The sequence below is a fragment of the Xiphophorus couchianus genome, chromosome 23 (genome assembly GCF_001444195.1).
Source record: "Xiphophorus couchianus chromosome 23, X_couchianus-1.0, whole genome shotgun sequence".
Classification (NCBI taxonomy): Eukaryota; Metazoa; Chordata; class Actinopteri; order Cyprinodontiformes; family Poeciliidae; genus Xiphophorus; species Xiphophorus couchianus.
The window spans coordinates 3,725,123-3,797,211 of NC_040250.1; the positions used below are offsets into that span (position 1 = coordinate 3,725,123).

A 72,089-nucleotide genomic window follows, 5' to 3' on the forward strand; every position below is an offset into this window, starting at 1 on the left:
TACAAACCTTTCTTTTAAGTCCATGAAGATAAAGAAAGTGTTTGCATTTTAAATAATCTTTATACGAAAGTATATTGTTTTTTATGCTCTTGCCATTGCATGAGGTAAAAAAAAAAACAGTCCTATAGTTGGTTCAGTACATCATATATCAGGGATAGAATGGAAAAAAGCAAAAAATATATTGAACTTAGAAAAACAGAGCACTTTGTGTAAATATTTTTACTACCTGAAAGTTTTCAATACGTTTAAAATAAATGTTATTTTTGAAACCATTGATTCAATTTTAAAATATCCATACTTTTGAATAATTTTTCTCAGCATTCGTGAGTCAAATTTCTGTCAGAACATCTTATGTGTGTCTGCTAGCATCAGACAGTTGGTCCCTGAGAGGAGGAAGTGATTGAGAAACAACAAGATAGAAACAGTTGCTTAATAATTCAGGAGGCCGAGATTAAAAACCGGGTTTCCTTGGCGCGTTATTAAAAGGCAGAGTAATTACTTTAGAACTCCATGTCACCGTTCCAATAAGAGATGCCTAATTTGGTTACTGCCACCTTGCGTGTAATTGCTCGGAAAGAACAGAACCTTCGGCACAAAGAGAAGTCCAAAAAGTCCCTGCGATGCCCCTGATTTAATATAAGAAAACCTTGAAATTGATAACAGCAATCTGCATCCAGTTTCTGACAGCTAACTGTGTGAGATTCAACACACAGTTGAATCTCACAACTGTGATGTTGCGATGCAACAACGATGGTAGTTTATGCAACGTGCAAAACATTTATGCAATGTTTAAGGAAAAAAAATATTTTCTGCCTTTAATTTTTCCTACAGTTGTTTTAGTTAAAATAACATAATTTAAAGACCTTCAAATGCACATCGCAAATTTCTATTAATATGCCATCCCTATGTTGAAACATAGTGGTGGCAGTATCATGCTGTGGAAATGCTTTCTGTCAGCAGAGACAGGGAAGCTGATCAGAGTTGAATAAACTGATCAGCTGTAAATGGGATGGCGGCTGAGACGGGAGTTCACTTTCCAGCAGAACAATGATACAAAATATAGAGCTGCAATGAAATGGTTTAGGTCAAACTATATTAATGTGTTAGAATGGTCCAGATAAAATCCACTCCTATAAAATGTGTCCATCTAATAATATGTAAAACTGACAGAGACATACCCAGAAGACTGTGATCTCAATGAATGGTGGTTTTACAAAGTAATACTCATTTAAAATCTTAGCTAAGCTAAGTTTCTTTTTAACAGGTAAAATATTATTTAAACAATTGAAAGAATATGTCATTTTTCTTCCAGTTTTCTCTATCAAAAAATTATAACAACAATGAGAGCCTCTGGTTATAATGTGCAAGACACATCAGATTTAAACTGGAGCCAAAAAATGCCTCCCAACAACCAGCACAGCCACATCTGACTGAAGATAACTGCCCCCCTCCCAAGAATAAATACCAATTCCTAAATGTATAGGGCCTGCATGTGGTGTGGCACCTACTGGCCTTTAGAGTGTAGATCGTTTATTGCAGCTGTGTGGTGAGGCCATTTTGGATTAAGTCAGAGTGGTGGCAGGATGTGATGCAGAAAGCAGCCACACCACATAGAGCATTGGAATAACGTGAAAGTCCCGCTGCCAGCAAAATGTGGGCGTGATGAGGTTGTAGCCTGAACATGAGGCCAGGGTGGTTGGTCCTGCCTGCCCAGATTGGGCTGAAGGTTTCATCCATTACACATAATCTGTGAAATTAAAAGCAGGTATGAAACAGTGTAGTGGGAGGAAGCATCAGGATAAACTAATAGTTTTAGTTTCTGTTGGTAACAACAAAGAAGCAGAAGGTCAGTGATGTGATTCCACCATATTGGGAAGAAAAGTTTCTTGGTACAGACAAAATGAAGAAAAAAAAAAAAGCTAATAAAATACAAATGAAAACTTATTTGTACCTTTGATTTACTACTTTCATATACAGAAAAGACAAGGTTGAAGTTTGGAAAGCATTGCAGCTATTGTTAAATAAATAATGGGAAAAAATCCTGAGCTGCCAATAAAGTGTAGAGAGGAGCAGCTTTTTTCAATAGACTTCTGCACATTTTCTAACCCTACACTCAAATTAAAAATATTAAAACTCATGTTACAAACAAATTAGGTCCTCTCTGAATAATGTATGGTTTAAGAAATTAGCCGTTCCTGAGTGCTTCAGTTGGGTTGTCTATTCCTCAGTCTGACCCGATCAACACTGTATGAGTACATACGCATCAATATTGGGACTGGACTCTTTCCCTCCACAAGCACTCCATCACAAGAGAGGGAGTTGCTACCACATGGTTAAACAAACACATCGCCCAACTGCCCATAACTCAAATCCACTTAGCACTCTCTTGTCAACATGTCTTTTACTCATTTACTATCTCCACAGTCTTTGCCTTATGTGGAGGAAGGGAGGGAGGAGGGCAGGAGGAAGAAAAAACAAGGCGGAAATAATGAGAATCAGCAAGAAATTCCTAGCGGCTGTGTTTAATTTTAATCACCAAGACTATCCATCCTCAGTAACGCTCATCTCTCCCCCACTTTCTCTCCTCCCCTTCTACCCAAGTTGTACTGAAATGAAGGGGAAAAGTGAGCACCTGGAGTGACACGTGTCAGACCAACTCCAAACTGGATGGTTGACTCAGGCATTTTTGAGAGCTCTCGGGAAGGTGTCCAGGACTCAGGCCAGGGGTTAAGAGTTTGTAGGTCAACGAGTCACACAGTTTTCCCTTTTCCCTTGGCCTCTTCCCCACGCTTTAAAAACCTCAGCGGTGTACTTCAGGAGATAATTTATTACCCTGACTGCTGTCCAGCTTGAACAAGTTGGGAGCAAAGAATGAGGTTTCACACTTCTGAGGACAGAATGATTTTCTTTCTTTTTATCAGCACTGAATGTTGAAACATGTGCAGAATGTATTATAGTTAGGTGATGAAAAATTAATTTAACTGTTACTTTAGGATATCACCTTTCCTTCTCTTTTGGTCATCTGTTTTTATTTTGCCAACATTTTTTGTGATTTTACATGCAAACAGTTTTGTTTTTCTTAAACATTTTACTCCCAAATTCCATTGTAACAGCTGGCATAACTAAGTGCAAGATATTTGTATCTCGTGTGCTATCTTCACCATGTTGATTGTGCATCCTTGAGGGGTCTGGGTACAGGTGAAAAGGTGAAAAGATAAGCATTATCTCAGACACACAATTGTCAAAGGCACGGATAACTGACATGAATGCGATGGCGTCCAAAAGTAGGGCTACCGATGACAGCCATACTGCATTTGGCCCCTGGAATGCACTGGGGCCATTCTTGGACAGCCTAACATCAAACAGCGTTCGGCTCAGTCAATCTAAGAGCTCTAGATGTGGGATTTATTGGCTCTCGCAGGCCAGAAGAGAGACCAGGGGCAAAAGTAAAACCAGATTTCCTTCTCCAGATCAGTTTCTCTTCTGTCAGTCATGCCCTCATCAGTGAGCTCAGGAGAAAGGGGAACCTGTTGAATATTTTGTTGAGTCATTTTCTGAGACTAAACAATAGGAAAGTAAACAGCACATGAACTAGCAGTAATTCATGAGGTAGTTTAGATGGTATAGATATGAGTTGATTTGCTGTCTTCTTCACATATTGTTCATTAATTTGCAACTAGCTTTTTAGATTATCTAACCGACTCTTCAGAGATCATGTTGCACATCACTGAAATCAACCACACATTTGCATCATTAAATATTTTAAGATGGATGACATAAACACAAGCTGCAGGGCAAATGGAACCACAAAGATGCCGGTGATGAAAACAAATGACAGTCCGCATCAAATAAGGAAGAAAAGGGCAAAAAGTTAAGGTCTGCAGTCAGACTCAGAGATAATGTTCTCACAGAGAAGGATGGAACCTACAGGATTTCTATTTATCTCTGTTAGCCCTCTGAAAAACTCCCTGTCCCCGCTTAGATAGCCCTGCCAATTCACCATGATGTCATCCCCCTGGCGTGCAGAGATTGATGCTTTCTGGCTGCCATCTCTGCATTAGCTGGAGGCAGGGGAGAGGGGTTGGACGCTTAAGGTGGAGAAGGGCTGAATTTTCCACAGATAGAGACATCCAAATGTGAGCAGAGCCCAGCGAGTGGTTGGTTCAAAGCTCAGGCCACTGTGCCGCATACCTGTAGTATGGCAAATGTGCTGCTTTTAATGTTTTGGCTCCCTACAGTCAGTCAGTTTTGATGTTTCAAAGACGTTCACAAGCAGGGATTGGTGCTGATGGTTTGTGCTGGGCTTCATGGAGACACTATAGGGGAGAAAAGGCCGGGCTCTGATTATGTACGGCCACTCCATCTTCGCTCTGAGTTCTGTTACACATCAAGGCTTGAAGGATGAAAGGAAAGAGAGGAGAGATGGAAGGGTTTGTGTGAGTCGGAGAGTAAGTGTTTCGCAGATAATCGTGGAGGCATGCTGAGATGACCTCAGCAGGGAGTCCCTGTGCTCCTGTCAGCAAGCCAAGTTAGCGCTGGTGCTTTAATGGCTCTATCATACACCATTTCACAACATTTCATGGTTATTCCTGTCCAAAGGGAGGGGCTGAATTTTTAGGAATTAAACTGTCAGTTTTCAAGCCAGTTTAACCATCTAAAGTTGATTTACTCCCCTATTCTTTATTCACCAAAGTGGTCAGAGTAAAGCAGAAAGAAGTGCAAAACAGTACTGGATGAATTGTTACTTGTTAGCTGACTATAAGTAGCACAACTCCTCATCAGTGTGACTTTTTAATGGCTTGTTTTCTAGAGGTGTTTGTTATTACCTTTGGATCAATATCATTTAAAAACAAACATTCACAGAGACATAAAGTCAATGACCCCTCACTGAATGTGTAAATGCGTAAACACAGCGTCACACTTTTCAACTCTTTATTGATGGAGTCACAATTAATTAGAGCCTGAACTCAGTTTGCTGCAATAAAAGTCAAACAAGTTAAAGAAGTAAAGCAGCCACAAAGAACGGTTAAGGATACAACTAACAGGAAACTCATGTGCATTATTTTATTTATCCATTGTAATTCACTTCTCCTATTGTGCTTAATAAATCATGTCACCATAATTACTATACATATTAAGTATATATGAAGTAATAACGACACTTTTGTTTGGTTTAGAAAATACTACACTAAACTGAATTCAAACATAGCTAAACAAAACACATTGAATTAAATTATGATAAGGTAAGCTAAGCTACTCTACACTAAACTAAGGATAGGTTAAATCAAACTTTTTTTATTTTTATTATAAACATTTTCTGTAAGTTGCACTATTTTAAGATGTACATTTAAATCTGTCATAAATGATAGGTCATGTTTGTTGTTATGCTTGTAAACTGTAATTTTTTTAAACCCCTTTCATCAACCTGCTGGGAGATTACGGATGAAAATTAGCTCCTATGGCAAAGTTTGGCATATTTTTGTAATGTTGGTTAATATGCATTTACCACTTTATGAAATAACTAAAAATTCATAAACCAAACTATCCTGACCTAAATTGAACTAAACTAAAATAGACTAAACAGAACAAAACTAACTGCACTAAACCAAAAACAAGCTAAATTAGCCTGAACTGAATTAACCTAAAATAAGATGAATAATCCAAGATGAATTAAAGTATACTGAACGAGCTTGAATTTAGCTACGATAGACAAAACTAAGCTGAACTTAAACTTTACTAAACTACACATAAATTACACTATTATAAGTTGAGCTAAGCTAAGATAGGCAAAACAAACTATGGTAAAATAAAGTAAGCCAAACTAAACTAAATTAAATTAAAATAAAATAGACTAAGCTGAATTAACCTGAGCTAAGTTAGGGTAACAAAGATACAACCAAACTCTACTCTAAAACAGTATAAATTCAGATAAACTGAACAAAATATCTCTAAGCTACAATAAAGGAAAGCAAGGTAAGCTTGGATAAACAAAAGTAAACTAATCTAAGCTTTGTTAAACTAGCATTCAAACAAATATTGCACTTAGCTGATATAAAATCATTTTTGTCACATTTGGATAAATATTGTTAAGAATTGGTAAATGGGAAAGTTGTTTGAACTTTGCTTGGCATCTAGAAGTTCTTAGGTTTGAATGTTGGCCTTGAGTTTTATTTTATGTGATTTGCGTATGTCTCTGGTTCATTTGTGGATTCTCTGGATACTCAGGCTTCCTCCCACAGTCCAAGAATATGCATATTTTAAGTAGTAGATCATTTTAAGTTACTGTAAATTGGTATTAGAAGGGAGCTGTGTTGATTGTTTTCTGTGTCACCAGGGAAAACCAGCCCATGGTGTATCCTGCCAGAAATAAGCACCCACAACCTTTGAAAAATAAGTAGTTTATAATGATTTATGCTTTAAATTAGAAGTGGCTTTTTATGCATTTGTTATTATTCAGATATAACACAATAATTTGCATTTACTTGAAACATAAAAACATAATTACTTTTGCCGAGCTTTGTTTTGTATACATAAATGCAGATAATGGTCTTTTCTAGGGAAACCATTAACTCTGCTTGATTAAGAAAATGTGTCTGTCTGCGTGAATGTAGGATGTTTTAAGCATTTATTTTTTTTATGTATCTATGTCTTGAATGGGCCCTATTTGTGTTTGTTTGCCTGCCTCCTGGCATGCAGAGTGCTGTACGTTTCAGACGGAAGGCATCCACTGCTACACAATCAGTACCGGCCTCTGCTCCTTTTCACTGTGGTCCAGCAAGTGAGACTGAACATGAGGTGCAGGGAATTGAGGTGCATTGATCTGTCCTCTGCAGCGTCTCCCCGAACTGGTGAAATAATTAACCTCACTGGCACAGACACAGGAAGCAACAACAGAGTATCTTTGGGAGGTTAATTAAAAATAAAAGCGCAAGGGGGAAGGGCAGAAGGTGTATTCACAGGGGAAAAGTGCACTGACTTCCAAATGAGCTCACTCCATTGTAAATGTTTGTGGTCAGCATACAATGAAATGGTAGAAAAGCTGTTTACTTTCTCTTTAAGCAAGAACAGCCAAGAGAGAACAAATAACTGAATCAAGCTTTTAACTTGATTTTAGGAAAAACAATCAAAGTCATCCAGCTTAGCGGGAATTGATTTCAACCACATAACACTGCAATTTCATTATCCAGTTGTTCAGAAAGAAAATGGAAGGCATTTATGCAGCCAAATGAGTTGGTCTAATTGACATCAATGTGCATATTTTGACTTGCATTAATATCAGACTAATGTGCATGCTGGTTACTTCCAGGACAAAGTACCTTGCGACCTTGGAGTGTTTTGATTAGCTCCTCATTTGGATGTGGAAACCAAATTGTAAGCCATATTAAACTATTCTTGCTAGATAAGTTGGCTCTTACATGAAGGCAAAACTACTACATGCACTTTGTGGCAAATAGACTAAATAGAAAGATTGTAGAAAAATGTGAAAATAACATCTGAATCTTTAACAAATTCAGAAAATATTCATAATCAACATCAGAACCTGTTGTTTACATGTTCATGGACGGACAGTTGAAAACACTTAATGACGTTTGATTCTGGCTGAAAGCAGTTTGTGGTGAAGGTTATCAGCAGCGTTAATATTTCATGAGAAAAAATACCAAGTTTTAAGATACTTTCATAAGTACCTTAAAAGTTTCTTGTCATCTTTTGAATAATATTTGTTGGATAAAAGATTATTTCAGGTTCATCTAAGGTCGTGACCGTTTTTCTGTACAGCTCTCGCCAGAAAGTGAAAGGTGTGTTAGCCCCTTGTGATAGTGACATTTTCTGTGCCATTAAAGTCAGATATCTGACAAATCGTCATGCATTGAACCTACTTAACTTTTCCTGAATTAATTTCCTCCCTTCCTATGGTGTCAGTTGTTGGGTTTGCTAAGGCTGGTATGCATGTGAATGACACAACTGATGAGCGGAGGATTTCTGAGCTAACAGTTTTTCAGAACTTTACTGTCTTCTGACATAAATGAAATGAAATTACTCACTCTTAAAAACTGCTGTGGAGTAGCGATGAAGTCCACACCGCAGATCCTCTTACATGAATAAAGATATCTGTCCTTGATATGATCAGTATTTGCTCTGTTTTTTAATTGTTTTTATAGCTGATGCAATGATGATGAAATGATTCATACAAAGCATGAAAACAATATTATTTTGGTTAAAAAAAACCCACTACATTTAAAATAAGCAATAAAGGTGAGTGGTCAGACTTTATCCAGTGAAATGCCACTCTGCAGAAAAGTCAGATCTCTGAGAGTGTGATGGATTCAGGACAAATAGTAGTTGATGGTCAGATATCAATAAGATGTCAAACCAGCCGGGATGATGAAGTTTATCAGTCTCCATTGATACAGCTGCTGTTAAGACATTTCTGAAAGCCTCAGTCTCACAGAACAGTGACACAAAGTGAACTGAGCATTTTGTCAGACCTTGTCAACACCAATGGTCCCAGTTCTGCGTGAATTCATACATTCTTTATGAATCTGTTATTGAAAAGTCTCATTATGCTCATAAAATACATATTGGGACCATTGTTCCTTTACCCAATATTGCTTACAGTACAAGAGACATTATTTAAGACGGCACTTCATCGGATTAAATCCTCACACTGCAATGAGTTGTTTTATTAGCTTGCTGCTGTTGTTTACACCCTAAATAGGTTAGCTGTTTGTTATTGTGCAGAAAATGTGATGTGGATCATCTTGATAGGCCTGTTGAGTGGTGTTATTGCAGTCTGCAGTTCTCTGGAACACTCGGGAAATGATGCTCCCCCTGTCAGCGCTGCAGAGCCCCTCTGCCTCTGGATCTGCCGGTAATTACTGAGATGCCGCTGACTCAGGAGACAAACACTCGATCACACAAGCCTGTGCACATGAGGAAACAGCTCACACGTGGACACAAACATGAAGGCAACCTTTTGTTCCAATAGATCTTCATGACTTCAGCAGAGGCTAACTTTAGATTTTACGAAAATTCTTTTTAGTAATTTGGGGCAGACTTTATCTTTGTTGTTAGTTATACTGTCAGCAAAACTCAGAGAAAATATTTTAAATCTAAGGTATGTAATTGTTGAAAATGATTTAAATGTAAGGAGCTCCCCATTCTCAATGTGACAAAGTTGTCCACCACCATATTATGTTCCCTCTCATTGCCACTTCCACAGAGTCAGTAGCAGTAGATGCTACTGGTTTCATCTGTGCAGTAGATGAAACCACCGGAGTAGAGAGAGAAGAAAGGAGAGTTGTGTTCCCATCAATATATTTTTATGCACATGTTGAAGTATTGCATAAGAAAACACACATGGGAAAAGGAACATTTGAAATTATTTCCTCAGTTTTGCTCCAACCCTGTTGATGAAAACACTACTTTATTTTTTGTTGTTGTTTATGTTACTTAAATTTTATCTTTTGCAATATTTTTAAAAGTTTGCTCTAAATTTATATGACAGTTGGATGGAAACATAGCTACTGAGTACCTTGTCCAACACAGAGCACACATAATGTGGTCTGCTGGAAATATATTCTGAAACTCTGTAAATACATACATATTTACTCTAAACAAATTATAAAATATTTTTATGGAAATTTTGAGTTAAAACATATTTTGAAGTCATATGGCACAGTGGCCAGAGGCTACACACCACAACCTGACTGTGCCAGTTTGAGTCCTATACTCAGTTTCTTTGCTGCCCATCTAGCCTCACTTCTCTCTGCCTCCTTCAGATTACTGTCAAATAAAGGCAACAGTGCTGTAAAAATTCTTTCAAAAAATCTATTTCAGAATATTTATTTTAGAGGGATTGTGAAAAGAATCATGACTAATTTTATGAAAATAATTATTTCTTAACATGAGTATTTTCCACACTTACTGAATGTACTCTACTCCAAGGTTTATTTTTATTATTATTTAAATGTTAGGATTATTTTGCTGCAAGAAAATGATAGTTTATTTAAAGGGTTTTAATTTTTCCTTACCAGAGATGCCAGTAAATGTACCTGCTACTGTCTCTGATTCCTCATTGAGTTAATTGTTTGATAACCCAGTTCCTTGAATCTACTGATTAGCATTTTTCTCAGTTGTCATCATTTTACTGCTATTCCCCATCAGCTCTCCTTTGACAAGATATTTTTAAAACAGAAATTATAACTTTATTCTTTTGCCTTTTTAAAAACAGATTGACTGGCTTCAGTGACAACAACCCCTAGGACCTGGCGATGTTTTCACAGACACCACCCTTTACTCAGACACAATGATTCCCAGGTTTATTAGCCTCTGGAAATTGGCTTCAGTGGGAGGCAGAAAAACAAATAATTTCAATATACACCCGGGTGTCCTAATGTTCATTTCCATGCTGTCACTTAGAAGGGGGGAGGGAGGAGGGACAGATAGAAGGCATTGTGCTGCTGACAGGATTGGCTTTGTGTGTGATGAATGGGGCTGTCACAGACGGTGACAGGTTTGTGTTCAATACATGTGGATGTACAATACGCTCTGCATCCCGTGACAAGCTGGGAGGCTTTTTGTCCCGATAATCTCCATATCATTTTAATCTGCGGCTGCTTATGGTGGATGTGGTCACTGAGGGGTGTGTCATGGAGGATGCACACAGACTGTCGATCCTTTGGAAGCACACTGAGTTGACTGATGCATTCCAGCGTTTATTAGTTTTTTCTTTCTCTTTCTATGTTGTTTTGAAAGTTGCTGAAAGAGTGGAGAATGAAACAGGACATTTTGATTCTGGGATCAGAAGTGATGTGATCTCACTTGGAAAAAAAGTGAATGCATGTCTGGAACTAAAAAGTATTTACAAAATTCATTGGCTTACAGCCTTTGTGGATTAAACACAAACACAACAGAACACCTCACAAACAACACAACCCTGGTTTTTATTTGCATATCTCCTAGTCATCCATGTGTTTCAAACAGAATCAGAGTGAGGGTGTATTCAATTTTGGGGTCCATCTCCAGGTTATGTTATCAATGTTTGATAAGTTTTCTGTATTAACACAACTAAACACATCATATTACCCCAAATTCAGTTCATGAACCTGAATATAATTTATCTTAGTTTAAGACAGGGATGTCAAACTTGAGTTCTGGGCAGCTGCTGTCCTGCTGTCCAACACATGTGATTCAAATGGTTGCATTGCGTCCTCAGCATGCAGCCATAGTTGTGTTAATGAGCTACTTATCTGATTCAGATGTGTTGAAATTGACATACTTTGAAGTTGCAGGACACCAGACCACAAAGAAGCAAGTTTGACATTTTTATCTTAAAGGAGAACTGAAAAGTTTTTTAAGTTAACATCGGGTGAAAAAAACCCCATAAAATAAGGTTGTTGTAAAATTTTTAAAAAACAACAAAAAAAACCCTTTTCTTTCTGTTTTTTAATACTGAATTTAAAAAAAAACAACATGTTCTGGTGTTTTTACCATTTTTTTGTGCTCCCCTTAGACGTGTGATGTACACAGTGCTGCATTACAAGCACTCAGCAGTTCAACAGTGAGTGGGAGAATATTGGTGCAACATGGTGGAGTCTGCTTCAATTAATTTTTGGAACTGTTTCAACTTCCCTAGGGATAAAAAAAAAACTTTGTCAGATTTGGATACGTAAGCTCAGATGCAAAGATTACTATCCAAATTTATAGAGGAAATGGAGAAGAGGACGTCACCAGAGACAACAAGACGAGGCAACAGGAACCTTATCTCAAGCAAGAACATGCTGTTGTACATCACAAATGGTGATCAGTTCTCACCAGTCTATGTTTTCGATTCAGTCCATATAAGTTATGCCATGACGGTCCTGATCATCAGAATCCAAACCTGAAGAACTTTCGCTCGATTCTGGACATCCAACTATTTTTGGTTCTTCAGGAATATTTCAGTTGCTGGCTGAAGAGACACCGTGCAAGTCATGATGAACTGGAATCTATGTGTATATGCGTGTGTGTAAATTAGATCCCTTTAATTTTTGTGAAAGTCTTTCACTGAATAATATTCATATTTGATTTCAGGTTTTCATTAATATTATTAAGAGTAACTCAAATACTTTCTTGTTCTTTAGATGATATAAAAACTGATTTAGAAGAGTGTATGCACAGTAAGTTGAAGTTCTGAAACCTCAAAAACTTCTACAGCTTTAGTTTGAACAAAATTTATGTTCTTAACAACCACACAGTATTGCTTCTTTCGTCACATTCACTATGAGACTTCACACATAAAGCAAAGCAATTTGGTTCTGATTCATTTTTAATATATACTTGTACATATATTGCTATCATTGCTGAAGAAATGTTTAAATAGCAGAAAAATTCATATTTAAATTATCCTTATAAAAATGACCATCACCTATAATATCCTTCTATCTAACATTTTATTAGAGGAACTATCTTTAACAACATCATTATTTGCTGTTAGATTTTTTTAGAAATATTAAACATATTATTTAAATATATTTATTCAGAAAAGAAAAAAAAGATTGTAAGATTTTCGTTGATTTTAATTTATACTTTACCTTTTAAAGTTGGACAGAGTGACATGAAAGCATTATTCAGTTATCACAGACTCCCTGTTTCTTAGGAACAAAAAATGTATGTGACATATTTTAGTCACTCTTCAAAATGGGAAAGAGAGAAAGCCATGGCGCTCAGATTAGACAGATGTGTGTTGATCTTCATAAGTTGGGAATGGACTAGTACCTAAATTATAAATACATTATAAAATGTATTTATAATCAGACAAATTGAAATGTTTTAAAGAGCTGGATCTGTAACAAACAGGATGGATAAATGCACATTTCTTTTCAGAGTGGGTTTATGCCACAGTGATAACAACTAAATTTATTCTAAAGATTTTCAGAGCTTCATCAAAGTTGTCAATAAGTATAGATGACTGTAAAAACGGTTTTAAACAGAAATGGTCCCTCCAAACAACAAAACAGCTTAAATGCCTGGAAAATTCTTTGCAAAGAAAAACCCCCCCAAAGGTCAACGCTTCCAGAAGAGATATTTCATTAATTTCGACACTGATTAACTTAAGCTGCAGATGGTGTGCATGATAAGGAAAAGCACCCACTGGGTAACACCGTGTTCCTTGCTTCTTGTGTCCTGAATCATTAACGGACGGCAGTTTGGCTTTTTAAGGATCAACATCCATCTTCCTCTGATTTGAAAAAGAAAAATGAAACACAGATACAAAAGCTCAGCCACTTGGGGGTCTGCAGGAGTTTTTCTCCGAGGATTCATTGCCCATGGCTGCGACGGAGTGTGAGCCTTTTTCTTAATATTTATGAACTTCTGCATCAGAGTAAGTTATGGACACATATTGAGCCAAGACCTCGCTTAGTGTTTTCACTCCCTCAGTATTTATGATTCTTGACAGGTTTTTTTTTCTCTTATGCAAGTTTCCTGTTTTCCTGTTCATTACATCTTTCCATCAGAGAGATAAAGAAGGCCACAAAGACAGAATTTGGATCCATTTAATTAAATCAGAGTGTATTTTCTCTGGCTTAACTGTGAAAAGTTCTGTTAAAGTCTGATTGTATTAGTTGCTGCATGAATTACTGTGATTTTGAAGGAAGCACAGAGCCCAGCATGCATATCTGTTTCCTATGAAATGAACTGGTATTAGTAAAATGACTGGATGTTGCATTTTGTAAAAGCTGCATATTAAATGTTGAGTTTATTGTATTGTTTGTTGTCATGATTTGAAAACTTCAGGGGAAGAAAATAATTGTCACTCAGAAGGATGAACCTTCATCTTAGACTTTTATGAAAAATAAGACCCAATAATAATGATTTACCAGCTGGCTGGAAACATTTAAACATGTTCCAGTGCTCCTCAGAACAGTTTAAAAGCTTATATTTCACTAATGTGGACACATTCATAACTCCATGAAAGCATTTCACAGCTCAGCCAGAAAGCGATGTGCCTGACAATAATTCTTACCGTTTGTTTTATCCCGCTGCTCTGAGTTGTGTTTTCTGGATCAGGACCCTACATATTTCAAATCAGCTCCTAATCACAAGGACACATTTATTTACATTCGTGTTTTTAAAAATGACTAAACCTTCTGGCAGTCAGATTATCCTGTGTGAGTGTCTTCCTCCCTGTAGGTGTTCAGATAGGTAAAGCAAACACCAAAGATTTACAACAAATGCTTTTTACATCTGTTGTCTCCTCTGGAGGTGATTAAACATTTTCCCTTAGAGTTAAATGATAGCTAATGAGAAGTCTTTAACACACGTTGCAGCATATCAGTCATTCATAGACACATTGTTTTCAAAAGTATTAAATTCCTCGTTTCCCGTTCATATTGAGGATTCCAGTTTCTAGAAACTACACTATGGATTCATGACATCAGTATTTTGAAATGTGTTATTTTGCTTGTCAATTATTTCAATACTTGATTTATCAAACATGAGAACAAGTCATTAAAAAATGCTGGAGATATGTTTGTTTGCTTCTGTGCTCTTTTTAATTCTACTACTTAGCAGAGGACACAAAAAGCTGTGATTTTTTAAGAGCAGTCGATGCACTTTCTTCTTCTTCCTTAGTGCAAAACATCAGATCCTAATTGCTGTCTGGTTTATTTCTTCATAAGCTGCTATAAATTGTTAACAGGAAACAAATCTGAACTATCAGAAGGAAATATATCATTGTTCTTCTTAACCCTGTCATTCTTAATTTATGATGACAGCACTCAATACATCCCTCTATCCATTTAGACTGGGAATGGTGACAGGAAGGAAAGAGGCGAGGTAAACACAGGACAAACAACCATGCACACACACACATATTACCAAAAGACAATTTGGCTACACTAATTTACCCAACAGTGGGGTTTTGTACTGTGGAATCAATCCAGAGTACCCAGAGAAAACCCATGGAAGAGGAGAACATATCATCTCCAATCATCCCACTCAAGATATATTGTTCCTAAATGTTTTCAAAGCATTCAGGCATGAAAAAAAATATTCTTAACAATATGTTACATTCCTGAATATTAGCTCCATTAGCGTGCATACCGGTTTTCAAGTCAGCACTACTCTACAACCATGGAAAACATAAACACACTAAATGCAACGCAAACATTTTAGCTGATCATCATAACACCAAGTTTTACTCTAATAAAAATATTTGGTATTACTGCAGAATATTGTTGTTGAAACATAGCCAGTGATGGATGATGTACGCCTGAGATAATCAGTTGCAATTTCCAAACAACTTGAGAGCAACACTTCAAAACTGTAATAAATGTATTGGTCCTTATTTGTTCATTTATGTTCCCAGTATTTTATATTTTTACTTGTAGGAGGGCAAAGCAAACATAGATGGTCTATGTGAGCTTGAAAAACTTTGTCCTGAACTTTCCTCTGGATGTCCAGTAGGAGCTCGTTCATGGAGTGACACTAATGAAGACTCTAATGAAGTGGCTTATGTCAGTAAATCATCAAAACCAACACATAAAAGAAAACTGGTTTTCAATAGATCCACCATAAATGATTCAGCCTCAAAACAACCTCATAGCAGCATCTCTCTACATTTCTGTCAACTACACCTGAACAGCTTTGTAAGTAAGACATAAATTGGTTAAGATGCATCTCACTATTATTTAGAATTAAAATGCAACATTAAACCACATTTACGTTTATAAATAAATCAGTCTTTACACAAAATCTAAAAAACAACTATGCTAGTGCAGCTAAAAGAAAAAGGTTACCCATCTCCAAGGTGAGTAGGAAAAAGCAAAACAAAAATTGGGTTAGGGTCCAGTAAGGACATTTTTCAGGCATCTGGTGAAAAGCTGATCTTGCAGGTGAAAGATCAAATGTGATGAGTTTGTGTACACTATAACTGTCAGACACTTTTGCACATCTGACCTAACAGATAAACATCTTGCATGGTCTTTTATCCAGCCTGGACAGCCTCACCTGACACTTCCAACAACAGTCCTAAAGCCTTTCTATTAACTTTATAAAGTTTCTCTTTGTCCAACAAATGTTTTCCTTCCTCTCAATTTTTCATTAAAATTGACCTTTTGTGCAGGGTGTCATTGACTGCCTGCTGTACAACTGCTAAGACGCCAGTCTTTTCTATGAGTTGTGTAAATATCCTACCGACATAATATAACATTTAACACATTCTGGAAACTGATTTTTTGGAGAGGGTGCAGAGGGACGTGGGGGGAGGGCAGAAGCTAACTCCAGGCCAAAAAAAACTAACAAAAAAAAGTCTTTATTGAAACAGTAAAATATGAGTCACTTTTTGGGATTTTATCAAATAAATAGAAGTACTATTTTGTGATGTTCAATTTTGTGTTCAAACATAAATTTAACTGTGGCTTTAATGAAAGTCCATCTTAATGTTTATGCTGCAACTGTTGCATGTATGCTTCAAAAATAGTTGTTGCTGTATTTTAAGAAGTTTTGCCTCTTAGCGCTGGATTTGCACTAATTCTGAATTTAGGTTGACCTTCCCATACCCGCATGTTACTCCCCAGTGAGTCTTCATCACTGCTCCCAACAAAGCCCCCTCCCCTCCTTTTTTTTTTTCCACAGATGGATTTTTTGTTGCATTAATCCCACAGATCAGGTGGGTTTTGTCAACGTGTTAAACTTTAATACTTTGGGTCATTTATCTTTACGGCCCAACCCGGGGTCTGTCAGCGACCAGACGAGCCATTTCCTCATTTGGTTTGGGAGCAAAGTGGCGCAGGAGAGAGCAGAAGTGGGGGGTGGGCTATGGGTGGTGGGGGTGATGATGGAGTAAAGTGGATGGGGTGGGGTTGGGGTGTCCGGCTCACCATTTAATGAAATCCTGATGTGCGGAGGGAGAGGTAGAGGGGTGATCCTGGAGGTCGGGGAGCCACAGCATCTCCAGAAAACGACGCGCCTCCAGGGAGAAGGCTTCACTCGCTCATTTATTTTCTCTCGTTTGGAGGAGCATGCGCGGCTCGTAAAAGGCGCTCACCGATGTGGCCCTCATTACGCGGCGGATACTGCACCAGGGACCCGCCAGGCGCCCAAGTGGACAAGGATAGAATTGCAGGTGATTCATTTGTTGAAAGCTCTTCTGGAACATGGTGAGCTCACACATGGATTTATCTTCATTTGCCCAGATGTGTACCGTGACATGAGAGGACAGGCCTGAGGAGTCCTGCATCAAATTGTCTTTACTCTGCTAGAACCCTAGAGTTTGGAGAATTCTCTGTTGCTTTTATGTTTGTTGTACAGTTTCTGTGTTCATACTGAAGAGGGGGGGAATCTGCTTGGTCCATTTAACAAAATCATGGAACTAATGGACAAATAACAAGGGTCATAAAGCAAGAACACATTGTGTTTTGTTTTCTCCCGATAAAATGTCACGGCTGTGTTTCACTCCCATAATTGAAACAAACCATTTCAGTTCTGTCAGCGACTCAAATATAATGAAGGGGAACATGTTGGAATCTGTGTCAGACTATTGAATGTGATTGTGTGCACTCATCTGGGAGAGGGAAGTGTTTTTTTAAAGATCATTTCAGCATGCAGATAACGACTTACATACATTGATCTTAAACTATGGTACTTTCAGACATTTTGGTATATAGAATTAACAAGTTAAATTACAAGGTAATTAACAGCAGTAATTCATAGAAAATCTAAATGTAGGCAACTAAAGGAGGCAGTAAACTGATGACCGTATTGGTGTGGACTGCGCTGCAATTATTTATAGTGAGGAATTTTATATAAAGGCAACCTCTTCGTGTTGTAATAAAATCAGAGCAAGAGCTGATATCAGTGCTGAGTAATAAATGTATGACATCACCACATCCTACACAACATAAAGAAGAACAAAGAGAAAAGCTTAAGTGTTTTTACTTTTTACCTGATAGAAAAACGTCCAAGATCTAAAGAGGAACCTTTACTGTGCGAATCCTGATAAAAGAGAGATAACTAAAACCAGGCCTGGCCCAACGTTGAATTTGATTTGGGGCCCCTCTTCCTCTTAAGAACATCACCACCACTGGAGGGGGAGTTTCATTGGCTGAGCTAAAAAGTCATCACAGATAATTGATTATTATTTTTCTGAGATGTATTTGTGAACAAACACAAAAGAAAGGTTAAACTTGTCATCAGATTGTAACTATGGTGACTCAACTATCCAATTTAAATCTTAAGTTTGAATTTAAAGCAGTTTTGAATAGAATAGAATATACTTTATTTATCCCAAAGGAAATGGCTTAATTGCTTATTTGTTGACTACTCCATCCAAGCTGTTATATAGTATATATATATATAAGTGTATAAAAGTGTTATATTGTAAGTAACTTAAAATTGCTTATTTAAAACCTTTTAATTAAACCAATGTGATATAAATCACTTTTAATAGTATTTTCATTGTCAATGAATAAATATTAAATTTTAGATGTATGGTCTGTGAAGTGAAAGCATTTATGGGAGACCCCTGTTGGTTTGAGGGCCATCAGGTGGAGCTTAGTTGGTTTATATTCTGGGCCTGCTCTCATTAAAACTAAGACAGGCTGCAACACTGGTTTACAAAACCCTGTTTCAGGGCCTGAAGTTCTTCAGTTAGTTCTGTGACAATAGCTCATCCACGGCCTATCTTTAATTACCATTAACAAATAGCTTAAGTCATTTTAAAATATGTTTTGTGAAATCTGGGAACACTTTGAGACACAACTGTTCCAAAAGAACAGAGAAAAAGAAAAAAAAAACAAATAATGTGCCTTTTGTATTATGAGTTGTTGCCTTACATGGCACAGCTGCGCAATTCCAGTGAACATGTGACACATAAAACTTGCATTTGGCATCATGATTTGGGAGGGACAGAGGGGTTCATTTGCCAGCAGAAGGGGAAAAAAAAGGTCCTCCGAGTCCTCGCAAGGAATGTATTGGGTACACAATTTAAAAATTTCAGAGTGAGCCAAGACGTTCCTAGAAATATGTGTAGAAGTTTAGTGGAAATAATTTGTATCTTTCTGAAATGTTAAAGGTAAAACTTTAACCAAACAAGCTGTTAGAATTTAGCCAATAAAAAAGATGAAGAAATTCTCACACAGTTTATTTAGGTCACTTTTTATCAGCATGTCTGCATAGAAATCATGTCAGTTTAACAGCTAGAAAACCTATATCTATCAGTCAATTTTTAGCATGTACTTGCTCAACAAAACTACTAAGATACTTTTACTAATCATAAATTAACTAATTACAATTTTTTTATTCTAAATATTATTTTTAAATTAGATTTAATTTAAATTATTTTAAAAAGATAGATTAATAATGTCTCAGCTACAGTTTTTATTATAGATAAGCTCTGCCGGTTCGTCCCTGCGTAACAGAAGATCCCAACAAGCATCTACATTGTTTATTTCATGACGTTATCTGCTTTGTCCTACATGTAATAAAGACACAAACCATGAATTAGTTTGTGATTGGAGCATAAAACTTTACTGAAAGAGCAGTAAACATTTTACGTCTATTCTAATAATATGGCATGTGAACCTTTTTTCTCACATATGCAGCTAAGATGTGTCATTTGTTGACAACAGCTGCTGCAGAGTTAAGAGGATCAGCGCTGTTGCTAAACTAGCTAAAGCTGGATACAAACTGAACCAGCACCTTCATTCTGATCAAAATCTGTTTTACAGAATTTACCTCCAAAAAGTTTCCTCGACTTTAACCATCAATGAAAATTATATTTACATATTAATATGGCACACTACAAGTACAATTATTTTTGAGACTAACATTTAATACACTGCAGTCTTTTAAAATTGTTGTCAACTTGTCATAGTAATTGATCAAATTCAGGTCATCTCATGCATTCATTGCCTTCATGTGTTTCTTTTCCCCTTATTTATATAAACATTATTATTTTCTGCTACTTTCTCAGCTTCTCGATGCAGTAAACTACAAATAAAGCAATATTTTAAGTGAATCTTTATGCACAGTTTGTGTTTCTTGATCAATTTCATAGCATAAACTCATCACTGTCTTTAGACAGATCTGGAAAACTTCATGTTTCTGTATTTATTAATGTGAGTTTAAAAAAAACAGAAAAGAAGCTAGTATAATACAATTTAAGCAGTTCAGCAAGGCTTAGTGCTTTAAATTGACTTATGTTAAAACAAGTTTTATAAAAGGTTAATATTTACCAGAGTTACCAAATTTATTACACTTGTTAGTTTTGGTAGTTAGTATTTCTATAAATATTAATTATTAATTAAATCTTGATTTACAATGTACTTTTTTATAAATAAAATATTTGAGTTGAGTGCGAACACAGAGCTACATTAGACATGACCAGCATCTCATTAGTTTAAAGCAACTTACAATTATATTTCTCCAATCTTCAGAAACATAAATGATGATGTTATTGCAACAGGGCTGCGGTGTCGCTTGTCATATTAATGGCTCTTCTTTAACGAGTTGGCTGTAGGCCACAAACATGCACATAAACAGTATAAATCTAATGTTGAGTATCACATTACATGTATCGCCGGTCAGCAGGGCTAATTACACAATAATGAAGCCAGTCAGGAGTTAAACAGGAGAAACATTCACCCAATATGCTGTAATCCTGCTAAAGCCTCCCACCTATCCTTCTTTATGAGCTTAAATAGGCCCCAGTGGACCATTACAAAGCAACAAGGACCACTGCAGTCCACTCCCAGGTGAGGAGCTCTGAACCTGCAGGGAGCCCTGAAATAAACTGAAGGTGTTTGGGTTTGGAAACCGGTCGGGAATCGGTGCGTCCTGCCAGTCAGTGCAAGTTATCAGAGCAGGAAGAAGATGGACCAGCAGAAATCACTACGTCCATGTATTTGTGATGGAAACAGGTGTGTTATATTCATGGTGCATCAATTCATAACAGCAGCACCAAGTCACTTTGTGACCTTGAACACTAGAAAACTGCTGGTTAAATTACAGCTAATTATCATAATGTTTAATGAAGAAATATTATGATAATATGTTTTTGTTTAGTTAGTTAATTAGTTATACTGATGATGGCAATTATTATTCCTGTATAATCAATTGAAGATTGATCTTGAAGGAATGGATGTAGAACCATTTTTTCTTTTCTTTTCTTTTTTTTTTTTTACTGATTTTAAAAACAAATTCACTGAAAAGGGCAAAGGCAAACATATACACTCAAATATGTGCTACAGCCTACTAACAACTGAAAAGTGCTGTAGAATAATTTATTAAATAATTCCTTGATCTTATTTTGCAGTATGTAAGCAGGATATTGGTGCATTACTTGACTGTGGGTAATGGCTAATGTATTCTGTGAATATCATTTATTGTATTTTTGTATAATGACTGCAAGAATGTTTTTTTATCGAATGTATTATTTCAAACAAATAAAGAAACTACAATTGGTCAGTAAATAGTGACTAGATTTTTGCCAGTGGACTCAATTAGTTTTATCTGAAAACTAATTTAGTTTTAGTGAGTTTAGGTTGGGCCACTAATATCCGCCTAAAACTAATGTATGTGCTAAACAAAAAGGAAACAGACTGATTTGAAATGTACACATTCAAACAGCTTTAATCCTAACAGCCAAGTCTCAGTTTGATGCCTTCCAGTCTGACAATGATCCTAAAATAAAGCTTCCATCAGTCATTTCTGTCTGGATCCAAAATCCCAATCAGAACCAGCTCTTCACTCGCCATAAAGCAGTTGGAGGCACAGCACGGTGCCTCACATGGACAGGGTTGTAGTGGCCAATAAAAACCCAGGACGCACTGACGTGAAGGGGCGCAGGAAGCGGAGGACATGCGCACCTGCGTGTCTCCGCCAATGAAACCACTTCAATGTGCTCGAGAGCAAGTTTAAGAGACATTCACCTTGCGACGTCACTTAACCTGTTGGGAATCTCGAGCAGACGTGAGATCGAAAACGTCACTACATCTATTTGACATAAAAAGAAGAAAAAACTAAAATTCGTAATGTTTTTCACTTCAGACTAATTATTTTGTAGATTTTGCACCTGTTATCTTTCCCCGAACGATCCACATTTTTCTCAAACGTTTTAAAGCTGCTAAATGTAACCGAGGTTCGGACCGTACTTTAGGGTTCAGTTGACATGGAGTCACAGTTAAGCCTCCCCAGCAGCCTCGTCCTCCATCAGACTCCTTCTGCAGCAGCGCGCTGTTTCACAGAGGAAACCAGCCGCTTTAGGCTTTAGGGCTGGAAACAAGAAACACACCCAGTGCAGCGGCAGAGGCTGCACGGCGAGCGGTGCGCGGTGAGAGCGGCCTCCATGCAGTAAACAGAATTTCTTTCTCAAGATTACGTTGACTTGCTGATTGGTCTCAAATTCCCTGCAACTCTTTTAAATGTCCTGCATTTTCAAGGGATTTTGGAACAAACTTCAACACCAGTTTAGATTAGGACAAACACCATCAACCAGCTACTTTGAGTTCGTTCTTAATGTAAAATTCTTGTAGTATCATTATTATTATTTTTCTTTCTTTTCTTGTACCAAGCCGTCAGGCACACAAAAATATTTTTCTTCTCTTGTGCGTTCTCTTTTTTTCTTTTTTCTTTTTGCAAATAAAAAGGATAACTGGTATGTAAGGTGTAATGATGAGCTGCGGCTGCGCAAACGACGGCTTATCTATTAAGATTGTTACTGCAGCTGTTTGTTGTATTTGTCAGAGTTTTTTTTTCCCATTTCCGACTGAGTATGATCTGGATCTGGATTGCAGTAATTTTGCCATGCAGGGAATTGATTTGGTGATTAATCTGAACACGGCTGTTGAAATGAGAGGCTGATTGTTCTGAGCTGTAGGACAAAAAACACATTTGGCTCTTTTGATTAATGTTATTTCTTTTTTTTTTTTTTTTTTTTTTGGAAGGTTTGTGACTTTGCAAAGCAGGGGGATAAAATCGAAATTAAAATAATGTTTGCTTTTCTTAATCTCCCTCGCAGACAGAATAAAACCCAAACGAAATCAGTTATGAAGTGAACGGACGTCAAGCGGCACATCATGACGCGAGAAGGCCGCTCTGATGGGAGCTTAAAGCGAAGCGAATCTTCCAATTAAATCCACCAAGAGCTGGTGATTGATGATGTCACCTTTTCTGCTTCTAATTAACGTTCAAATTAGACCGAAGGGTGAAAACAAAACTAAGCAGCTACACAAAACATTTAAAAGATGATGATTTCAGAAAAAGGAAAAAAAAAACACTGAAAGTCCGTGCGGAGCTTATGCAGGTTTGTCTTTTGAAAGATTCCTCTTAAATGTTCAGTATTTTTGACCTTTCTGTAGGTCTCCAGGATTAATGTTCTGATAGAAAATAAACAATAAAACATGACACTTTTAACAGCTATCCACATTAAAATAAATAAATACTTGTTTAAATTCGGGAATTAAAGAAAAATCAATTTTATTTAATCCATACAACAAAAATAACCTATTCTCCTTAGTTTTGCTCATACAAACTTACCTCCCTTCCCGTTTCATCTAATTTCAAATTCAAGTCAAAAAGTGTCCGCTGAAATTAGCCTCACTCTGATATTAACATCATTTCATCCTCCCGGAACTTTCTCCAAGACGATACGCGTTTCTCTCCAAATTCCCTCTAACTGAATTTATCCCCGCAAGCTCCTGCTCGTTATGGAGAAATATGTATTCAAAGCAGCCTCAGAGGGTGGACCTCCACGGCTGATAATAGAATTTCCTGCTGTTTTACAACTCCGTCCCTAAACCAATGTCACCATATGCTGCTGTTGGCACAAGACTCTCCGCAGTGGCTTCATGCGCGGCAGCCTCCTCCCGGCAGCGTTGGAAATAAATAAAACAAGTTCGCAATTCTCACTTAAAGTGTTTCTTTAATTTAACCTTTGGCAGGGAATTATGATTTAGCTGCTGACATATTTTTACAGAATTTTGTTTTGACGGGTTTTTGCAAGGTACTGACATTAAAAAATGTACTTTTTTTGTTTACATAAAAAGCTTACTCACAGCTTCTGGGGAATTTTTTTTCATTAAAACAAATCTAAATCCAAACGGAAGAGAATAAACCCAACGCACCTGACAGAAAACAATGTGCGTTTCCTCCGGACAGACATACCTGCTGATCTCTCTCGTGCGTCCAAGCGCGTCTCTCTCTAATCGCTTTCCTTTTTCTGAACATGTTGGACTCCCTTTCAGAAAATTCAGTCTGCGTCGTCAGACTGGAAGCCATAGCTCGGCGTCACCTTTATTACTGGCTTATTTCACGCTACCGCATATTGAGTTACACTGGATTCCACCTGCGGGGACACACTGGAGCATGGCTGAAATACCGGCAGTAAAATAACCCATCTCACACAAAACGGGAAAAGCAAAAACAATAAGATTTATATTTTTACCTCCTACTTCATATTCGTTTGAATTAATTTGCATTTGTTGCCTCAGATGATTTTTCCAGAGATTTATAAGGTCGTGCATTATTAAATGAGTAGAAAATTGTAAAAAATACAACATTCCTCAGGCGTATTTATTCTCAGATTACAGGCTTTCTCTTGCCATAATAAATAAACACTAAAAAGAATATTATTTACGCTAAACTGATTGGCATGCATGGAAATAAGCTAAAATGTTCTTATGGAGCTTGATTTTCAGTCCATGTGCAACAGGGGGCCACATTCGCACATTACGCAAACAGCTCGGTGTTCAATTACGCAAGAATCTGACAGAGATATAAAGCTTGCTTTTGTTCCAATCCTTTTTCCATGATGAAAACGCGCTTTGATTTGACCATCGACTCTGCTTTTCTACAGGACTACAGCAACAGAAGGAAACAGATGCATAAACATTTCAAGGCAGCACCAGACTCCTCCTATTCCCCACGTCCAATTAGTTCTTCTGCTCCGGCCCTTTAAGACGCAGCAGCGGGTCACCAAGTGGTGTAGTGTTTCTCTAATTGAACTTCGCCCAATCAACAATAAGTCGTTAGCAGTCGCTTTGCTTTTCTTGGTGCCTGGAAGCCTTTTCCCTCCTTCTCCCCCTTTCAGGGATTCACCACCTCCAGTCAGCCACTTTCTAAAGATCCGCATGGAGTTTGGCAGAGGAATCGGGACGCTCTGAGGGGAATACAGCGCGGCTGCCTCTGCAACTACGCCCGAAGCATGGTTATTTTGGAGGAAGGCTCTCAGGCGAGCTAAGTTTGCAGCTTTGGACTCGAAGCACTGAGCTACAGCGGAGTTCTACCAGAGCCCCGAGCTCTAGAGAAAACTCTTGTGGACGTTTTAAATCTGCCATTTGAATGAAATAATCAACTTTTTTCCTTGAGAGCAGCGATATCTGCGGGAGTGCGATGACCTCCAGTAAAGACATGAAGGCAGGGTCTGTGCTGCAGTCCGGCGGCGAGGAGCGGAGGCGGGCTCCGCTGGACCAGTTGCCGCCGCCGGCCAACTCCAACAAGCCGCTGACGCCGTTCAGCATCGAGGATATCCTCAACAAACCCTCAGTGAAGAAGTCTGTGGCCAGCATCTGTCCGCCACGAGTGCTGGAGAAAGTCACGGGCTCCAACGCGGCGAGAAACGGGATCAGCACGCCGTCCTCGCCTCTCTGCGCGCTGGAGGAGCTGGCCAGCAAAACGTTCAAGGGTCTAGAAGTCAGCGTCATCCAGGCAGCAGAAGGTAGCTGCGCGCTTTCCTTATTAAATTATGGATTTTCATTAAAAGCTAGAAAGAGAGCAATTTTAAATGACAGCATGTAGGCAAAAAAGCTGGAGGATTGTTTTGACTTTTAATGAGGACATGCCAGGACAGCTGCATGGGAATGTGTTGGGATAACACATTAATAAATGATAGAGAAATGTGGACATAAGGCTTCACGTGACTAATAAACTGATCAATTCGAGTAACACCAGATGGAGACGGCAGGTAACTTATGATCAAATAGTCACTCAACCATCCTGGCTTAAATACAGCGATAGATTGACAGCCTGACAGGTCAGCATAACTAAGATGTTAAAAGTAAAACTATCTAATCACCTCTAATCAATATTCAACAATAAAAAATATTAATTTGTTGAAATTTTACAATATGAAAGGGAAAATTGTAACATTTTAGTTCAACTAAATTTTGCAGCAATTTTTAACTCTTCAAATGATCATTCGTCTTCCATCAGAGTTTGCCAAATGAACGCAAGTAATTCGGAAAAAAAAGTTGCAAATTGTTTTACTTTAAATTTCAGGCAAACAGAGGTCAGCTCCGAGTTGCAGATTTTTGATTCCTCTCCCATGCTTCCTTCTCGCCCCCTCCTCCAAGGTCGGGAGCACCTGAACTCCTTCGGGCAGCGGCAGACGTCGAAGAAGAGGAGAAAATCGCGGACGGCCTTCACCAACCACCAGATCTACGAGCTGGAGAAGCGCTTCCTCTACCAGAAGTACCTCTCTCCGGCCGACCGTGACCAAATCGCGCAACAGCTGGGACTCTCCAACGCGCAGGTCATCACCTGGTTCCAGAACCGCAGGGCCAAGCTCAAGAGGGACCTGGAGGAGATGAAGGCGGACGTGGAGTCGCTGAAGAAGATCACGCCGCAGACCCTGCAGAAGCTCGTCAGCATGGACAACATCGAGGACCCGCAGGGTGGGGGCCCCGGGGCCCGGTCGCCCAGCGTTTCCCCGACCTCACAAGGACACCGAGCCTTCCCACAGTCCCCCTCCTCATCCAGAGACCAAACCACGGATGAGTTTTCGGAGGATGATGAAGAGATTGAGGTGGACGATTAACAGTCAAGGAGGGGACTGGAATTTTCATAAACGACAAGAAAAACAAAAGAGGGACATTTTTTTTCTTCCCAAACTTTTGCACGGATATTGATAAAAGGAGAATACACACATATGTGAACATTCGGGATAATTTTCCTATTTTTATTTCTTCACTTTAATTTATTAATCTGACTAATAATGAATCTCTCCTGTTTAAGTTTCAACACATGTGGGGAATGTCTGCTTTTCTTTCAGGCAGAGCGTGGCAACATTTAAATAGAAATTATCATTTTTCTCAGAGGTTAATCGCCTTTAGAGGCGAGGAAAAACGCTGTGCAATTATTGTTTAATGCGCCATTAATTCACATTGTCCAGTTGCCAAATATCTCAAATTAGCCCTATTTTTGATTTGATTTAATCTCGCCCTCTGTCCATATTTTTTTAATCTCTGCAAGCATGCAGGCCTCCTAGAGGCGCCAACCGACAACAACTGCACCAACTTCTGACCCGCTCTGAGTTCTGTATATAGATCAAACATCCTATGCGATAATTTTATTGTAACGTTCTATTTAATCAGCATCTATGTAAATAAAGGTTATATTGTATTTCAAGCAGCTTTCAGCGCTACTGGATGTGTGGTTTCCCTAAAGTGGAGACAAGTGGGACATTATTGCACTATAGGAAATTAATAATGAAAGATGTAGATTTTTTTATAATAATTTACAGTGCTAAGTAGCTCGTATTCTCTCCACACTCGAGCTTTAAAAACTGCAATGATTCCCCTCAGACAGACTGAGGAAGTTAAAAATCTTCCTCTCTCGGTAAAGATGTGACTTTTGCATTCACTGACCCTTTCTATTCAGCTTTAAAGTGCCGTGGCTTCAATTAGCAGCCGTCCACCGCCTTTATTTCCATTATTTGGGCCGGCATTGAAAGCATCTTGTCACAATAAGGTCCCGGTCTGTTCGCGGTGTTAAGAAAAGCTCTCGTCCAGCTCCTGCGCCATATGTTTTCTTCCTCCTTCTGTATGAATCGTCTTTAACACAACCGGTCGACATGATTGATTAGGTTAACCCGCCTTTGCCTCACATAAAACAGCTTCCACCCAGCAGTGGGTAATAATGGCCACGCATCTGCCACTCTGGTTTGTTTAAAAAGAGGCAGGAAAAAGGAGACAAAGTTCGCCATGAATAGCAAATGGGTTAGTGTGAGGAGCCTAATGAATAAAACCCAAAAAGGGAGGCGGTGGAAATAAGACGCGCTGCTGCTGCTGGATGGCCATTTGCAACAGTTTTGCAGCGGGATCAAAGGTTTAGTGTGTGTTTGTGTGTGTGGGTGGGGAGGTGGGTGATGTTAGTTTTTAATGACAAAATGTTTTAGACAACTCAGCAAATATTAGATAATTCTTTCATATTTATATATATCAAATATCAGATATTTTAAAACAACAAAACAAAAATTCAACTCTTTTTGGAGCACGCATATATTTTTTCTTCAGAAGGGATTATTTGCATATATTTCATATGTTGCAGTAATATAGGATTGTGTTACATTTATAGGTTATAGAAATTTGTATACCAGAATATATTCCCCGCCTTGTATGGTATATAAAATAGATAAAAATAAAATAAATAAACATAATAAAATAATAATAATAATAATTATTATTATTATTATAATAGATCGTGAAACTAAGCCTTTTTTCTATTTTTTTTTATGTGTGTGTGTGTGTGTGCCAAAGCAGGCTGGTGATCACAATAGAGGTAATCGGCTGGAACCACAGAGGTTGAAAAGTCAAAAAGGGTTTTAATTGCCGAGTGGCAGGAAATAAAGGAGAACGATTCATCGTTTGACAAAACAAAAACAAAAACGAACTTGAATAAAAACTTGATTATGTGTCGAAAAACGTAATTTCAAAAACATTTATTTTACAAATTAAAATATATTCAACGCAACATACCTTTTAGACTGTTTAGAGTGTAAATGTCTACGGTGTTTTTAACCACTAATCTGTTAATAATAGCTTCTCATTTATGCTATAATAATATGGCTGGATTTTTAAAAAATGTGAGATTTGAATAAAATTCTGCTGTAAGTGATTTTTCCGTCATTAGGGTTTACGTTCATAGATAAGATGTAAATCTTTATTTTGGTCCAGCATCACCTCAGCACAAACCTAAAAAGGCGCAGAGCCTCAGGATGATTATCAGAATCACTTCATTCACATGAGGGGCCTGAAGGGACATGCGCAGAGCTGCGGCTGGTGAATAATGTTCCAACCCCGACGTTTTTGTTTTCCATTCCAAGGAACCATATCGTTCTGTTCTGTTGAAATGATCAAAATTAGGCAAATATTTTAAAAATCTTATCAGCCATCACTAAAATGTATCCTTGTCCTAAACCGGAGCAGTTTCTTAAAAAGATCTAAATCCAAACCTGTCATTTGAAGCAATTGTTTGTAATTTAAATGTCAAACAGGCAGTGGTTAATTGCGAGATATTCAGGAAACATCAAAGACAATCACACGAAATGCTGTCTACTTAAAAAGAGAAGAGACCTGGAAACATGTAACATTTATCATCAGGCCGTGTCAAGTTATCAGAGCTCCTTCTTCCACTCTGGAGACGATCACAAACATCAAAGGTTGTCTGGAGTATGAGCAACTCCAAGTCTGCCACCTAGTGTTCAGTTAGGAGAATTATTCTAGGAAGAAAAGCAAAAGACAACATCAACGAGATTTTGTCATTACGGAGTCATGCGTTTCAAGTGTTCTCGCGAGAAACAGCTGCTACTGAACTCTGGAGGTTTCTGAAAACTGGCAGCAAAGTTTCACCAGAGTTGAGGTGAAACAAAGCAGATAAAAAAATAAAAACACACACACCAATGTGTTTTTACACATGGAGCTCAGTAAACAGCTGCAGGCAGATCTGTAGCTGCACAAGGAAATAGCTTTTCATTCCTACAGAAATATGCAAAATTGTTGCTGAAAAATCCTGCAAATTCAAGTATCTGCATGTTTGGAAAATATCCATGATGTGAAACACCCAGAGGGAAAGTTGTCTGGAGAGAAACCACCACGTTCAGCTGTGTTTCCGATTTCATGAGTGCACTCTGAGGCATGAGTGCATGCCTGAGGCAGTGCATGGGACAGTATGACCATCTCATTTAAGTGAGTCAGCTGCACAATCTTCATGTGGGCGAAACTGTCCGTGTCAGTGAGAAAACAAAAGCATTCAGAAATAAAATTTACAAAGGTATGAGACTAGTTAGAAAACTTAATGGAGATAAAGAAAAACATACACTAGTAAAGGTAAACAGTATGATGTGGACAAGAAACTTTGCAGCTTCTCTGAAACAGACCACAAAGTTAAAGAGAAAAAAAAAATAAAAATGTAACCTGCTTTGTCAAGATAGAAGCTTAGTTTTAAAGTGTTATTTTAAAATATGGACATTAGAATATTTTTTTCATGTTCTCAGTTTCCTGTAAAAACACCAATTTATGAAACTTTAAACACTTGTAGCCTTTATATGTCAACAGTGATGGACTTACAGAATTAAAACACAACAAAAGTCAAATTCTGTCACATCTAAAACTGAACACCAACTGCATGAACATCCCCAGCATATGACTGGTTGCAAAAAAATTGTACTTTGTAGAATTAAATACTAACAATGTGAACTAACTTTGTAAGAAGTCATGTGGAATGACTTAGAAGCTAGTAGTTTCTTTCCACAAACCACTGAGAAACCTCAATTGAAATATCTACTAAATTTTAATTACAGTATGTCAGTTCAAACACTAAAACTCACTTTGTAGAGATTCATGACACACATGCAGTGATATATGTCAGGCATTTATTTCTGTTCTAACCCTATTGATGATTATAACTTGCAGTTCTGTCTCACTCCACTCCTTCAAACTCTGGGAACTTGATTTCTAAAGAAATGCAAACTTTACTTTAATCTGTAAAGAAATTTGGATAACTGAACATTCCAGTCCTTTTCTTCTGTCTGTGGTTTAGAGATGGCTTAACACAAATGATGGGACACTTGGCTCTTTAAGGTCTGAATGTCCAGCCGAACCAGTTTGGAATGGGAGTTATTCCTGTTGCACATCTTCCTTCCACTAAACCTTTCACTAGTATGCTTGCATCCATGACTTTGAACTGCCAGCATCTTCAGTAGAGATCTTTAGTGGTTTACCCTCCTTGTGGAAAGTGTTGGTGACGCCTTCCACCTTGAAAATAAGTAAGCACTTACATGCTTACTTACTTTTAAGTAAGCAGGGTTCCCTATGGTTGTGTAGACCATCACATTTCTGCACGAAAATCATTATTATGGCTTTATAATATTTAAATTCTGAGAAACAGAATTTGGGTATATTTTTAAGCCATAAAGTTATCTCTTAAAGAAACATAGATTACTCTTTGTATTTAAGTTACATATTTTGAACTTGATTACAGATATAGGTCATCACTCATTTACTTAAATGCATGTGTATTTGTAATTCTGAGTAAACATTGATGCCTAAAATGCCAAATGTTGGAGAAACTGATATTATTCTGAAATATAATAAAACATTTTTACCGTATAAATCACAAATCGGCAGAAGCTTGATTGGCCATAACTGAAACACATTATGTTTAGAAGGCTCTCAGTTATAGACCACAACAATATCTTTATTTTTTCCGTTTAAAGTTTATTTTCAAAAATACAAAACAAGGAAAATAAGTTCATGTACACAAACACTATTAAAATAGAATATGTATTGTACAAAATATTTACAGCCGTCTCTCGACTGAAAACAAATCCTATCTGGTCCTTTTGTCCTTGATGGTGTAGTGAAGAACTAATGGTTGAGCCTGGAAGGAGAAACAACAGATATTAGAAAACTAATAGTTTTATTCAATTAATCCAGCTCTGACCTGCATGCAGACATGTTTTTTTTTTTTTTTTAAAGATTTTATTGGCTCTAGTGACCTTTATTTGACAGTGAATTGACAGGAAAGAGGGTAATGAGAGAAGGGGGAAGACATGCAGCAAAGGTCGCCAGGCCGGGAATCGAACCTGCGACAGCTGTGTCGAGGACTAAGGCCTCTATATGTGGGTTGTGCTTAACCCCTGCGCCACCACAGCACACCCCAGCATGCATGCATGCAGACATGTTAAAGCAAATAAATAAAATGATTAAACAGATTGTTTTAATCAAATTAGAATTTAATAATATAGTTTCTATTATTGTTGAAGAAAGTTGAACTAATATTCTAAGAGATATTAACTCCAGTGTGAAGGTCTGTGTGACAGTTGTTGGTGCTGCAGCTGGTGTTAGCTGTACTGTACCTTGCCAAACCAGTGTGAAAGCCATAACCGTTTCATGGTCATGTGATCAGGCAAAGACTCGTTATTAAATAACATCTGGACCTGCAGAGAGAGACCACACAGACAGATGAAGAGTAAATAGGAAGGAAAACATTTTAAAAGAAGGAGTTCAGAGACAAATTTCACTTTCTGTGTCTGATTTCACACATTTGGTCCAAATATTTTGGCTGCTGGTCTCTGTTTTTTCATCAAGTGGAAGTCAGTCAGAAAATATGAACTTCAGAAAGAAACAAAGATAACCTTAGGAGTTTTTCTGTACGGATTTCCTTTATCTCAAACTTTACCCATAGTTTCTGTTGCTTGCTTACATATATATATATATATATATATATATATATATATATATACAGAATTGAAAGGATATTAATGATGCAAAATCAGTGGTAATCAAGACTGTGGCACATGCTTCATTAAATTCACTTATTTAATAGTTCCACTAAGTTCATCAGGTTTTATTCAGCTTTTTCATATACACCTATATTTCTAAATGAAAATACCAATTAATATTGCTGTCAAATTTAAAGTTAACAAAAGCATGAACTGTGGATGAGTTTAAACTAAAGAGTACATGAAAAAGAAAACAGTGATAATATTCAACAGGAAAGAAATGCTTTGATACTCTGATTTTGATTGTAATAGAAACAAACAATGGGGGTAAAATAAAAAGGCTCATAAAACTACCATTGTTCCTGGAAAAAAGTGCCTTGAGTTTAAATTCACCTTTAAGTCTACTCCATACATAGCCGGATATCTGGGAAAACAAATACATTTTTATGCGCCTGTAGACAGGAAAACTGAGATCTAGGTTCCCACGAATTACAGTCTGTGGCAAATAATGTGCCAATATAGTCACAAACTTGCTTAGACAAAATTTCCAATCAACATCATCTTATGTTTAATTAACTCTATATTCTAATGCAACTTAAAAGTGGCTTAATCTTTCTGACCACACAAAACAACCTCATGACGCCATGTTTAATTCCTAACAGGAAGTTGAGATTGTTTTGAAGCAACTTGATTGGCTGACATAAGTTTTAGCTTTGCTCTACACTGCCCCCTATGGGTTTGGCATGTTTAAAACAACACTCAGGGATGTGCAGGTTCATGTGGATGAAAACTTTTCTGAAACTGACTGTGTACAATATTTTTTTTTTAAACGATGTGGCAGAGAAATTTGTTTTTATAATGACCCAGCTACATGTGTAGAAAGCCTTAGTCTGCTTCTCGTGCCATGGACATGAACACTCTATAAACATCTGCTATGGAGAAAATAATACCTTTGGCAGCATCACTTTCAGCTACTTGTACAATGATAAGTAGAAGCAGACTAAGACAGAGCTTCATTGCTACCTGCTAACTAGTGATGGATTTGTACGTGTGAATGATTGGACATTGATACATTTACAACATTTACTATAAAACAATCTAAAGAAATACTAGGAATATTTTTGATGTAGTAATAAGACATCGACTCACCTGATGCTTTTCCACATTTAATCTGTGACAAAGGACTTTCCTCAAGTGTCTCACCTCTGCTCGTACAGAGCAGCGCACAAACTTCTGCTGCAAAAGAAAGAGAAAACAATCAACTCCAAAACATGAACAATATAACATGCAGCTGAGAAATTTATCGCCATGCACAAATCCACAGAGGCACCCAAGTAGCTAATCAAACCTGTGAATATCCATTTGAATACACACAGTAGCCCAGAGTATGTGGGAGCAGGTTCATGTTGTGGCACTTTGCCTCATAACAGCTTACAAATAATTAAAAAAAAGATCAGAAAAGTGATATTTTCTGATCTGATCCCTTGAGCTGAACAGCTCAAGAAGAAAATTGTGGATAAAAGAGAAAAGGTCACATCACTAGTTTGATAGTAGTTTGGATATTTAAAACAATAAAACAAATCAATAATTATTGATATTGACCGATATGAAACCCTTATATTGTGATACATTTTCAGCCATATTGCCCAGCCCTAGATCATCTTTACTCAGTCTTTATTGGAACTTGTGACCACTGCAATGCCTAATTCTTAATATTCTGTTATAAGACTACCATTTACGTAAGTATTCATCATCTGGAAATCTGACATTTAACTTGGGAGTACAGACTATCATCAACAGAGTCAAAATGAAGGAAAAGTAATAGTTTTGCCAGTCCAACTAGAAGTGCAGACTGTTTTCTTGTGAAGACTGGTTTAAACTGTTGCATAAATACTTTTGCTGTCGATCCTTATAAACAGCAAATTGGACTGCAATTCTGAATCACATTTGGAGCAGCAGAAATCCAAACGAACCAACTGCAGGAACAGCGTGCTCCTTTTACGATTAGATTTACAGTGAAGAATGATCCCGCTTACTGCTGGAAGGTTTCTGCTCCCTGCTGACTTATTAAACACTCTAAAGCCAAAGAGCTAAACTGCTTTAGCTCATGCACTGCAAGAGCGTAGTATTTCTCTTCATGCATGGGCAGAAATCTGTTTTATTAAATTTACATCTCAGTATAAAACAGTAAATATCACTGGACAAGGAGGGTGGAGAGGAGAGCCGGTAACAAATTATTAAGGGTCGAATTTAAATACAGAACACTGTAAGGACATGGCTTGCATTAGCAAACTGATCCGACATTACACCCAGGAGTATGATTTGTTTTTATACATTTATGAGGGTTCTCGTCAGAAGCTAATCCACTTTATAAGGTCACAGTGGGGTTAGAGTGAAAAACAACTGCATATAAAAAGGCAGGAATGGAACCAATGTGGCTGCATGTTCTTGTTACATAAAGTAAGATTAGACAAACAATAAACAACATTTTGACTTTGCAAAATGATCAGAGAGGACATGAGTGAATGTACTGACACTTCCAATATCAGTCAGCAGATCTGTGTGGTTAATTTAACACCTTAGCTGTGACGGAGTTCAAGCTCTTAATATTTTAAATACTCTACAGCCCAATTTAAAGGCCAACAAAAAAACATGATGGATTGTTTAAAAAATAAATAAATAAATAAAACACCTGGTCAAGGTGAAACAAGGATGAACTTCCTTAAAGAAGCCAAACACCCTTAAAAATGTGGTATTTTGAGAAACCCATGGCAGCTAAGGATTTGTTCGCCCAATTTAAGTAGTAATCAGATAGACAGAATAAATATCACATTAATCTGATCACAAAAGAAGGAGTTTTTCACAGTTCACGGGTTTGTCATGTCCTAATGCCAAGAGGAAAAAACCTAAACAATGACCTAAGAGGAGCAACTGTTGCTGCTCATCAATCTCTAAAGAGTTAGAGGGCCAGTTCCATGCTATTAGGAATTCACAATGACACAGTAAGAAAGATTAGTCTCTAGTGGAAACATTTTAAAGTCAACTGCCAATCCTCCCAATCAAGAGCAAGTTCATGCTGAGGTCAGGCCAAATGTGCATCCCAACAACCAAATGACGTATTGAACTGATGATCATAAAACTCAGTCTCTACACCAACAGCTCAAAGTAACTTTCAGGTGAAGACATGGGGCCTTCACCAAGAGGAAGTGGGCACAGTGATCCCAAATGATAATATTACAGATTAAAATTTGAAGACTCCTGACAGCTAAATATTTACTTAATCTAACCACAAAAATGGTCAACGCCAGCTTTCCTACACAATGTTCAAGCCAAAATCCTAAACCTTTCAGGGTTTGTTCGCACCAGTAAAGTTCTTTGGTCCGCTTGTTTGATCCAGACCAAAAGCACTTTTATTTATTGTTTATTGCAGTGTGTTTTCACATTGTACTTTTGGACAATGCAGCTGCAGATGATCACTGCTCCCACTGGACAGCAGCGACGAAGATGGGACACAGTAGAGACCAGGAAAAAATTTTGTAAGTCCTGCTTGCTGCATTTCTGTTGTGCACATTTCTGCTATTACTGCAATACCATTTTAAATGCCAAGAGTTAACACAGCTAACACAACGCAGACTTCACGATGTTGAAATGGCATCAGCAAATGTTGCTGCAAGCCAAAGGGGACGAGATGCTCTTTCTTTTCTGATCTACATCATGCTGGCAGCAGCTAAGCAGAAAATGGTGAATAAGGTACAATTTCAGTTCAATTAGTACATACAGCAAAAATTAGCAACACTGAACGGCTCAATTTTACCATAGTGGCTCATGAACTTCAAGAAAGACATATATTTTCTTTAGTTGGTTCAAATCGAGGTAGATCTGTACTCACACCAAAAATAAACTGTACCTGAGTTTGTTTGGAAGCGGACCAAGACCACTTCAAAAAGTGGGGTTCTATCCGGTTGTTTGGATTTAATTCAGTGTATTCACACCTGCAGAAAATGTTCGGACCAAATTCGGAAACAAACACTGCTCTGCTTAAAGCTCCTCACATGTGAGAGGTGTGACTACACCTTAGAACTCGAAATTCCAAAACCTCAATCAATTTATGTAAAAATAAAAATAAGTCTATTACTTTGTGTCAGAGATTTCAGGAGTCAGGCTTTAACATGGAATCTACAAAAAGACAAATGTAAAAAAATAAATAAAAAATAAATGGATCGCTAGGCAGATGCTACATTTACACTAATCAACCTCCTTTTAATTTTCTGTAGTTACACAAAACAGAAAAATACTTGGATTCAATAACTTTCCAGGCAGAATAGGAACTCTGAAAAGCCTGAAAGCCAAAGTTAGACTATTTCCTTCATTTCAATAACTGAAACACCATATTATTATGTTCTGTTCTGTAAAGGGTACTTCTTTCAAAAACTATTTCCATAATTTAATAAAGCAAATCATGGTGCCCCCTGCTGGAATAGGAAATTATTGGAGTATTTATGTTTTTAAATATATGAATTTGTTCCTCATAATATATTAAAAGATTTTGCTCAGCTTAATAAAACTTCTAAAGCAATCAAAAAACACAAATATTTGAACTCCATTTTGCAGTTATTTTAAAGCTGTTTATGAAATTAAAAGACAAAAAAACAAACAAAGGAGGATTCTTGCAAAGGGTCATTCAATTTTCTAAATGACACAAATCAGTTATAAAGAGAGCAGCCACTTGGGTGTAAGATGACGAACAATTTCTTGCCTCAGTGACGTGATTCTCCTATTTATCCCCCTCTGTAAATACGAGGCTCCAGCAGCAGAGGTTCAGCAGCTCTGAAGGCTGGATTCTGCTGTAGCAGCAGCTGTCAATGTGCCATGTATTCGCTAAGCAGTTAGGAGTTTTTGTGTCCTGGAGACATCTTTTTCTGGGTTGTGAAATGCCTTGTTGGTTTAAATGCATCCAGAACCAGCTCAACAACTTCAATAAGCACACACGTCTGTACTGAAATACAACACTAGTTACAAGTTAGAGTACTTGATAAACCCACCTGGAGAGTAAGTTTTGTCTTATCTTTCCCAGAGAGTGATGAACTACAAAGACAGACAGAGTGTTAAAACACAAAGTTAATTTTATAACAGTTAAATGTAAATATATCCACATAAATATTCCATTTCAGTCTTATCGCATTTTTAAAGCATATACAAGATAAAAACAGAAGCCGTTTACCTTAGTCTTTCTAAACACAGCGAAACCTGCTCATCATATCTGTAGAAGTGAGCTTTAGAGTGGTCGAAGCTTGTAAAAGGTAGAGCTGCGCTCTCTGAAACATCTAAAGAGTTGGGGAAAAAAAGGATAAGGTTTAGAACCTGATTTTACTGCTGTAGAGCAATCAAATAAATCCAGTTGTAGATGCTTAGAACTTTACTCGGAGCTCTTTCAAAAACAGAAACATTTCAGAATGTTTAGTGGTGAAAGAAGAACCCACCGTCTCCCGCAGGTTGGATGACTCTTTCTAACCCACGTGACTGGTAAAAATCTTTTATTCGTTTGTCCTCACCTGAGAAAAATAAAAAACATACTGATGTTTCTTTTTCATGACTTCTTCCAATTTCACAGGAAAATAAATAGCTGTGCTTCAAATATTATCCATGCATCATTCGTTCTATTTTCAACTGACAATCATGAATAAGAAAATTAACTTTTTTTTCTAAATTGTATAAACTTTCTATGTTTTCAACTGTAGTCTCAAATAAAAAATACAAAATAGAACAACAGATCATAGTATAGACATTTTTAATGTAATATTTTATTGCTTTGGTTTGTGTGACTCAGAATTTGTTATGCAAACTGTGGGTTACCATGGCAATGCTGAAACCACACCCCAATTTGATAATACTTATTCAACAACGGTATGACACACAGAAATCTTCATGCTGCTGCAAATAAACCTTCAAATAATCTGATGCTCTGAAATGAGTATCAGAAGATTTGAAGAGATGTTTGTCAAACGCATCGTTACAGAGGGTTTTGGTTGGATTGATATACAAAGGAAATTTATATTCTACAGTTTATTTTGCAATCATTTCCATTAAGTGTGTGATTCCATGACACGCACAAAGACAACAAACAGCAGGGACTCTGATTTAGTAGATATATATTCTGGTGGTAATAATGCTTAGTATACAGTGCTTAATAAGAATAATTTAACTTCTCTTTATTCTTTTTATCCACCTGAATAATGTTTTTTTATTATTATTATTAATTCGCCAATTAGAGCATACAAAAACAAACATTACAGACGATTGATTTACAAAAAAAGAAATAACCTGTTAGATAAGAGAAGGAACAAAAACATTTTAAGTACTTTTGACTTCTAAAATATTTTTGTGATGGACATTGTTGGTTAATTTATTCTTACACTCGTCAGTGCTGTAAAAGCCAAATAACCTAATGTTTACACTATTTTGTGTTGAAAACAACCCACATTTCTGCACACATTACAATTTCTAGGTCACATAAACCCAAGCAATAAAATCCTAAATTAACATTCAGTTCTGAAGCCCATTTTGTATTTCTGATCAGAGATTAAAATTAAAATTATGAAAAACCAATACCTTCTTTGATATTTTGTATCCAATTGAAGAACAAATAATTTTATTTTTTAAACTTGACAACTTATGGCTGCCAATTAAAATGGAAAGTGTGAATGATAAATTGATTAAATATGCTACAAAAAACAGTGACTTAAAAAAAAGCATTCATTGCCATTTGAACTCACATTATAACCAAAAACGTATATGCAAATCACTGTAAATTTATGTTAAACAAGAAGAGCATTAGTCAGTTGAGCAGCCATGATGCATATGGTAACTCTGGAAGAGCTGCATGGATCCACAGCTCAGGTAGAGGAAACTGTCGTCAAGATTCCCCCACATGCACAATAATAACAGTAGTAGTTGGATTAGGCTGTAGGGAAGCTGCTCAGTGTTACGGGACGAGGACATATGAAGATAAATGCAGAGCAATCCTGAATCTGACGGAGATGTGCAGCTAGTAGCAACACAATCCATTAGACTTCCAGGTGAAGGAAAGGTGTTTCTACAAAGTGTTGACATAGAAAAATGCAGGCCACACTTTTCAGATGTTAGCTTGTAAAACAAATTATGAAAATTATGTGCAACTTCCTGTCCGCTTCTTAATTACACACCCCAATAGAGTTGGTGGTGTTAACATGGCAAAAATGAGAAAAATTGTACCTTACATGCTTGTGCAAGGCATGTCCTGTGCATATTAAAGACTTACAACACTTCTGGACAACCAATAAAAATCAAGACAACTTACTCTCCTGAAGGCCAGGTACCAGCTTGTAGACAATGTCTTGCATCACTCGATCCAGCTTGAGGTTGAGTAAAGGTTGAGTTTCATGAATCTTAATGTTGCACATGGGGCAATACTTGCTGGTTTGCAGGTATTTTACAATGCAACTTTTACAAACTGTACAGGGAAAGAAGATAATTAATTCATACTGAAGCAAACAGGCAAACAAGTTATTTTAGTAAAATGATGGAGGAAAAAAAAAGATTCATAAGCTTACAAGTATGCAAACACTCTGTAATTGTTGTAGCGTCTATAAAATATCCAGCGCAGAGGTAGCAGACAATGTGTTCATTCAGGTCTTTGATCTTCAACTTAACTTCCTCCTAAAGCAGCAAAAAACAAGCATCACAGAGTTTGAATATTCACGGTAGTTCTCTCTTTTTTTTATCTCCCATTATTCTAACCATAGAAGAAGCATTCAAAACTTAAAAAAACTGGAAAAAATAATTATGAACATCAATTTATTTTGAGACAATGTCTCAATTTAGCTAGAAGAAAGGATCCTGATGTTCCATTCCAAACATAACCACAGTCCTGTTTGCTACCATTTAATCAGAGCAAGATGGCAGTAGACAAGTGTGTCTTGGGACCAAACAGCCCAGCCAATTAACAGATGCCTCGTCCTGCAACACACAGTGTCTTTAAAGTCAGCTCCCACCACAAGTGGAGGGCAGCCAATAGTCAGGCTTAAAACAGTTTAGAGCAAATAAACAGTCATTTAAAGCCATATCCTAAAGCAATTGGAACACGGCAGCAAAACCTTGAAACAGGAACTGAGAGAAGCATCATCCTTTTTTGTTCATCTACTGTCAAGTTTCAGGAATAATCTTTTTCAGGCTTGAGTTTTTTTCCCCATCTGTCAGACTCTAATTTTGCCATTTTATCAGGTGATTCAACTCAGAAAATGGAAGAAAATTGTGTGTTTATGACAGATTGTTTGAAAGAAAGCGGCTAAAAGGCCAACTTATAATTAGTTCTATGCTAAATTGCTACATGCAGACAACAACAGTTCCTCTTCTGAGTTTGTGAGACTTATGAGTCATAAGTCAGAGCTACGTTAACAGAGGAAGAATGTCAAATATGTTTTGGAAGTTGACTGAAAAAGACTGATGTAGAGAGGAAATGTCAAAAGAAAAAGAAATTTTCAGGAAATCTCAAGAAAAAATTTTCAAGACCACAGCTCATCTTTTTTTTGGTCGATGTGTAAAGTTGAGAAACTGCTCAAGTCTTTATAAGTGATAGCATTTACTTCTTCCAACCACCGAAAGTCCTAATCTAAATCACTGCAAGATTTAGATTCAGGAAGTTTTAAGCTCTACAAACATGGTGAGTACATCATGACAAAAAAAAAAAACACACACAAATGCCACCCTTTTTGACAGCATTCAGGAGCTGCCTTCCCCGTGAGGCAGACAGACAGGAAAAAGGAAATGCACAAACAAACACTGCATGTTACTTACTGCTTTTACCCTAATTCAACTGCTACATTACTGAAAGTAATTGAGTTGTTAAGTTAGTATTGACACTGGGTTTGAAATTTTTGCTTCATGACAACCTTAATCCAGTTGTAAGAGCAACAAGCATTGCCGTGCTCATTCAGCACAATCTACAATAAAGATATAGAAAAATATTAAACGAGAGGAAATTCAGTTTTGTTTTAAAGCCACAGACACTTTCTTAAAAGAAACCATGAGTTGGTGAGTTTCTACAGAGTATCTATGAGGAGCTCATCTGCTTTCTGACTTATTTAGTTTAAAAGAATTATCAAAAGAGGTTGGGTTATCAATTCAGAAACACAGTTTTCTGTTATTTTCTCTCCACATGAACACCTCTTGACGTCTCCAGTCAGGACATGTAGTCATGACTGTTTAAAGGACTATCTGTTGTTTTCTTGGTGTAAGGTTCCAAGAAAACATTAAACTGTGAAACCTTGCTGCATATTATGACGACAATATTAATTGTGATCAACCCAGATTTTCATCACTCCTCTTTTTGTTCTGCATCAGGATGACCCTGTGTTCTCCTGAACCCAAAGAACCTAGGGCACTTAGATTTACATCACATGTAAACTCACCTGGACGGAAAAGAGTAAAAATCTGGCCAAACAGATTAGTTGATAGCAGAATCCGAATGCATTGCGCTTCGGCTATTATAGTCTACCAAATACAGCGTTCATGCAGTCCTTTCATTATATTCTGCAGCTCTGACAAGAGGTGTTAATGCATGTAAAGCAGTGATTCTCCTAGCTCCTCTGTGTTTTACATGTTTGCATACTCCAGTTTACCTAATTTAAAGGGACAGTTTTTCCACAGCAGCTTAATGACCAATTAATGTAAATCAGCTCTATGGAAGCATGCAAACATCTAGAACATACAGAGGTGCCTCTGAAACATGCAGGGGTTTGATAAACACTGCTCTAAAATTTAGCCACGTGAACTTTCTGTTGTTCTACTTTGCCCAACTTTGGAGTTTAGGTCTAATCGAGGATGTCACCCAGTGTCCTGCATGTTTTATTGTGTTATTGTTCAAAAAACTAATTGAAGTGGCAGAAATACCTCCTGCACGTTTCATCAAGTTCTGCTAATGAACAATTCATTTGATACGTGTGTTGGACCAAGAAAACATAAGGACAGCAGCTCTTGAAGACTGATGTTGGGTAATCGTGCTCAAATCCCTCACCATCTCAAAACTTTTAAGCTTTTAATAGGTTTATTTAAAAAAAAAAAAAAAAAAGGCGAATCAGCTGCAGAGTAGTTACCCTGAGCAAAATCACAGCGCTGAAGACAAAGAGGAGACTTTATAAAGCCCATTTGCTCTTAACTGTCTTCCTGAAGTCGGAGAAGAATCGTTAGTACGGAATGTTAACGCTGTAAATACAAACATTGTTTTTCAGCGTGTCGGACATTAAACAATTCGGAGGAAAAGCTCAGCATGACCTCTGCGATCACGTTGAAACTGAAAAAGTAGCGCTTCTCCGAGGAGACCGACACACTGTCACAGAAGGAACTGGGTAGTCGAAAGAACGGAGAGCTGTTTGCTATCTCAAAGCTCCAACGGCTAGATAAGTGATATCAAACTACAAACCGAGCGCGAAGCAGTAGCAACTCAAAACGGACCGCCGTTACTTCGACAACTAAATCGAATGAGAACCAACGGAGCGCAGCGTCTGTTACCGCCACAGTTTACTCCACCATAAAGCGCAAATTAAAAAGTAAACTTCCTAGTGAACCAAAGAAAACAGGTCCGGAAGTGGTCAAATGTAACACTTGGTTTGGAGCTTTGATGCACGTTGCTCCGTAGAACAACACGGTTGGACCCCACCGTATACGCATGCTCGAGCATCGCTCTCAGTCTCTCTCCATCAGCGCAGGGGAGACAACCATCTCTTGTTAAAACGCCACGTTAACTCCCGTTTCTGGTACTTTCAATGTCGGTACACTTTCCTCGGTTGGGAAGGAGCTTAAAACACAAAGCAGCTCACCTCGTTTCGTAGTGGGTCCAGTTTATAGACAGACTGAAGCTGATTTCGGAGCCGCATCGCTATGGCCATTGGACCTTGCTCCGCCATCTTTGGGAATTATGCTGGGTTCCGGGTAAACCGGATGTGGCATATTTTGCGAATCGAGGCGGGTAAACAACAAAATAAAAGCCCATTTATTAAATTAAAATAATCCAGTTTAATGTTTCCGTTTAGATTGAATTGGGGCCGTCAAAATTACATCTAAATACAGATTTTACAATTCTCATAATTAAAATATATTTAATTAGTTTCCGGAAGCTATTTGCTTTGTCTTTTTCAAAAATCTGCTGTTTTCAGTATGTTGACATGTTGCAAATTTTATTTTAATTGTAAAGTTTGATCTACATATGATTTGTTATGATTTAAAACATTTTATTGAGTTACAAATGTATATTTAAGTAAGTTTGTTTTTTAATTTTTAAAAAATGTATAGTTTATTTTTTTTGTCTAAGAATAGATTATGAAGTGGTCTTAGCATATTTTTAATGTCTGCTTTTAATGTTGATTCAAATTGTGAATTTCATTCTGTATGCAGACTATTGTATATTTTTTTCATGGGGCACAAAGTTTCCGGTATTATTTTTGAAGTTTACTTTCTGGCTACTATACCCACCTATGCCTCACTGAAAATGGAACAAACATGTTTTAAACAAAAATGTGCCAGATGCAAGCACATGTGTCTGGTGGGATGTCCTTGTTCATTAGAACAATGTTTTATATTTGCTGAGCCTACTGTGCCATTTGGAAATCAAGTGAACAGTAAGCAGATACAGCAGTAGTAATGTCACTGGAAGTACTTTACCCTGTTCTAATACGTACATTATCTACTTTGAAAGGTTTATGTTGTGGAAAATGTAGATCTTTAAATGTGGCATCTCCCAAAATTTGTTATTTTTAAGGAGGTGATTTGTTTTTACTATAGTCTTCGACTATTTTTGTTTCATTGATATAGTCCTTTACTTTCAGCTTATGTTATGATTATTAATGGTAACCTGCTCCAATCTGCAATGTAGAACAACATCTTTACCAACTACAAAAATACATATTTTCCTGCTTTAATCTGACGTTCAGATTAAATCAGGAAACAAGAATTCTACACTATTCTGCAAAGTGTAGAATGCATTTGTATTCTGGTAATTTGTCCACATTTGTAATTTCTTCCCGCTCTAATTTTGGGGTCTTTATCCTGCTGGAAAATGAAACTCCACCCATAACTCAAGTTTTTTGCAGCCTCCAGCAGGTTTCTTTCTTGATGTGCCTTTTTTCCCTGCTCCTCCAGTAGAAAACATCCCAAAGACATGAGCTTGGCATAAAAATCGCAAAAAGTGAAGATGATGGTTACAGAGTGAAATGCAGCATTTAGCACATGGGCCAAAAAGTTACATTTTGATCTCATTTGATCATAGCACTTTCTTCCATATATTTGGTTCCATATATTTAGGTTACACCTAACTGTAATTTTTCCACATCACTGTCTCCTAAATGATTAATGTTTTTGAAAAAGCTCTATAACTTTACCTTTCTTTAAACTTCCCCACAACTTTCTCCCTGACCCGTCCGCTGTTCTCTGCCTGTGATGGTTTTCATTCACTGTTATTCTCTGACTCAATGTTTTTCAAAGTGGGGGCGGCATCCCCCTCGGTGGCCACCAGGGTGCGATAGGGAGACAACAGAAAGTTGGAGGGAAAATAAGAAAATAAATGCAAAATTGAACAACTTACTCTGATACACTTTTTAATGATACATTGTTAATTATTTTTTTTGCAGAAAATCTGGTCTGTTTTTCTATCATTACTATAACGTATACAGTAAAATAACCTATTGGAATCTTTTTGATTGTGAAATATATCAAGCTGGCGTAGAAACAGGGAACCCCTGCTCCATTGGACCTCACAAACAAAGCCTCGCGGCGTGTTGTTTCTATGTAAACATGACTCGATTAGTGCATCATTCCTACTGGAGTTTCACAATATATAAGCTACTACAATGGACAGAGGAACTAACAAGTTCATGTCATCACCTGGGAGGAGGTTACTGGTTTCTCAGTCACAAGCTGGTTGCAAACCTGAGGCCAGCAGGTGTCAGTCAGTTATGGTCAGTGGTGGAGAAAGTACTCATACAATGTACTTAAGTAAAAGTACAAATACACAGACAAAAATTTACTCAAGTAAAAGTCAAAGTACCACATTATTATTTTACTTAAGTAAAAGTAAGAAAGTACAAGCTTTTAAAACTACTTAAGTATTAAAAGTAAAAGTACTTGCCGACCATAATACCTAACGGCTTATATAATGTCATTCAGTGTACCTATCGTATTTAGTTTTAATAAATCAGTAATGTACCATTTTAATGAGCAATGCTGCAGATAAAGCATGTTTTTATTGTGTTTACCCCCTGTGACAGTTTAGATTTAGATATTTTATTCTATGCATCAGAATTCCAGGGATGACCTGCAGGGTTACATGTAATTAGGCAAAATGAGAGAAATTATTATACCTTTGAAATGTTTTATTTAATTCAAAATAAACATGTTCAAAAGAAAATTGTTTACCTGAAAAAAGGGACTTTAAACTGACCTAACAAACATCAAGCGATTTGGAAACATCTAGTCTTTCGTCCTAACAAAACATGAACTTAACTTTTTTGCCAGCTATTTTGAGAGAACTCTTAACAGAAAGGGGCTGACAATAAACACCTTCCAGGCAGGGGGGGTCCGGCTGACTCTGTGGGCGGGAATGTCCGCCAATGTCGCCGGACTTGCGACAATTGCGTCTCATTGGAACCCATATTCTAATTTATTGAATATGACTGTAACTGTTACATGGAGATTATTTTAATGGCGCTAACATTTATTCAATAACCAGGACGTGAAGGAGTTCAGCGTCAACTTATATGTAACATTCATGGCGGGAGACGTGATCACGACCGCAGTAATCACTGTTACTTGCAAGTTCATGCTAGCTTATAACAATATACAGTAATCGTATTTATTTACTGCAGTCGAGTTCAACAAAAAGCTTGCTAAGATTACATAAAACTTCACTAACACAAATTAATTTAACATCGATGGCGTTTAGCAACTTAACTTACCTCAATATGTTTTTTCAAATGTGATGGTGAATTTTTGAAAGATAGAATTTCATGCTTTCGGGGAAGGCAAAGGCGGCATTTGAATCTCCAGGACGCGTTTTTTGACCCAGTTATTTCAAAGAAATGTTTTAAATAAGGCCATGGGTGGGGCAGGTCTTCTGGAGGATGATTATCCTTGGACTCCATTCTGGAAGTTAATGATTCTGCAGGTCCTGCGTACTGTGCTGCTCTTCTTGAGGGAGGGCCTAATGGTTATTTCCCGCTTTGGATTGGTTCAGCGGACTGATTCTGCTCTCGCCATTGGATACTTTCAAACTAACGAACAAATCAAAAAACTGAAATGCGTCTTGGATGTAACGAGTAACGAAACGCTATATAGAAATGTAGTGAAGTAGAAAGTACAGATACTTACTGTTAAATGTAGTGAAGTAAAAGTAGAAAGTACCCATTATTAAATCTACTTAAGTAAAGTACAGATACACGAAAATTGTACTTAAGTACAGTAACGAAGTACTTGTACTTCGTTACTGTACTTCGTTACTTCCCACCACTGGTTATGGTAGATCTGAAATTTGGTTTGATGACGTCAATATGAGAAGATACAGACTGATAGGAGGAACCAAAGAGCTCTGAAAAGGCAAAGGCAAATCTTCTGAAGTTGGGATATAATTAATTTAATTTCACATAATTACCACGGTACAAGCCATTTGTTTGTTAAAATTTTAGGAAATATATTTGTTCTATTTGATGTTTGTTGTGAATGACGTATACATTAGTCCAACGTTTAGAAACTACAGCGGCTGTAATGCGCCAGAGCAAAGGAAAAATAACCCGAACAGGTGATCAACTCAAAACCACTCCTACCTTTTTACTCTCTCTCTCTTTGTAGTTTAAGCACACCTGTTACCGTGGCAACCGCATGCGCCCCGCAAGATGAGCAAAGATTAAGTTAAAAACATAACATTCAGTCCGTTACGATCTCAAGTTTCCAGGCTTGCTATTTATTTCTCGATTATTAATCAGCGCTTCCCTGAACACAGCGATGGTTGATTGACTAGCTGTACTTGGTGCTAACGTGGCTAACACGAGTAACAGTTTAGTCCAAAGCCTTTTCTACTAAAATAAAATCTTTAGTGTATGTCAGATACAGACACATTGCATATTGATCTGTTTAGCTAACGTAAGACTGTGTTGCAGACAGGCTTCAAGGTGTAGAAGTTGTATCAGTTCTGCCTTTATGCTGTACTTAGCTAACGGGAAGCGCGTGTTTGTGAGACGGCCACCACGTGACCACGTAGAATGCGCATCAGCCAATGAAAGGCGGCCTCTGTGGTAAGGACCCTTAATGGCTTATTGCAACGTGTATTTAGTAAAGCTTGAGCAGTAAACAAATCTGACACACACAAAGTGGTACATTTGAAACACCCAGAATCTGTCAGAAATCTGAACAAAGAACCTGTGAAAAAATAAATCATGAACACCAAAACAAAAAGAACCAAAAAAAAAAAAAAAAAACACAAAACCCCTGTACACTACCATTGTGACTCTATCTGTTTATTTTGAGCTGGTGGACATTTACCATGGACAAATAACTCACTCATATGAGAAAAAAGACATCAAGGTCAGAATCTGAAATTATTTTATCTTGCCATTTAATGTAATGAATCACCTGAGAATAGTGAATAAACTTTTAATACTAGGCCTGAAAACTGTCACTTGCCTTGGATTCTTATGTAATTGTCAATACTCTTTCTGCTCTACATATATTAGTAAAAATAGTAACTTATTTTTGTTATTTAATGGCATTCTTTAAAATATAAGTTCACCATTTCTCAAACCTCTCTGAGAAGACAATGGCTTGAAAGACGTTGCACACACTTCTCCCAGTTTTTTGTTATTCTCGTATGTTGAATATCAGGCAAATTTAAGTCATTCGAATTTAATTTTGTGTCACATATTTATACAAATGTGGATAATAAATGTAGTTAAAATAAATACATAAACAGAGTTAAACACGCCATTTTGAATAAAATATACAGCAATAATATGAAAGAATAAAAATACAGCTTATGTGACAAAAGAAGAGGATGCAATGTTCTGACTGAACATGTCCTAATTTCTTAAGTTACAAAATACTGAATCACTCAAAATCTATAAGCTTTTATTCTAAAACAGATCTATTTTGTGTTTCTTGATCTTTTATTCTTCTTGATTTCTTATTCATGATCGTTTTCATTTCTTTCTCCATATTTTAAAATTCCATTGTTTTAAATTTGCAGTTGGTCTTTATTCTGGACAACAGAGGGCGATAAAGTCACACAATTCCTTTTGATGTTGGCAGTTTTTTCCTGTTATTCAAAATTAATTTTTGGAATGCAGTCTATGCAATCACAATTTGAAACCAAAATGTGATCAAATGCGAGACTCTCCTTTAATATTGAAATTTATTACAAGTTAAAACATGTTGTCATTAACAATCCAACACAGGGTTTTTTATGTGCATGCACATAACAACAGGACTATGACAGATTTTTTTACTATATGTTATTATTATTTTTTTGCTTAATTTTTGTTCGAAACCTGTTTTCTTTAATCAGTTAAAGAATTATAAAAATTAATTTAGCTGATACAAGCTCACGTAAGAAAGTAAAGGGTAAAGTTTCAGAATTAGATCAAAAACGGAGAAGATTGGTGGCCAACAAGATTGGCCACCAATAGTAACCACATAGTATATTTTGCAATCTGAATCTCCAAGCTATGTTGCACAGACATCATTGAGGAAATGAAGGAATATTAAAATCACATTAGGGCTTGTTATTTCAAACATTTTAAGGTAGATCTTGATAAAATCTAAACCAAAAGTAATGTTTAATAAATAAGTCAAGGACTTTAAAGTATGAAGGTACATAAATGAAACACATTTTAGGAGTGCAGAATAAGCTAAATGCAAACAAATCAGTTTAGATATTCTCACTGGCCACTTGAAAACTAATATCAATTAAATTAGTTTGAAAAACTCAATGTCATGAATGAAAAAAACAGCCAAACATAGTTAAATTGGCTTTACTTGTGTGATCTCTGTAGCAGTAACCCTTTTATTTAGAGGAGCACTTCTAACTCAAGTGTTTGAACTCCCAGAACATTTTGGGGGTGGGGTGGGTTGACTGAGTACTTTCTTCCCTTCACTGAACAATGACTACCAAGAGTCTTTTGAAAAAAGAACTGAACCATCATCTCAGTGACCAGCAGTATCAGAGACTGTGGTTGCTCCCAGACGTAACTATGCTTACATTTGTGTCAAAATGAAGTTAAAATGAAAAACCAACATGCTACCAACAAAAGCAGCTCGATCTTTTGTGGAAGATTGACAATTACCCATACTTCCAATGTGTTTTTTGGTATTCATGGGATTAAATAGTGGTTGGACATGTGATATAAAATGGGTTTGTACTGAAACATTGGCAAGATTTGGTTTATTTTTCCAATAACTATATACCATCACTTTTTGACAAGAAGAATAGCAACAACGTTCAGCTTTGTGGAAAACAATATTTTTGAATGGTGAATTAAGTGTGTGCTTGGGTTTTGGCTGAGCTGCTTTTGAATTAGTGTGTGCCCTGTTTCAACAGGTCTTCTTATTGGTATTATATGTGGAGGTCCCCCTGATCCCTCCCAGAGGGCTTCTAACCTGTGGACCACCCAAACGCTGCAGACCGTGAACAACGACTCGCCTCTCATTCATTCTTTTGTAATTTCCCAGAGTTACGGAATGACTGAAAAGTTCGTCTTATTCCAAATCATCCTGGTGACCCTGCAGCAGCCGTCAAGGTTACATACAAGCCATATATTGAGAACATTAAGTCTTGCATGAATATTCTGAATGTTAGTGATTACAGAGACTAGATTTTCTGCAGAATTCTGAACCATTTTTGAGAAATGTAATGAAAACTTACACAAAGCGAAAAAATTCACTTTACAATCCGTATTTTGTTTGCAGAAAAGAGTTGTATCAACTTGCACAAAGGGGTTTTATTCTCAGGATAAAATTTCTGTAAAGACTCCAAATCAGAGTCAGTCAATGTAAAACGATTGACAGACGAGACAGAAGCAATAAATTTTGGTTCATAGTGGCCTTTTGGAGTACTAGGAACTGTTGTGATCAGTCTCGCTTCACTGAGCCTTCACAGTCAGACCTTGTGTCCCGCTGCTGTCTGCCATTTCCTCTTGCCATGTAACGTCTTATCTGCCGGGTCTGCGAGGTCACTGCTTATCTGATTGACAGAACTTTGACTCCAAACAATATCCAAATAACCAGAGGGCCTGGAGGATCACAGCAGCTAGGAGAGTCAGAACAAGCACTGAGAGGGGCGACAAATGAGCCAAAGAGAGGGGAAAAGATACCAAAAATAACTAAATCTTTCAATGTTTTTTACATCACGTAGGAGTTATGCACATCCCAATTTTATAGAGTGACAGTTGTTTCCATCATCCTTCACTTCCATCAAAGATGATTACTTTATTTGATGGACCAAACACCTACCAAGACAGCAGAAATATGATCAATTTGAGGCTTTTCAGTCAGTGAATAATGAGGCAGAAAATAGTGCAATGTAAACTTAATTGCTATGTCGAAGTTGAAAGTTAGTTATTATTCTGCCTAATTACCCCAAGTTTAAGGAGAAATATGTCAACATGCATTAATTTAGATAAGCTGCAGAGCAGATAGAGACCCCATTTACCTCTCTGTCCTGGAAACGCTGTGCAAAAACTACCCTGCAATAGGAATCTACATTTTGCCATGCCAAAAGGAGGCCCCCGTCCTTCCTCCCTCTTCTTGCTCTCTCAGAGCAATCAGAGCATGCAGGGGTGGGCTGCAGCTTTTGTCTCCTTTGCTCCAGCAATTGGCCACCAAGTGGCAAGCAAATGACGAGAGCCCTCTTGGAACGGTTCCAGAGGTGTACAGCTTGTGCTGTTTGATAGGCAGGCATAATGAATGATGTAGTGCAAGCTCCTAGGCCTCTCCCTGGCACAAAAGTCTGGCTATCACAATCCGAATTACTTCAAATGCTAGAAAAATGCACAGGAATTTGCTTCAATGAGGAAATTCTGCCAAGTTGTGCTGACAGTGTCACAGAACTGCAGAGTATGCACCGACAAATCCAAAGAAACAACTAAAAGATGTGCAAAATCACAGCTGCTATAATGCATTGGGTTATATAAACAGTTGTGTGAATTTATGAAGTTTCCATGTTAATTTATAAGAGAAAGGCATACAGAATAATAACTTGAACAAAGGAAGAGCAAGTTTGGAGTCCTCAAAAATGCCAGAAGAGCTCCCCATGGACTTTTGAATTTGATCCCAGCCTTTTCCCAGGCCAGAAGACATATATATATATATATATATATATATATATATATATATATATATATATATATATATATATATATATATACTGCTCAAAAAAATAAAGGGAACACTTTAAGTGTTAAACACCTGTTTAAGTGTTCCCTTTATTTTTTTGAGCAGTGTATATATATATATATATATATATATATAGTCCCTAGAGCTCTATGGTCTCCCCCTCATGGGGCATGCCCAGATAACCTCCAAAGGGAGACTCCCAGGAGGCAATCTGATCAGACTTCCAAATCTCCTCAACTGGCTCCCTCCAATATGGAAGAGCAATGGGTCAACTTTGACCTCCCTCTGGATGACAGAACTCCTTATTCAATCCCTTCAGCATGATTAAGATACCAGAAACTGCTTTGTCTAAGCCCCTACTTCACCTGCCACTTGAGTCCATGTCTGTAGTTATTTTTTCAGGTGGAGCCTGAAAAAATAACTACAGTGCTTGGTACTTACCATTGAGTGCCAGGTACTCGATGGTAAGCTTCCCACCACGTCTGGCTCCAAGAGGGAACCTCGTCTCCCTAATCTGGGAAAGGTTGGCCAAAATTGTAGTCTTACAAGACCAAGACGTTTGATTCCCTCGAGACCAATTTGTTGTGGGAGACCCTACCAAAGTCCAAAGGCCTAGACTACAATGGTCAGTACTCAATCCCCTGGAGTTGGTTATATTTAGAGGGTGTTTTTGAGAAGTGGCAAAGGGAAATGCACCACTGCATGATTTCAATTACACCAGTGTTCCGCAGGAACCATTTCTCTGCATATTTGAAATGTGTCTCTGTTTCAAAAAAACCTGATTCAAATAATTGCATGAATTGCATGCCATCAAGTGCTGCAGAAGCCTGTCAACCACTCACTTATTCAAGTCAGGTGGTGTGCCAGAAGGGAAAGACCTAAAGAATTCAGGGCAATGGTCACTGGGGAGCAGAATTGAAAAACACCCCTGAAAACAGGAAGTTGTAGATTAAAAAATAAAAAGCTTCTGGATGCTCCTGTCAACTTAAAAAAAATAGCATAAATTAAAAGGGAACTTTATCAGTGTAGTGTGGTAGTTTTGGTTAAAATGATAGTTTCTTTACTAGGGATTCCAGCTTTCCCCAGATTGAAGTGTGGATTTTTATTTTGAGTTTTCCAGGATTTTGCCACTGATATAAAATGTACTTAATATAATGATATGTTCACATACCATGCAGTGGTTCTAATAATCAATGAGTCAATCAAATTTATTTGCACAGCACATTTCAGAATCCAGACAGTTCAAAGTGCTTCACTGTTATGTGAAGATCCTTGTAAATAATAAATATTTGTATTTTAATTTTTCAAAACTGTATTTAACCTGGATTTCTTTCTTTCTTGCCAGTAAAACTGGTTAAATAAAAAAAAAAGTAAAATATAGAACTCATTGTGTCTGTCTGTTTGACTTTGTCTCTTCCAGAAACACACATCTAACCAAACGCATAGTAAGATAAGGTGATTTCATAAAGCATACACTCATAAAAACAAGTAAATTGTGTCATTTAAGCATAAGGGCACACAGCATGCGGGAGAATTTCAGTGGCTTTTGTGAAGGCCTTAGCTCCTTTTGATTGTTCATCTCTCACGTGATGTAATTAAAATATTACAGTGATATCCGAACCCATTCATGCAGGACCCTCTTGATCTCTCTTTGAAATTTAAAGCTCTTAGGCGCACTTGTTCCTCTTGTGTACTACACTATTTGCCTGTTCCCTGCTATCACTGAGCCATCTTATCTTCACGGGCATTTAAGAGAATAAGGGTGGAAGAATAACAAACGAAGCAGAGAGGAAGTGGGATCTAACTCCCACAGAAGGATGCAGGTTGGCAGAACCACACCATTAAAAGCACATTAAGTTTAGGCAGATTTACAGTATTGTCATTATTGTATTTACAAATGTCTATGTGGCAGTTACATATAATAATGTAAGGCAAGAAATATAAATAAATAACAAAGTAATGTAGCTCTTCAGATTTGCTTAAATATGGTATGACTTTCTTTCAGATACTTGTGAGAGGCTTACTGTTTGTGATGAAATAATATCATCACAAATAGTGATGATATTATTTCCCTAACCCTAAATCTAGGGTTAGTATGATCATATACTTTATTTCTGATCATACTGATCAGAAAAAAGTCTCCAAGAAGATGCAAATAACTGAAACTTATACTTAGGAGAACCTGCCTGCTCAGGCCCAACATTCTCCATCAACCGGCTACAAGGGTACCCAATTTATACATTAAAACCTGCAGCTGATGGGCCCATTCAAAGGATCTTCCAGTTGATTTTTCAAGCTGAGTCCGAGGAGTCTCAGGAGCAAAGCCTCAACCACTAGACACTTGCATGGTCCCTCTTTTTGCAGGCCTGATTCTAGGAACATGAGTGGGCAATTATTTTCCCAAACGGGTTGATGAAGGCCAGGTCATTTGTTGAACTCAGATGTTCAAAGGACAGATTCAATATCAAACTCTAAATAGCAGTTTTATTTTTCTGCTGTGAACAGCAATCACTCCAACAGAACAATAAAATGCAACATACCAAACTCCATCAATTCATGGGCTACACCGGGTGCCTCTCTAAAGCAACATTTGGGCAAAACAAGGAGTTAACACCGGATAGGTTGCCTCTCCATTGTAGACATCCCAAACTGAAAGTTATATATTATTTTATTGCAAATAATGACTTTTTAGAAAAACTAAATGTTGAATTGTTAAATTTCATGCTAGCTAATATGTGAGGATATTTCTAAGACGTGGCAAAGAAACACGTGATTAAATGTCTTTTTATTCAATGTGAAGTAAAATTAGCATCCTTTCAGTAAAATCAATATGAATGAAACATAACATATTTGATAACGGAGAAAACATAAGTTTTTTTGATAACTGAGAAAGTTTTCTCAGTTATCAAAGAAATTCAAGCACTTTCTCAAGAAAGAGTAAAACATTTTGACTTTGTGAAAAATCTCTTGCTAATCTTCTTCACCTTTTTATTGCAAATTTTCAAATTTGGGATTAACACACATTGTTAGAAACAGTTATTAATAAAACAGTTTTCTGGTATTTTTACTGGTAATTTATTTAAAGCAGTACTTAGCTGTTTGTAGAATAAATAGTAAGTGACCAGAAACAAATATTGGACAATGTCTTAGAAAGATCCAAGATGGTGTCTAAACCATAGTGTAATATTGTTACTTTGTACATCCAAATAGATTCATTAAAACTTCTAATCTAACAACATAGAGAAACAATAAAAAAGGGGATTTTTATAGTCACACAAATATTGGTTATAATAATAGATGCAATTCATCTGACTTTAAGATGTGGTGGTCTAGTAGGAGCGACTTGGAACATTCAGAAAGATACACATCAAAGCGCTGCACTCATCCGAGAATTTGTATGTGTATTTATGTGAGATAATGGAGGTCCTTTGATTCCTAAGAGTGATTTGGTTCCAGCCTTCTGGTGCATTATTCCCCCGTTGGCCTCCCGTAAAGGACTTTGATGAGGACCCAGAAGAGAAGACCCTTATTGCATGCACTTACTGTGTCAATATTGAAATTGTTTTGGAGACTTCCCCCTCCCCGTCTCATCATCTTCTCTTGCAGCCATGCAGGCGGTCTTTCATCTATCTCTGCTATCTTCTTCCGTAGCATGCGAGTGTTGAGATCACCAAGTCGGCAGGCCACCACCTCTTACAGCTGGAGGAAGCGCTTTATCTGCAAGATCAGTCTTGATGACGCTCAATGTTCACTCTCACTAACATAGGCAGGATAAGAAGATCAGTGTGGAGTTAACACAAAACTTTTATAACGTGTATGAAACAAATTAAAGCAACTTGACAGTAAAAGAAAATCTGATACTAATTATTTAGGTGACATTGAGAAATACAGAGCTAATTTCATTAGACCTAATTTGTTAGTTTTTTTTTGACAATCAACACATGTCTTCAGGTTCTAATGAAATACCAGTAACATTCTTGAGTATAACCACATATTTTCTTTATTTGTTCACAGCAGCCAGTGTCAAAAAGCAGTGTTTGGTAATCCACACAGTGGCTCATTTCTCAGGTTGTCCCTTCAAAACCGACTGATTAGAAATTAAGACCTGAGAGGGGCAAGATTCAAGGAAAACATTTCCCTGTAATCCTGTACTGTTCTTAATCTTTGTAATCTAGTGGTAGAGTTTCACCGTCGCTTGACGTTTATTTACTGTATGAAAAGAAATGGTGCCATCAATTATTGGCCTGCTAGTGCAATTGTTTACTTTTGCCAATCCCTGAGAGCCGAGGCTTGCTTTGAGAGATATAGATATCCCCTCTACTCTATTTACTCACCACAGTGCAAGGTGTGCTGCCTTGCTTACCCTTGGCTTTGGGTTGGGGGTAGTCTGGCTGCTTTGGGGTCTGTGATGTAGGCTCAAAGATTAGCATGGATAGAGTTTTGGCGGCTCACAGGTTTTGGTTGTTTGTTCAGTGCTGAGATGTAGAAGCAGACGTATTCTTGTCTATCAACCAGCACCAGTGGCTGCATAACTTCATAACTGGTTTTTGTAATCATTTATTACGTTTGACAGGATATCAAACTGGATTCAAAACAATCTAATAACATCTATGAAAGTGTGGGGTTAATTTGGGTTGTTCCTTCCACCAAATACAAACTGTTATTCTGATGTTCACATTATCAACCTTTGCATAAAATTCAACATCTAAAGTCTAGGAATACTCCACAGCTCTCACTTTCACATTTGATTTGAAGTTGATCTTTGGGAATATAAGAACAAAATCTACAAACTCTAATGAGTTGATGGAAAACTTAAAGTTTTGCTGTTAATGCTTCTGAACATAGCATGTTAGTTGATGCTGAATGGTTAAACTTTGGCAATTCTGTTTTCTACTTGTGTGTGATTTATGTGTTGTTTAACAAGTGGACAGGCTGCAAACAAATTCCCCATTGGGGAAAATAAAATTACTATTACCATGTCTAAAACAAGATGTTTTAAATGTGCAGTTTCTGAATTAAAAAGCAGTTGTTTTAAAGTGTCAAATTTTTTACTGTGTTGTAATCTCACTTCTTTTTTTTGTCAGTTTTTTCTTGATTTTGTCCCAGTTGTGAAACATCCATAATGTTTCACAACTGGTAATGTCTCCTTCTCACTAGTCTGTCAGGCAGAAACATTAAAGGGATGCAACCAAAAATCCACCTTTGGCTCTGTTACCTGAAGAGTAATCCAAACAAAAATCTCAGCATCCTGCTGTTAGATGTTTTCTCTGATCCATGTACCATGTCATCTGTGTCTCTTTAAAATATATCAAAAACTGTTACTTTCTGTGATGTAAAACAGTCTGAAGCAGACACAGATCAAAGATGCTGGAGTTTGAAGTCAGCCTCTGGACTGAAGTCAGACATGGTGCTCCTATTGTCTCCTTGTGTTCTTCCACTGTGCAACTTGGTCACAGCTGGTAAATGTGACATTTTGGCAGACACCCAGTCCAGAGCACACATTTCCCAGATAACGAAGAATCAGTGCTGGAGCCTTAAAGGTGGGTGGATCAAAGATATGATATGATGAAAAGCTATCCAAACCACATTGTTCTATGTGAGATAAGTGGACAAGGGGCTCTTTTAGAGGCTCCTACTACAGGGTTTCTATGTAAACCCTCACTATGTACTGACTCATTGTAAAAATAATGATTTCATAGCTATTTTGTATTTGTATTTTTTGCAATATGTTAAGACAAATAGTGCTTTGTTGTAATTACTTTCCTATGAGGCCTGTTTCTCTCAGCCACTCTTCAAAATGGGAAAAACAGGATAGCTTTTGATTCTAGTAATAAGTAATGATGACCCATGGCTACAGAGGGCAGTGGCTCTAGATAAATGGCAACAAGGAGAGCAATAACTCTTAAAACAACAACAGAAATGGCAAGCTTTACAAGGATGCATATTAATCTTGCCACCATGGACAATGATGAGGATGGTAGGGAGGTAAAAGAAATCTCCAAAGCACATTAGTAGAAAACTCTAGCAATAACTGGCAAAACAAGTCACCATAAGATGGAATATACATACAAATTTGTCATTCTGTAAGAGAACAGTTGCTTCTGCCCTGCCACCACAAAAATAAATAGCCCTACTGGGACTTTAACTAGGAAATGTTCTACTGTTAGAAGGTTTAGCCTTTTGGCAACAAATGTTTCAATAGGGTGTGAGGTGAAACAAGAGATAACCACCTCATATCTGGTGCTAAGTATGATGGAGAATTTGATTCTTCCAAAGGCCCTGTAATTCTTATTTATGTACATGGAATCATAAACTCAATGAGCTTTACTGGAAAACTGAATGTGGATCAACATTGGATCTTTTGGCAGATTGGTGACCCAAACCAGAAAATCAACAGTTAAGTGGTTCCTCAACCTTCTTAAAAAGAGCCTCCCACTCTCTAAGATTTGAATATTGAACATATTTGGTAAGCAGCAGAAAAAAAGAGAAGAAGAAAAGAGCCTGGCAGGACCCAAAAAACCTAGAGATTGTGTTAGAAAATGTTCAAAGATCCTTAGTGGGAGGTCCAACCTTGCTGAATGTTATTTGAGAAGTCTGAATGCTCTCTGGTTCTCTGGCTAAAGAGGATAATAGAAGTTATTAGTGCACAGGCGTGGCACCTGTGGCATTGTTACAATCAATTATTTCTGAATGGGATCTCATTTTTCCAATTGAATAAATGTTCTCAAATTAAAGACTTGACTTTTCTAACCTTTCTCAGTGCAAGATTAAGATATAGAATATTTATCAGTGGAGAGCTAGCTCATGCATTATCCCTTACATCAAGGATTTGCTCTTGTAGCAGTGATACAAATAAACAGTGATATTTGTCTCAGGTCAATAAGCTCTACAGCTACAGCAGCCTACAGCAAAATGATTGCTTGTTCTTTAACAATAATACAAATACATTTTAGTTTTAAAAAAGAGCAAATTTATTTCCTCAAAGAATGAGCAACATGATGAAATTAGTTCTGCAACAAATCTGAACAAACAGTAACGGTGAGTGCTTATGCAACACTTCATTACTTTGCCTCCAGAAAAGCGCAGTTATGCAATTCTGATGAATTTGGAATGGCTGTAAGTCATTAATCAAACTGAAGGGCACTTAGATTCACCTGCAGTGATTCACTATTAGGACATAGAGTTTGTTTCGGTTTAGCTAATAAACAAAAAACATACGGTGTTTTGCAAAAGTACTCATAAATCCTCAACTTTGTCCTAGATGGCAAACTTCATCGTGTTTTGTTGAGATTTCATGTCGTAAATCATCACAAAATGCAGTGCTGAAGTGGAAGGAAGTCATTGTATAGTTTTCAACATTTTTGTCAAATAAAAATCTAAAATACATCACTCTCTTACCCTGTTACCCTTTCATTATGATAGTCAATTACATAAAATCTCAGTAAAATACAAAGAAGTATTTAGTTGAAAAGTGCCAAAATGTGGAAAAATCTCAGAGGTATAAATATTTTTTTCAAGTTTCTGTGAAACATAATTTGTGTATTTTAAAAATATAAGTATCCTTCTACAGATACACGTGATTAATAGGCTAACCCAGGTGGTGTTGCTCCCATGTTGCTGTTTAGGAGGTCTCTTTGTGGTCAAGATCTTTTCCAAATGTGGCCCTTGCTCCTTACAGATAATGATAAAAAACAATCCACATTAACTCATCCCTAATTAACTAAACCTAAATCAGGCTGCACTCTTTTTTAATCAAAAACCCCCAATCAGTGCTTCGTAACATTGATAAGAAGGAGGTAAATCTTGTCAGCTCTGCGCTCCACCATCTGTAGGTGGTCTAATCATCTCAGCTCCTTACCAGGACTCATCTTAACCAATTTTTGGGGGGGACTTCAGTTTAGTTTGTTTTACATACACACAGATACACATCCCACATATGTGGTGCTGGTAATCCAAGAAGACGAATCAGAAAAGCCTCAAGGGCTCAGCCTGGCAGACCAAAGAGATGAAGTCATCCGACAGAACCTCATTTTCTCTAAAATTGCACCTCTGATCAGCGCGGCCTTTCCTGCAACAATTACAATGACCCCAAGTCCTCATTAGTAAATAGTGTGTAGGAGGGGGAAAGAAGGGACAAAGACTGCCTGCTTATGAAGAGCAGGATGTTTTATTAAAGAGGGTTGCTTTGTTTTTACATCCCTCCTCTGTGTCCCCCATCATCTCGTAAGGCCAACATCTCATTTTGATTAGAGAAATTCAGCATCATGTGGAGATTCTCTAATGATGGGAGTGCTTGACTAATGCAGAAGTCATGTCAAATTTCCCACAAGAAGTCAAGTTGAATGTCTAACAAATGCACAAATCTTATAGTATTAAAATGATAAATCCAAAAACAAAAATGTGCCTTTTTGAAGACTCAAAGTGTAAATGTCATCATATTATAGAGGCAGAAAACTTGAAACTCTTAAAACTTTGACACATAAATAAATGTCATGAATCACATTGTTTTTACTGGTAATTTCAAAGTAAAATAATATTTTGAGAATCACCTATTAAACATAAATGTACTACATATGGATGATGATATAAAGTCTCTTAACAGTGAAAAACTCTCATGAAAATTAAGACAAGATTGATTCTTGTCAAAAACTCAATCATTTTACCAGGAATAAAAAGATTGCTGTGACTGTGGGGCCACTTACTAGCAACAGAAAAAGGAGTTAGCATCTGTGTAGGGAATATGAGTGAACTCTAAGGTAGTTCACAGAGATGGGGATGGATTTGTTCACACACATCATCATCAAAATAATTGGAAACTTAGATTTAAAAGAGGAAATAACCCAAAGCTGAGGGAAGAGAACACAACACACTATAGCTGAAACTAATAGTTCATACAGGAAGTCAACAGCCAGACCACTGAGGCAACTGTGGCTGTTATTTAAGAGCAGACAACTTATCAGTTCACACATGGCTCCACAATATAAGGCAGTTTTGTGAGTTAGCCACTCTTGGGTGTCAGAGTAACAATGCTCGCGAGAACTGAAGCAGAAATGTTTTGAATTTTCCTTTGGATTTCTGATTTTCCCAAAAGCAATCATTCCTCATTTAAGTCAGTTACAGCTAGACTGGAGTTAATTAATGAAGCTATTACATTTCTCCTGATCCTCAAATGATAAATTGACAGGTAAATTTTCACTTATTGAACTCAAAATGGAGCTGGACATTTTGCAACAAACGGAATACATCTGGAAAGAAACATAAAATGTCAAAATATCTACTTTAAGTGTTTTTTTCATGACTAATTCATATATTTTTTATTTTCTTACAGAACCTAATGAAAACAAGGTTCAAAGGGATCACACTTCTAATTAACAAGCTGTGCAGGCCCTCACACGAGGCCCCCATTAGGTTGCAGTATTCCTTTCTCTAATAAAATACTTGCACTTAATGGAACCAGAGATTTAACTGAGGTAACTATAATAAGTGGACCTCCTGGCTTTCAAGCTACCTCCATTTGAAGGTAAAACTTCTAATTTTAAGAAGACCTGCAAAGCATCAAAGGTGTTGTCTAACTCACCTCCTGATTAGAGAAATATATGGCTCATAGGGCGAGTGTGAGGTGATCTGTTAGGATGGACATTTTGGCTCTATAGGAGCATAGATGGGGGCCCACCAAGTCAGAGCTGGAAACAGTTATAATTCACTCACGGTGCTCGAGGCCAAACAGCTCCCCGCTAGAGTCAGAATGATCTATGAGCATCTGAGAGCCACACACACACTTGTAAATGTACACTTCACTAATTGGGACTGCAGCAGTGGGGGGTGTTAAATCATCATGTAAGTCACTTGTTCTTTTTCTCGTTTTTGTTTTTAGGTTTAAATAAAATTACTTTAACCCTGTTCTAGATTAGGTTTCAGCTTAGTGATCAAATTGGGGTTTTCTGCCTAAATTTGAAGCCATAACTTATGGGGAAGAAAACAATATTACATACCGAATAGAAACAAAATAACTATCTGGTGTTTCAATTTAGTTAATTTCTATTTTTAACAAATCTGCAAAAGTCAATCTCTCTCATAACTTTTAGAGTCATGACTTGAAATTGACACAGACATGCAAAATTGCTCATAACCTTTCAAGTTTTCTACATTTTGTCACTGTTTTACACACAAAATAGAGCAAAATTGTTAAATTAACGATTCTAATACATCTTTAAAATTTCTCACAAGCTTTCTGGAAAGTGTGGTGTGGCTTTTTATTCACCCCTTCTAAGTTAGAACTTGTACAACCAACCACCTTTTAGTGCTATTACTTCTGCAAGTGATTTAGATTTGTACTTTGACTAAGCCATTCCTGAATCAAAAAAATACTAGTGAGCGAACAAGGGCAGGTTCTAGGAATAACTGTTCAATATCACTTAGGAAAACTGCTTGGGTCAAGCTGCTTTTTCCTACTGTGTTTTTCACACTTGGAATACAATTCAGAATAACATAAGGAACGAGGTAGCAAGTCAAAATGGCCCCCCAGAAGGGGTTGTGATCTCCTTTGTTAGCCTTGACCTAAGGTACGCCCCAAAGAGGGCGTTACCTAGCTCCTAGTGTCCTGTAATCTTAGCTTTGAGGGCGTTTCCTAACATGCCATTTCTTTTAGCTTTAGCTTAGTAACTAGGTAACAGAAGGAAAACACAAAATTATTTATTCTCAAAATTACATACAAGGATGTATAGATTTTAATGTTATTTTATGTATTTCTTATATTGCAGTGTTTTTTTTTTCTTTCTAAATAGATTACATCTATGCCTCTCGCCTGAAATGTCTCCCTGGAGATAGGCACCGGCACCCCTCCAGACCCCACTAGGGACAAAGCTGTTAAAAAAATGGTTGGATGGATGGATGGATGGATGGATGGATGGATGGATGCTCTTTCACATGTTTGCTGCACCCCCTACATGCGACGTCGTAATTTTCAAGTGCTAATTCTTAAAGCTTTGTTTCAACAGTGGTTTTCCTTTTGCCACTCTTTCATAATGCCAGAGTTGTCCTGTCCATATATGCTGAGTTTTGGGTCTCTGCAGCTCTTCTAGAGGTGCCTTATCCTTTTCTGCTGCTCTCCTTGTTGCCTTTTGGTTTAGGTGGATTGGCAGCTCTTGGTATGTTTGTCATCATCCCATTCTTGTTCCCTCTTCAAATGTTGGATTGAATGGTTCTTGGACCTTCGGCTCTTCCAACTCTCTCTTTTCTGTCTACTGTGTTGGTCTGACTTCATGATGTTGTTTGTTTGTTAAGGTTCTCTGACGTAACTCAGAGAATTTTACATAAAAATTGGTTTCCATGTGTTTATATATATTTTTTTCATTTGTTTGTCTTTACAAATAATTGTCATTTAGATCTTTATGTAATTTCTACAATGTATTATTTGCAATTTTAACTGTAGCTATTTTAGAACTCCAGATTTCAAATATTTATCTTTCACAATTTGTTAATATAGTATGACAATTCCTGGTTTATGAGTTTTAGTTTTGTATTTTAACTGTCATTGATGTAAGGGAAGTTAGCTTTAGTTTTAACACATTGCAAGTATACACGTTACGATTGTATATTTTTAATTAGAAAAATTGTTTACAACTACCTTGGTCCAAAAGTGAAACTTCTCACATCGTCTTCACTGCCCTGTAGTTCACCTCAACATCATTTGAAAACCGTTCTCCAAAAAAGCCTGACCTAAATAAAAGAACCTGTCAAACACAGCATGCTTCCATTTATCTCCAATGTGCAAAATTGACACCATACCTCGGCTGCCACATCAAGAATGGGTGGGAATGGAATAAATACTTGACATGTGTAAAGGAAAATATTAACATATTTCTGCAGTGATCCTGACCTGGCTTCCACGCTCATCAATGCGAAATAGAAACTCTCATCATTTGTTTAGATGACGATGAATCTAATGTCCAAGCGGCGCTTTTTGATGTCAAACGTTTTTGTTATACTGCAGAAACAGTTAATGCAGGCCATATCTGAGCTCAACAAAAGTGACAAAACATGCTGGAGAAGCTGTTTAAACTGAAATAACCTGAAGGAGCGCGGCAGAGCACAGGCAGAGGGTTCTCCTGACAACTTTGATTCGCTGAGCAGGCGAAACAGACATGGTGGAAGAACGGCAAAAAAAAAACAACCTGGCATCTAACAGAAATTACAGCTACAAGCATTTAATCAGGAATTGGAAAGATTATTTACTTAACTTATGATATACAAACAGAGCCGGCCTAAGACATAGGCAAACTAAGCTGCTGCTTAGGGTCATCTAACCATCAGGGGCCTCCTATAAAATGCTGGAACTTTAACAGAGACCGTAGAAATAATTTTTTTCTATTTGTTTATTGAGAATGTTGATACCATAAAATTGTAATTAATTTTACATTTTAAATAGTTTAAACTATTTAACTGAGATTAAATGAATTGTGAAGTTTACTTTGTAAAGCTGCAAAGAATAATCTTTGTTGTTTGACTGCTGTGTTTATTCTCCTCCAGTTTTTGGAAATAAAGGTCACAAAATCTGGAAGAGTGGAGAAATACAGAGGACATGGTGAACTCCATCTAGAGACTAAACTCATGGCAGGACGTGGCTCCTGTCCACACTGCTAACTGCACCAGTGCGAGTTGTAATATGCAATAAATAGATAAAGTAAATGAACTTTTTGTAATATTTGACTTAATTCTTCAATTTATTTTTGTGTTTTTTTACATTGGATAAAATTTATCAGAAATAGAGTATACCTTTAAGTTTCCTAAGACTTGTTCAGTTGATTGATAGTTCTTTACTACAACATATTATGTCTTACAAACATTCAACATCTCTCAACAAGTTATTTCTGTTTCTGTGTCGCTGCTTGATGGAACAGTTGTCCTCTGACAGAAACACTCCAAATGTTCAAATGGTTTTCTTTTTCCCACAGTGGACCGTGTAATCTATGTTTCAGTAAGTCATCCTCTTCAGCATGCAAAGCTGGTCAAATGTTGCAGGCTGACAAAGCTTTTCTGCTACTTTGAATTGCTTTTATTCTTTTCTTTGCAGCAGACACATCATTTGACTGGTGCGCCGATCAGGTGTCTTACACAAGCTGGTGCTTGCTCCCTGACACACGTTGAAGCCAGTCTGCCAGCAGAGACAGTGGTGCTGTCACTGCAGACACCTGAATAAAAAATGTTGCAAATAGCTTGCAAGCAGAATATGTGCTGGCTCGTTGGGAGAGTTGTGGGGCTTTTGTGGTTCAACAAGAGGCAACTTAATCCAAATAGGGAGGGGAGGTGAGGTAAGGGGATGCATGCACAAACCCACACAGAAGAATTTGGACCTAGAAATGTGTGGGGAAGATATAATTTATGATTATTTACTGCAATGTCTTTATAAGTGTTGTGTACTTTTGTTGTAGCAGTCTCTGCTTGGATGTCATTGGTGCATCATGGATATTAATTGGTGATAAAAGTTGTATTAACAGATGGCAATAGCTACAAGTTTAATCCAAATTGACTACATGATGCTTAACAGCAATGTTTTCAAATGTTTAGAAATATTAGCAGTGTAAAAATAAATCTTTTAAATTAAAAGTTGGCTAGATTTTAAATTGCCAGGTCCAGCTTTATCTGATGATAAAGGTCACCTTAGATAGACATCTATGTTTTCATACATTTAAACCTTCCTTAAAAAACACCAAGGTACATGGTGTTACTATCCGCAAGTTTGTGTTTTCATATCATAAAGAGATCTTGTTTTTTATTTCTTCATATTCCACTGTACTGTATCATAGCTCTCAAACCACAGTTTTTTTCAAAATGTCGAGAAATTATTCTAGTGTTTCGCTTTATTTCTTATATTAAAGAATAAACTGCTTATTTTCTCCTGCTTCCTCCCTGAATCTTGGGGCCTGTTTGTACTTTAATTTGACTGTTTAAAGTAACAGTAAATAATTCAACATTATTGCCTTTCGATTTTTTGGACCATCTAAAATGATCAAACATTCCTTTTCAAAGAAGGATGTAGACATATTGCAGTTTTTAATTAAAAATGAATACGTTAAGCTTTTCAGAAAGATCACTTTAAAAACACTTTAATAACCTACCACAGGTTGCAACGTGGAGCTAAGCTTGGTGGCTCTTTGGGAGTATGTTAAATGTACTGAAGTCATAAAGTGCATATCTAGTCATAATGACCAATCAAAATGCCTTACACTCAGGCCATATTCATTCAATCACACTTTACAAGCACACACATTCATACACCAATAAGTAGGCAATTAAGTTAAGTGCCTTGTCTTCTGTGATGTTGAGAGAAGTTGGAATCAAACCAACCATTTTTTGGATTGCAAAGCAACTACTTTTCCCTCTGATCCACCAAAAAGAACAGGATAAGTCTTAGTTTGAGGTTTAATACAAACCATCTGGCAATATTATTTATCTTTATTGACCACAGACAGCAGCTGTGCATTATGGTGAGTTCATAGTAAAATATTTCATGTTCTAATGTCATTTCTATTATTTCACTTCATTTCAGTTTAACGTGTTGGTGTTCTCATAGTGTCTGCCAAGGGTTTTTTTCTAAATAAATGCATGTTAGGTTGAAAGTGATTCTCAACTGACCTTACCTGAGTGTGTTCGCTGCTTGTGGACACCTCTGCAGGATATATTCCACTTCTTGCTCTGGCTGGGATTGGTTCCAGTCGCCCAGTGAGTAAAATAATGAAATCAGCAATCTGTTTTTGGGAAGATCTCACTGCTACATCCACAGCAGGTCCACAGCTTCTTCAGAGAACAAACATTAGTCGGATACTTTGGAAAGATGATATCTAGTGCCACCCAAGGACCATAACAAATGACTCTGTATTTGTGAGCATCAAAGCCGAATAGTGCAATATGGTGTCTGACCTGCGAGGTCGCTGGTCTCCATGACATCAGATCCAGTATCACGTCATGGTCACCCTCAGCCCCCATGTGTTAATTAACACCAGACAGAGGGATTACGGACAAATCTCAGGGCATTACCAGTCATCACAGGAAAGCTCAGTTTGTTTGCAGACGTAGTTCAGAGCATAAAAACATATTGTAGACATTAGAGGGAAGAAAACCCAAGGGATACATATAATTATCAAAACGCAGGTAAATTTAACTCAGGAGTTTGGTTATCTGGTACATCACTGTTGATTACTGCAGCAAAGCAATCCATGTTTTTTTTTTGTTTTTTCCACACAATAAATTACTCCTTGAAGAGTCATCAACCTTTATGAGATGGACAGGCCCACAGCAGAGCCTTAAAAGCTTGTACATAAAAAGAGACAATGTTTGTCTTGCTGCCTGTAAATGGACACAGCAAAGAGCAGCAGAGAGCAGAGCAAAATGAGCAAAGTGAAAAGGTGAAAAGCAGATTCAATTGATTCATGGAATATCTCTCTCTGAACAGTGAACATTGAGTCCTCCCCCTGCTTTTAAACATGAATTAATGCTGATTCCAGGCGTATTTCAAGTCTGCATGTTATGCTTCGACTCACCGGTACATTGGAATTTTTTTGGGGTGTGAGAATCTGGTTGTAATGGGCATTCCTGTGCAGCAACTTTACCATTTCCCAGCAATCAATCAAAGCAAAGGCTACAACAGTCTTCATGCATAATTGCAACTACACACAGTAGTAAGAGTGTTTTGTTTTTCTTTTGCATTAAACATCCATGAAGATAAGACAGCAGAAGATCTGAAATTGTATATGCATAAAACATTTGTGACCTCTTTCATATCAAAATCTATGATTTTCAGAACTGAAGTCTACTCAAGGCCAGCCTGAAAGGTGAAGCTATGGAGGCTGGATACATATTTTTTCTAACACAAGATAAGAAGTCAAATAGGATCTATGGTGGATTTTCTTAGGCTGAGAATTTCTCCGAGTTATCTTAAGTTGTATGTCATGTAGTGCTCAATGAGGGGGAGAAAAACACTAAATTACAGATTTAACTCCTTGTGATGATGACTTAATTAAAGAAAAGAATTGAATACAGAAGCTCTCCAAAGTCTAAACTAAAATGCCGTTATCTTCTACATAAAAAAATGTTATTTTTGTCAGTTGCAATAACTGGATTGCATAAATGCCATTAAAGAAACAATTTTGCAACACTTTTGCTTTAGTTCCAGTATACAGTCTGAATGACACCATGTGTTTGGTGCAAGGCAAGATAACTAAAATGAAAAATGTTCAGTTTTCTTTTCCCAGCATTTGCACATTTCAGTTACCTTTTAGTTTGCAGACAGATTACAAAGGATTCAGAGAGGACTAATGTTACAGGTGTAACTCCACATCATTATGCTCACTCCATGACACAGTGTAAAGAGGTAGTCACTGGTAATGGGAGAAATAGTGGGACAATAGAGAATTGCAAAATAAACAAATACATTCTCCCAAAACCTTGTGGGAGAATTTGCAATGGTCTGGTAAAATTAAAGGTAAACTTTGGTGAATAATTTTTAAAATAAGCATGAACACCACAGTCACAGAGAAACATGGTGCTTGCAGCACCAAGCTGTTAGGTTATGATTTATTTGGACAGCACCAAGGTTTTTATCAAGGTGGGGGAAGGTATATTTCCAAATGCTTAAACCTTTAGCTGTCAGCTTGAAAGCAGATGATGAAGAAGGATTTTATTTCTTTTTTGCATCAGAGAGTTTTTTGCATGATGGATCAGAATCACCAACAAAATGACTTCAGACATGGAATTTCATGTTTTGAAATGACAGAGCGAGTCCAGAAGTAAAACTGAGAGATGATCAGCTGGCTCACCTGAAGTGGGCTGTGCACAAAAATTGTTCTCACAATCTAAGTGGGTAAATATCATTAAGTCAAAATAGGGGAGGCTGAGAGACTCCAACTAAAAAAAGACTGACAGTAAAATTTTAATCAAAAAGTGCTTTGACAAAGAATTAAATTAAGGATTTGCACACGCATGAAATCATGAAATGAGTGTGCAAACCCTTAATTTAATTAATTTAATTTAATATCAGAGGTTTAGAGTAATTTTGCTTTGTTTTTCAGGTAAATTGTTTAAGAAAAATATAACATGTAAAATTACAGTTTTCAAATGATTTGATAATTCACAATCAAAACAGCAGCAGAAAAGACCAATGAGCCAGAGTTTTGATGGTTGGTGTAAACAAATGTTGTTATTTGGTCAATTCAATAAGAAAATAATGTTACCACAAAGATTTCTCTTTATTGTCCAGTAGATACTGCTTGTTGACATGGGGGCAAAAGTCCAAAGAAGATTTGAGTTTAATTCAAGCCTTATTTAGCAATTTTGTGTTTTGAAACAAAAAACATAAATATCTTTTTCAAATACTATTCAGATTTAAAATAGAAAAAAAAAAAAACATGCTTTAATTTAGTTCTCGTCTCTTTGTCGCTCTGTGTTCCTGGCCTGAACAACGGTGCTGGTATAGTCGGTTTTGGTTTTGGTGGATAATTGGGTCCAAAACATATTTTCATGTCAACATGCAGATATGTGAATGTTTTCAGTATTTGAAGAAAATTAAAAAGCTATATGTACTGAGTCTGGGTTATGAGCAGCAACTGCATCATTGTGTCTCTACAAAAAAAGTAAATGAATGCACAAAAGTGTAAATGGAAAAAAAATCAATGCAAGAAAAAGCAAATCTTTAACAGTTCAGCTTATAATAAGACACACTTTATAAAAATATAAATTGAAGCCATTCAGGTATGTAAATAAGGAAGAAAGGTTGTGTTCTGGTGTGGTTTATAGTAGTTCAATCTTCTTTTCATGTCCAGCTGATGGATTGAATTGATGACTGAGGAGATGTTCAAATATATTGTTTTAGAACGTAATCCTGCTTCACACTTATTTCAAGACTTTCCCCCTGATCGGCCTGCTCTGCTGCGCTCCCTGGTTCGCATGATGCTGTTTATTACTAAGGCTTTCTAACAAACTTTGAGGTCTTCAGAGAACAGCTGTATTTATACAGAAAGTAAATTTGACAATTGGACTTTATGTAAGAATTAGGTGGTTCTTGAAAGCATCTGGTTACAATGGATTTTATTTAGGGGTATCAAGGTGAATTGGGTTGTATACAAGTACACACCCCATGTTTTAGATTTATTTTCCTACTGAAAAATCCAATAAAATTCATTGAAGATTGTGGTTATTGTGAGACAAATGTGTGGAAGGGTGTGAATACTTTTGCAAACCCCGGTATATGGTTCTCTTTTCAGATAAATGGTCATTTCAACCCACACCAAGTTCTTCTGTTGAACAGATTATTATGACACAGTTCTGTGAGGCTGTTTGAAAGAGACCTTATCATTCCTTAATGTTTGAGTGCAGCTGAATATTTAATTCAGGGCAGCTCTTTACTTGTTTGACAATGACATTGCACATATATGTCGGTGACTTTCTGAAACAAATGTGCCATACTTTCCGTCAGATCATGTCCGACCCAAATTAAAAAGGGAGGTGGATGATGTTGTCAGACAAAACAAGAGGGCGTTCACTACCATGTTGCACACACATTCAGCTAATCAGGAACTGCCCTGCTTGGAGACATTGTGTCCACTGAATGCATCCAGTGATAAGGTCACCAAATTAACTAAAGCTGGAATCAAGACTTAAGCTTTTTCTAATCCGTGACTAACAAGATCAGACGGTTTCCATTCCACATACAGGTTGATGGAAGAATCACCCTCAGCCCAACAACACAAACAGAAAACATTCACATTTTCATATAGGTGCATGCTTCAATGTTACTATGGCAACAATAAACATTTTATCTTATTTAGAGTTAGCTTATAAACAAAGTCTCACAATTTGTATCTTATTCTTATTTTTACACAAGACTTGTTCATGTGATAGTTGTCAAGTTCAAAGAAATTTACAATAACCATATTAACACAGCATCCAGAATTGAAAAAAAAATAAGGTGTGATTTTATTTCATTGGAAAGTCCAAATCAAGGTCCATGGACCAAATTTGGCCCCCTGTTTATGTGGCCCTCAAGACTTTATTGAAGGCCACATTTTCAAGGCAACTGTTGCATACTTGAACATTATTTGAAAAGCTAATGTGAAAAGATGCAGCTAACCGTATTGCTCTGTGAGTACTAATATGCCTCAGGAATGTTTTAGATGATTCAAACCCTCTTCATCTGTAACAGTGGAGTTGACAAAGCAGCTAAAAATGCAAACATTTGTTTGGGTCATTCTCCCAATCATAAAGAAATGAAGGGATGGGTAAAAATATAATTCCATTTAAGGTGTAAAGGTTAATGTTCCCACATGGTTTTAGCCATGTTTCCTCAACTAAGCTAATGTGCCTCCACACAGATCATATATCTGAACCTATCACACATCAAAAAGCACAGTAAGGGAAATTTGTGGGTGTAAGAAGAAAACGATCACTATGCAAAACAACTCTGCGGCCTTTCCGACAGCAAGGGAAACCTTGTCTCTGGAAGGTTCCTTACACGAGGTACGGAGGAGAATACCACACAGGCGAAAGAGACAAACTGGGGAGGAAGGAGAATACACGTCCTGCCTCCTTCTCCTTGCTCATTGATCCAGCACAGGGAGCACAAAAGCTCCTGTTTGCTGGAGTGTTGTGGAATCCAACCAGTTTCATTAATGAGAAAGAATGACTGGGGAAGTGGTTTGGCTGAAAAACACCAACATGACAGTATGACAGATGCAAATACTATGGAAATCAGCAAACAGAACGCCATATTTGTAAACTGATGAAAGATGGCTCAAATCAGTCTCATGAGTCTCATTTGGTTTACAAATGTATAATTTCTGCTAAATTATTGCATGTCTTAATTTCTCAATCTCAAACTGAACTTCTATTTAAACATTTTATATTAAAATGGAGAAAATATAGTACTTTACAATTAAGATTTCTCATGAGTTAAAAACATGTAATTTTTTTATAGTTAAAGGAAGAAATTCAAATGCTGGATTTTGAGTTAAAGGTCAAAATTCACACACTCATTTTCAGTAGAATGGTATGTAATTGGTTCTTAGACTTTTGTAATCCAAAGCAGTTCTTATATAGAAAAAACTAAAACCTGGCTCTAGCGGAAGATTCTGAAAATACTACAAGGTGGATTAGAAGATTGCATCCAGGTGTGGAGGCAACATTCAGACTACACCCTGAAGTGTAAGATCTGCAA

At 37.1% G+C, this 72,089-nt stretch overlaps 2 protein-coding genes across 3 annotated transcripts; one reads left to right on the forward strand and one right to left on the reverse strand.

Annotated features, from left to right (window-relative positions):
- Positions 1-24,778: 24,778 nt before the first annotated feature.
- lbx2 (ladybird homeobox 2) lies at positions 24,779-27,387 on the forward strand. Its single transcript, XM_028008033.1, has 2 exons — positions 24,779-25,696; positions 26,331-27,387. The coding sequence occupies exons 1-2, from the start codon at positions 25,372-25,374 to the stop codon at positions 26,792-26,794; spliced, it is 789 nt and encodes a 262-aa protein (XP_027863834.1). The 5' UTR covers positions 24,779-25,371; the 3' UTR covers positions 26,795-27,387.
- A 4,064-nt stretch (positions 27,388-31,451) lies between these two features.
- pcgf1 (polycomb group ring finger 1) lies at positions 31,452-43,483 on the reverse strand. Of its 2 annotated transcripts, none has more exons than XM_028008024.1 (9): positions 43,333-43,483; positions 40,069-40,174; positions 39,816-39,968; positions 37,960-38,031; positions 37,701-37,803; positions 37,522-37,564; positions 33,629-33,712; positions 32,114-32,194; positions 31,452-31,635 (listed from the first exon to the last, which is right to left on the reverse strand). In XM_028008024.1, the coding sequence occupies exons 1-9, from the start codon at positions 43,417-43,419 to the stop codon at positions 31,585-31,587; spliced, it is 780 nt and encodes a 259-aa protein (XP_027863825.1). In that variant the 5' UTR covers positions 43,420-43,483; the 3' UTR covers positions 31,452-31,584. The 2 variants fall into 2 exon arrangements, with proteins under 2 accessions (XP_027863825.1, XP_027863824.1); XM_028008023.1 differs by having other exon boundaries at positions 33,629-33,715.
- Between the last annotated feature and the right edge of the window lie 28,606 nt (positions 43,484-72,089).

Bases quoted from the DNA above. Each gene is read 5' to 3' on its own strand.
- lbx2 (XM_028008033.1), top strand. From the start codon at position 25,372: ATGACCTCCAGTAAAGACATGAAGGCAGGGTCTGTGCTGCAGTCCGGC. The intron at 25,697-26,330 runs GTAGCTGCGCGC...CCCTCCTCCAAG, and splicing joins CGTCATCCAGGCAGCAGAAG to GTCGGGAGCACCTGAACTCC.
- pcgf1 (XM_028008023.1), bottom strand. From the start codon at position 43,419: ATGGCGGAGCAAGGTCCAATGGCCATAGCGATGCGGCTCCGAAATCAG. The intron at 33,716-37,521 runs GTGGGTTTATCA...TTTCTTTTGCAG, and splicing joins AGACAAAACTTACTCTCCAG to CAGAAGTTTGTGCGCTGCTC. The intron at 32,195-33,628 runs GTGAGTCGATGT...CTCTCTCTGCAG, and splicing joins TAAATGTGGAAAAGCATCAG to GTCCAGATGTTATTTAATAA.